This window comes from Hyla sarda, chromosome 6, assembly GCF_029499605.1.
Source record: "Hyla sarda isolate aHylSar1 chromosome 6, aHylSar1.hap1, whole genome shotgun sequence".
NCBI lineage: Eukaryota > Metazoa > Chordata > Amphibia > Anura > Hylidae > Hyla > Hyla sarda.
The window spans coordinates 20,895,100-20,967,188 of record NC_079194.1 but is presented as its reverse complement, the minus strand read 5'-3'; the positions used below and the strand labels follow the sequence as shown (position 1 = coordinate 20,967,188).

Here is a 72,089-nt window from a genome sequence, read left to right as displayed (position 1 = left end):
TTAGGAACATTTATCATCCCTAATATCTGTTTTTTAAACTGCAGGAATCCCTTTTTCAATATGTAAAAGAATAGACTAGAATGACCGCAGAGTTTACAAGTTTACTTTAGTCCGTGGGCTGACTGACGGCAGATTTAAGACTGAAAGGGGTACTCCACTCCCCAGAGTCCGGGAAATTTAGTTCCGAACGATTGGTGCGGGCTTTCGGGGGTCGCCCCCCCCCCCTCTTGTTATGTCACTCCATGCCCCCTTAATGCAAGTCAACGGGTGGAGGTGTGATGAAGATCACACCCACTCCCATAAACTTCCATGGAGGGGGATGGGGTGTGACGTCATGAGGGAGCTGGGTGATCCCCGAAGCAAGCACCCAGCGTTTTAACCTAATATTTTAATCCTGCCTTCCTTCCCACAAAAATAAGATATATATCCCTTAAAATGTATGAAAAAATAAATAATATTTCAAAATGACTGAGATAAATAGTTCTGGCCCTAGAGTGTTACATACATTAGCGTCTGTAGCATGTATCAGGAACATGTTATCATAGTTGTGTCTTTTTTACAGGTGACTGATGCCGAGTGAGAAGGTATACCTGACACATACCCCCATCAGCTGCAATAAAGGAACCACGAGACAGGTAATTAATATTTATATTAATTACTGATAACAATCAGGCTAGATGTAAAATCTAGACCTGCAGAGATGTCACAGTCTCTACCTTTTACATGAAGATATATGTGTTGTTTATAAGTATATCGTCTATGGATAGCTTTTTATATAACACAATCATATCTCAGATGCAGAGATTAGGAACATATATGATCCCTAATATCTGTTTTTTATCTGCAGGAATCCCCAGCGTTCGGGAAATTTAGTTCCAAACACTTGGTGCGGGCTTCGGGGGTCGCCCCACCCCCCTCGTTATGTCACTCCATGCCCCCTTAATGCAAGTCAATGGGCGGAGGTGTGATGAAGATCACACCCACTCCCATAAACTTCCATGGAGGGGGATGGGGTGTGATGTCACGAGGGGGCTGGGTGATCCCCGAAGCCGGCACCCAACATTCGAACCTAATATTTTACTCCTGCCCTCCTTCCCACAAACATAAGATATATATCCCTTAAAATGTATGAATAAATTAATCATATTTCAAAATGACTGAGACAAATAGTTCTGGCCCTAGAGTGTTACATATATTAGCTTTTGTAGCATGTATTAGGAACATGTTATCATAGTTGTATCTCTTTTACAGGTGACTGATGCCGAGTGAGAAGGTATACCTGACACATACCCCGGTCAGCTGCAATAAAGGAACCACGAGACAGGTAATTAATATTTATATTAATTTCTGATAACAATCAGGCTAGATGTAAAATCTAGACCTGCAGAGATGTCACAGTCTCTACCTTTTACATGAAGATATATGTGTTGTTTATAAGTATATCGTCTATGGATAGCTTTTTATATTACACATTCATATCTCAGATACAGAGATTAGGAACATATATGATCCCTAATATCTGTTTTTTATCTGCAGGAATCCCCAGCGTTCGGGAAATTTAGTTCCAAACGCTTGGTGCGGGCTTCGGGGGTTGCCCCACCCCCCTCGTTATGTCACTCCATGCCCCCTTAATGCAAGTCAATGGGCGGAGGTGTGATGAAGATCACACCCACTCCCATAAACTTCCATGGAGGGGGATGGGGAGTGACATCACGAGGGGGCTGGGTGATCCCCGAAGCAAGCACCCAGCGTTTGAACCTAATATTTTACTCCTGCCCTCCTTCCCACAAACATAAGATATATATCCCTTAAAATGTATGAATAAATTAATCATATTTCAAAATGACTGAGACAAATAGTTCTGGCCCTAGAGTGTTACATATATTAGCGTTTGTAGCATGTATCAGGAACATGTTATCATAGTTGTATCTCTTTTACAGGTGACTGATGCCGAGTGAGAAGGTATACCTGACACATACCCCGGTCAGCTGCAATAAAGGAACCACGAGACAGGTAATTAATATTTATATTAATTTCTGATAACAATCAGGCTAGATGTAAAATCTAGACCTGCAGAGATGTCACAGTCTCTACCTTTTACATGAAGATATATGTGTTGTTTATAAGTATATCGTCTATGGATAGCTTTTTATATTACACATTCATATCTCAGATACAGAGATTAGGAACATATATGATCCCTAATATCTGTTTTTTATCTGCAGGAATCCCCAGCGTTCGGGAAATTTAGTTCCAAACGCTTGGTGCGGGCTTCGGGGGTCGCCCCACCCCCCTCGTTATGTCACTCCATGCCCCCTTAATGCAAGTCAATGGGCGGAGGTGTGATGAAGATCACACCCACTCCCATAAACTTCCATGGAGGGGGATGGGGAGTGACATCACGAGGGGGCTGGGTGATCCCCGAAGCAAGCACCCAGCGTTTGAACCTAATATTTTAATCCTGCCCTCCTTCCCACAAACATAAGATATATATCCCTTAAAATGTATGAATAAATTAATCATATTTCAAAATGACTGAGACAAATAGTTCTGGCCCTAGAGTGTTACATATATTAGCGTTTGTAGCATGTATTAGGAACATGTTATCATAGTTGTATCTCTTTTACAGGTGACTGATGCCGAGTGAGAAGGTATACCTGACACATACCCCGGTCAGCTGCAATAAAGGAACCACGAGACAGGTAATTAATATTTATATTAATTTCTGATAACAATCAGGCTAGATGTAAAATCTAGACCTGCAGAGATGTCACAGTCTCTACCTTTTACATGAAGATATATGTGTTGTTTATAAGTATATCGTCTATGGATAGCTTTTTATATTACACATTCATATCTCAGATACAGAGATTAGGAACATATATGATCCCTAATATCTGTTTTTTATCTGCAGGAATCCCCAGCGTTCGGGAAATTTAGTTCCAAACGCTTGGTGCGGGCTTCGGGGGTTGCCCCACCCCCCTCGTTATGTCACTCCATGCCCCCTTAATGCAAGTCAATGGGCGGAGGTGTGATGAAGATCACACCCACTCCCATAAACTTCCATGGAGGGGGATGGGGAGTGACATCACGAGGGGGCTGGGTGATCCCCGAAGCAAGCACCCAGCGTTTGAACCTAATATTTTACTCCTGCCCTCCTTCCCACAAACATAAGATATATATCCCTTAAAATGTATGAATAAATTAATCATATTTCAAAATGACTGAGACAAATAGTTCTGGCCCTAGAGTGTTACATATATTAGCGTTTGTAGCATGTATCAGGAACATGTTATCATAGTTGTATCTCTTTTATAGGTGACTGATGCCGAGTGAGAAGGTATACCTGACACATACCCCGGTCAGCTGCAATAAAGGAACCACGAGACAGGTAATTAATATTTATATTAATTACTGATAACAATCAGGCTAGATGTAAAATCTAGACCTGCAGAGATGTCACAGTCTCTACCTTTTACATGAAGATATATGTGTTGTTTATAAGTATATCGTCTATGGGTAGCTTTTTATATAACACAATCATATCTCAGATGCAGAGATTAGGAACATATATGATCCCTAATATCTGTCTTTTAACTGCAGGAATCCCTTTTTCAATATGTAAAAGAATAGACTAGAATGACCGCAGAGTTTACAAGTTTACTTTAGTCCGTAGGCTGACTGACGGCAGATTTAAGACTGAAAGGGGTACTCCACTCCCCAGAGTTCGGGAAATTTAGTTCCAAACGTTTGGTGCGGGCTTCGGGGGTCGCCCCCCCCCCTCTTTAAGTCACTCCATGCCCCCTTAATGCAAGTCAACAGGAGGAGGTGTGATGAAGATCACATCCACTCCCATAAACTTCCATGGAGGGGGATGGGGTGTGACTTAACGAGGGAGCTGGGTAATCCCCAAAGCCGACACCCAGCGTTTGAACCTAATATTTTAATCCTGCCCTACTTCCCACAAAAAAAGATATATATATATCCCTTAAAATGTATGAATAAATAAATAATATTTCAAAATGACTGAGATAAATAGTTCTGGCCCTAAAGTGTTATATATATTAGCAGCTGTAGCATGTATCAGGAACATGTTATCATAGTTGTGTCTTTTTTTACAGGTGACTGATGCCAAGTGAGAAGGTGAGCCTGACATATAACCCTGTCAGCTGCAATAAAGGAACCACGAGACAGGTAATTAATATTTATATTAATTACTGATAACAATCAGGCTAGATGTAAAATCTAGACCTGCAGAGACGTCATAGTCTCTACCTTATACATGAAGATATATGTGTTTTTTTATATGTATAACGTCTATGGATAGCTTTTTATATAACACAATCATATCTCAGGTACAGAGATTAGGAACATTTATGATCCCTAATATCTGTTTTTTTAACTGCAGGAATCCCTTTTTCAATATGTAAAGGAATAGACTAGAATGACCGCAGAGTTTAAAAGTTTACTTTAGTCCGTGGGCTGACTGACGGCAGATTTAAGACTGAAAGGGGTACTCCACTCCCCAGAGTTCGGGAAATTTAGTTCCAAACGTTTGGTGCGGGCTTCGGGGGTCGCCCCCCCCCCTCTTTAAGTCACTCCATGCCCCCTTAATGCAAGTCAACAGGTGGAGGTGTGATGAAGATCACATCCACTCCCATAAACTTCCATGGAGGGGGATGGGGTGTGACTTCACGAGGGAGCTGGGTGATCCCCAAAGCCGACACCCAGCGTTTGAACCTAATATTTTAATCCTGCCCTACTTCCCACAAAAAAAAAGATATATATATATCCCTTAAAATGTATGAATAAATAAATAATATTTCAAAATGACTGAGATAAATAGTTCTGGCCCTAAAGTGTTATATATATTAGCATCTGTAGCATGTATCAGGAACATGTTATCATATTTGTGTCTTTTTTACAGGTGACTGATGCCTGGTGAGAAGGTGAGCCTGACATATAACCCTGTCAGCTGCAATAAAGGAACCACGAGACAGGTAATTAATATTTATATTAATTACTGATAACAATCAGGCTAGATGTAAAATCTAGACCTGCAGAGACGTCATAGTCTCTACCTTATACATGAAGATATATGTGTTTTTTTATATGTATATCGTATATGGATAGCTTTTTATATAACACAATCATATCTCAGTTACAGAGATTAGGAACATTTATGATCCCTAATATCTGTTTTTTTAACTGCAGGAATCCCTTTTTCAATATGTAAAGGAATAGACTAGAATGACCGCAGAGTTTACAAGTTTACTTTAGTCCGTGGGCTGACTGACGGCAGATTTTTGACTGAATGGGGTACTCCACTCCCCAGAGTTTGGGAAATATAGCTCCAAATGCTTGGAGCGGGCTTCTGGGGTCGCCCTCCCCCCCCTCGTTATGTCACTCCATGCCCCCTTAATGCAAATCAATGGGAGGAGGTTTGATGAAGATCACACCCACTCCCATAATTTTCCATGGAGGGGGCTGGGTGATAATTTTCCATGGAGGGGGCTGGGTGATAATTTTCCCATGTGTGACGTCACGAGGGGGCTGGGTGATCCCCAAAGCCGGCACCCAGCGTTTGAACCCAATATTTTAATCCTGCTCTCCTTCCCACAAAAAATAAAAATAAGATATGTATCCCTTAAAATGTATGAATAAATTAGTAATATTTCAAAATGACTGAGATAAATAGTTCTGGCCTTAGAGTGTTACATACATTAGCGTCTGTAGCATGTATCAGGAACATGTTATTATAGATGAGTCTTTTTTACAGGTGACTGATGCCGAGTGAGAAGGTATACCTGTCACATACCCCCATCAGCTGCAATAAAGGAACCACGAGACAGGTAATTAATATTTATATTAATTACTGATAACAATCAGGCTAGATGTAAAATCTAGACCTGCAGAGATGTCACAGTCTCTACCTTTTACATGAAGATATGTGTGTTGTTTATAAGTATATCGTCTATGGGTAGCTTTTTATATAACACAATCATATCTCAGATACAGAGATTAGGAACATATATGATCCCTAATATCTGTTTTTTATCTGCAGGAATCCCCAGCGTTCGGGAAATTTAGTTCCAAACGCTTGGTGCAGGCTTCGGGGGTCGCCCCACCCCCCTCGTTATGTCACTCCATGCCCCCTTAATGCAAGTCAATGGGCGGAGGTGTGATGAAGATCACACCCACTCCCATAAACTTCCATGGAGGGGGATGGGGTGTGACGTCACGAGGGGGCTGGGTGATCCCCGAAGCAAGCACCCAGCGTTTGAACCTAATATTTTAATCCTGCCCTCCTTCCCACAAAAATAAGATATATATCCCTTAAAATGTATGAATAAATTAATCATATTTCAAAATGACTGAGACAAATAGTTCTTGCCCTAGAGTGTTACATATATTAGCGTTTGTAGCATGTATTAGGAACATGTTATCATAGTTGTATCTCTTTTACAGGTGACTGATGCCAAGTGAGAAGGTATACCTGACACATACCCCCGTCAGCTGCAATAAAGGAACCACGAGACAGGTAATTAATATTTATATTAATTACTGATAACAATCAGGCTAGATGTAAAATCTAGACCTGCAGAGATGTCACAGTCTCTACCTTTTACATGAAGATATATGTGTTGTTTATAAGTATATCGTCTATGGATAGCTTTTTATATTACACAATCATATCTCAGATACAGAGATTAGGAACATATATGATCCCTAATATCTGTTTTTTATCAGCAGGAATCCCCAGCGTTCGGGAAATTTAGTTCCAAACTCTTGGTGCAGCCTTTCGGGGTCGCCCCTCCCCCTCGTTATGTCACTCCATGCCCCCTTAATGCAAGTCAATGGGCGGAGGTGTGATGAAGATCACACCCACTCCCATAAACTTCCATGGAGGGGGATGGGGTGTGACATCACGAGGGGGATGGGTGATCCCCGAAGCCGGCACCCAGCATTTGAACCTAATATTTTAATCCTGCCCTCCTTCCAACAAAAATAAAAATAAGATATATATCCCTTAAAATCTATGAATAAATAAATAATATTTCAAAATGACTTATATAAATAGTTCTGGCCCTAGAATGTTACAAATATTAGCATCTGTAGCATGTATCAGGAACATGTTATCATAGTTGTGTCGTTTTTACAGGTGACTGATGCCAAGTGAGAAGGTATACCTGACACGTACCCCCGTCAGCTGCAATAAAGGAACCACGAGACAGGTAATTAATATTTATATTAATTACTGATAACAATCAGGCTAGATGTAAAATCTAGACCTGCAGAGATGTCACAGTCTCTACCTTATACATGAAGATATATGTGTTTTTTTTATAAGTATATTGTCTATGGATAGCTTTTTATATAACACAATCATATCTCAGGTACAGAGATTAGGAACATTTATCATCCCTAATATCTGTTTTTTAAACTACAGGAATCCCTTTTTCAATATGTAAAAGAATAGACTAGAATGACCGCAGAGTTTACAAGTTTACTTTAGTCCGTGGGCTGACTGACGGCAGATTTAAGACTGAAAGGGGTACTCCACTCCCCAGAATCCGGGAAATTTAGTTCCAAACGCTTGGTGCGGGCTTCATGGGTCGCCCCCCCCCCCTTGTTATGTCACTCCATGCCCCCTTAATGCAAGTCAACTGTTGGAGGTGTGATGAAGATCACAACCATTCCCATAAACTTCCATGGAGGGGGATGGGGTGTGACTTCATGAGGGAGCTGGATGATCCTCGAAGCCGGCACCCAACGTTTGAACCTAATATTTTAATCCTGCCCTCCTTCCCACAAAAATAAAAATAAGATATATATCCCTTAAAATGTATGAATAAATTAGAAATATTTCAAAATGGCTGAGATAAATAGTTCTGGCCCTAGAGTGTTACATAAATTAGCGTCTGTAGCATGTATCAGGAACATGTTATCATAGTTGTGTCTTTTTTTACAGGTGACTGATGCCGAGTGAGAAGGTATACCTGACACATACCCCCATCAGCTGCAACAAAGGAACCACGAGACAGGTAATTAATATTTATATTAATTACTGATAACAATCAGGCTAGATGTAAAATCTAGATCTGCAGAGATGTCACAGTCTCTACCTTTTACATGAAGATATATGTGTTGTTTATAAGTATATCGTCTATGGGTCACTTTTTATATAACTCAATCATATCTCAGATGCAGAGATTAGGAACATATATGATCCCTAATATCTGTTTTTTATCTGCAGGAATCCCCAGCGTTCGGGAAATTTAGTTCCAAACGCTTGGTGCGGGCTTCGCGGGTCGCCCCACCCCCTCGTTATGTCACTCCATGCCCCCTTTAATGCAAGTCAATGGGCGGAGGTGTGATGAAGATCACACCCACTCCCATAAACTTCCATGGAGGGGGATGGGGTGTGACGTCACGAGGGGGCTGGGTGATCCCCGAAGCAAGCACCCAGCGTTTGAACCTAATATTTTAATCCTGCCCTCCTTCCCACAAAAATAAGATATATATCCCATAAAATGTATGAATAAATTAATAATATTTCAAAATGACTGAGACAAATAGTTCTGGCCCTAGAGTGTTACATATATTAGCATTTGTAGCATGTATCAGGAACATGTTATCATAGTTGTATCTCTTTTACAGGTGACTGATGCCGAGTGAGAAGGTATACCTGACACATACCCCGGTCAGCTGCAATAAAGGAACCACGAGACAGGTAATTAATATTTATATTAATTACTGATAACAATCAGGCTAGATGTAAAATCTAGACCTGCAGAGATGTCACAGTCTCTACCTTTTACATGAAGATATATGTGTTGTTTATAAGTATATCGTCTATGGAGAGCTTTTTATATTACACAATCATATCTCAGATACAGAGATTAGGAACATATATGATCCCTAATATCTGTTTTTTATCTGCAGGAATCCCCAGCGTTCGGGAAATTTAGTTCCAAACGCTTGGTGCGGGCTTCGGGGGTCGCCCCACCCGCCTCGTTATGTCACTCCATGCCCCCTTAATGCAAGTCAATGGGCGGAGGTGTGATGAAGATCACACCCACTCCCATAAACTTCCATGAAGGGGGATGGGGTGTGACGTCACGAGGGGGCTGGGTGATCCCCGAAGCAAGCACCCAGCGTTTGAACCTAATATTTTAATCCTGCCCTCCTTCCCACAAAAATAAGATATATATCCCTTAAAATGTATGAATAAATTAATCATATTTCAAAATGACTGAGACAAATAGTTCTGGCCCTAGAGTGTTACATATATTAGCGTTTGTAGCATGTATCAGGAACATGTTATCATAGTTGTATCTCTTTTATAGGTGACTGATGCCGAATGAGAAGGTATACCTGACACATACCCCGGTCAGCTGCAATAAAGGAACCACGAGACAGGTAATTAATATTTATATTAATTACTGATAACAATCAGGCTAGATGTAAAATCTAGACCTGCAGAGATGTCACAGTCTCTACCTTTTACATGAAGATATATGTGTTGTTTATAAGTATATCGTCTATGGGTAGCTTTTTATATAACACAATCATATCTCAGATGCAGAGATTAGGAACATATATGATCCCTAATATCTGTCTTTTAACTGCAGGAATCCCTTTTTCAATATGTAAAAGAATAGACTAGAATGACCGCAGAGTTTACAAGTTTACTTTAGTCCGTAGGCTGACTGACGGCAGATTTAAGACTGAAAGGGGTACTCCACTCCCCAGAGTTCGGGAAATTTAGTTCCAAACGTTTGGTGCGGGCTTCGGGGGTCGCCCCCCCCCCCTCTTTAAGTCACTCCATGCCCCCTTAATGCAAGTCAACAGGAGGAGGTGTGATGAAGATCACATCCACTCCCATAAACTTCCATGGAGGGGGATGGGGTGTGACTTAACGAGGGAGCTGGGTAATCCCCAAAGCCGACACCCAGCGTTTGAACCTAATATTTTAATCCTGCCCTACTTCCCACAAAAAAAGATATATATATATCCCTTAAAATGTATGAATAAATAAATAATATTTCAAAATGACTGAGATAAATAGTTCTGGCCCTAAAGTGTTATATATATTAGCAGCTGTAGCATGTATCAGGAACATGTTATCATAGTTGTGTCTTTTTTTACAGGTGACTGATGCCAAGTGAGAAGGTGAGCCTGACATATAACCCTGTCAGCTGCAATAAAGGAACCACGAGACAGGTAATTAATATTTATATTAATTACTGATAACAATCAGGCTAGATGTAAAATCTAGACCTGCAGAGACGTCATAGTCTCTACCTTATACATGAAGATATATGTGTTTTTTATATGTATAACGTCTATGGATAGCTTTTTATATAACACAATCATATCTCAGGTACAGAGATTAGGAACATTTATGATCCCTAATATCTGTTTTTTTAACTGCAGGAATCCCTTTTTCAATATGTAAAGGAATAGACTAGAATGACCGCAGAGTTTAAAAGTTTACTTTAGTCCGTGGGCTGACTGACGGCAGATTTAAGACTGAAAGGGGTACTCCACTCCCCAGAGTTCGAGAAATTTATTTCCAAACGTTTGGTGCGGGCTTCGGGGGTCGCCCCCCCCCCCTCTTTAAGTCACTCCATGCCCCCTTAATGCAAGTCAACAGGTGGAGGTGTGATGAAGATCACATCCACTCCCATAAACTTCCATGGAGGGGGATGGGGTGTGACTTCACGAGGGAGCTGGGTGATCCCCAAAGCCGACACCCAGCGTTTGAACCTAATATTTTAATCCTGCCCTACTTCCCACAAAAAAAAAGATATATATATATCCCTTAAAATGTATGAATAAATAAATAATATTTCAAAATGACTGAGATAAATAGTTCTGGCCCTAAAGTGTTATATATATTAGCATCTGTAGCATGTATCAGGAACATGTTATCATATTTGTGTCTTTTTTACAGGTGACTGATGCCTGGTGAGAAGGTGAGCCTGACATATAACCCTGTCAGCTGCAATAAAGGAACCACGAGACAGGTAATTAATATTTATATTAATTACTGATAACAATCAGGCTAGATGTAAAATCTAGACCTGCAGAGACGTCATAGTCTCTACCTTATACATGAAGATATATGTGTTTTTTTATATGTATATCGTATATGGATAGCTTTTTATATAACACAATCATATCTCAGTTACAGAGATTAGGAACATTTATGATCCCTAATATCTGTTTTTTTAACTGCAGGAATCCCTTTTTCAATATGTAAAGGAATAGACTAGAATGACCGCAGAGTTTACAAGTTTACTTTAGTCCGTGGGCTGACTGACGGCAGATTTTTGACTGAAAGGGGTACTCCACTCCCCAGAGTTTGGGAAATATAGCTCCAAATGCTTGGAGCGGGCTTCTGGGGTCGCCCTCCCCCCCCCCTCGTTATGTCACTCCATGCCCCCTTAATGCAAATCAATGGGAGGAGGTTTGATGAAGATCACACCCACTCCCATAATTTTCCATGGAGGGGGCTGGGTGATAATTTTCCATGGAGGGGGCTGGGTGATAATTTTCCCATGTGTGACGTCACGAGGGGGCTGGGTGATCCCCAAAGCCGGCACCCAGCGTTTGAACCCAATATTTTAATCCTGCTCTCCTTCCCACAAAAAATAAAAATAAGATATGTATCCCTTAAAATGTATGAATAAATTAGTAATATTTCAAAATGACTGAGATAAATAGTTCTGGCCTTAGAGTGTTACATACATTAGCGTCTGTAGCATGTATCAGGAACATGTTATCATAGTTGTGTCTTTTTTACAGGTGACTGATGCCGAGTGAGAAGGTATACCTGACACATACCCCCATCAGCTGCAATAAAGGAACCACGAGACAGGTAATTAATATTTATATTAATTACTGATAACAATCAGGCTAGATGTAAAATCTAGACCTGCAGAGATGTCACAGTCTCTACCTTTTACATGAAGATATGTGTGTTGTTTATAAGTATATCGTCTATGGGTAGCTTTTTATATAACACAATCATATCTCAGATACAGAGATTAGGAACATATATGATCCCTAATATCTGTTTTTTATCTGCAGGAATCCCCAGCGTTCGGGAAATTTAGTTCCAAACGCTTGGTGCGGGCTTCGGGGGTCGCCCCACCCCCCTCGTTATGTCACTCCATGCCCCCTTAATGCAAGTCAATGGGCGGAGGTGTGATGAAGATCACACCCACTCCCATAAACTTCCATGGAGGGGGATGGGGTGTGACGTCACGAGGGGGCTGGGTGATCCCCGAAGCAAGCACCCAGCGTTTGAACCTAATATTTTAATCCTGCCCTCCTTCCCACAAAAATAAGATATATATCCCTTAAAATGTATGAATAAATTAATCATATTTCAAAATGACTGAGACAAATAGTTCTTGCCCTAGAGTGTTACATATATTAGCGTTTGTAGCATGTATTAGGAACATGTTATCATAGTTGTATCTCTTTTACAGGTGACTGATGCCAAGTGAGAAGGTATACCTGACACATACCCCCGTCAGCTGCAATAAAGGAACCACGAGACAGGTAATTAATATTTATATTAATTACTGATAACAATCAGGCTAGATGTAAAATCTAGACCTGCAGAGATGTCACAGTCTCTACCTTTTACATGAAGATATATGTGTTGTTTATAAGTATATCGTCTATGGATAGCTTTTTATATTACACAATCATATCTGTTTTTTATCAGCAGGAATCCCCAGCGTTCGGGAAATTTAGTTCCAAACTCTTGGTGCAGCCTTTCGGGGTCGCCCCTCCCCCTCGTTATGTCACTCCATGCCCCCTTAATGCAAGTCAATGGGCGGAGGTGTGATGAAGATCACACCCACTCCCATAAACTTCCATGGAGGGGGATGGGGTGTGACATCACGAGGGGGATGGGTGATCCCCGAAGCCGGCACCCAGCATTTGAACCTAATATTTTAATCCTGCCCTCCTTCCAACAAAAATAAAAATAAGATATATATCCCTTAAAATCTATGAATAAATAAATAATATTTCAAAATGACTTATATAAATAGTTCTGGCCCTAGAATGTTACAAATATTAGCATCTGTAGCATGTATCAGGAACATGTTATCATAGTTGTGTCGTTTTTACAGGTGACTGATGCCAAGTGAGAAGGTATACCTGACACGTACCCCCGTCAGCTGCAATAAAGGAACCACGAGACAGGTAATTAATATTTATATTAATTACTGATAACAATCAGGCTAGATGTAAAATCTAGACCTGCAGAGATGTCACAGTCTCTACCTTATACATGAAGATATATGTGTTTTTTTTATAAGTATATTGTCTATGGATAGCTTTTTATATAACACAATCATATCTCAGGTACAGAGATTAGGAACATTTATCATCCCTAATATCTGTTTTTTAAACTACAGGAATCCCTTTTTCAATATGTAAAAGAATAGACTAGAATGACCGCAGAGTTTACAAGTTTACTTTAGTCCGTGGGCTGACTGACGGCAGATTTAAGACTGAAAGGGGTACTCCACTCCCCAGAATCCGGGAAATTTAGTTCCAAACGCTTGGTGCGGGCTTCATGGGTCGCCCCCCCCCTTGTTATGTCACTCCATGCCCCCTTAATGCAAGTCAACGGGTGGAGGTGTGATGAAGATCACAACCATTCCCATAAACTTCTATGGAGGGGGATGGGGTGTGACTTCATGAGGGAGCTGGATGATCCTCGAAACCGGCACCCAACGTTTGAACCTAATATTTTAATCTTATAAAAATAAGATATATATCCCTTAAAATGTATGAATAAATTAATCATATTTCAAAATGACTGAGACAAATAGTTCTTGCCCTAGAGTGTTACATATATTAGCGTTTGTAGCATGTATTAGGAACATGTTATCATAGTTGTATCTCTTTTACAGGTGACTGATGCCAAGTGAGAAGGTATACCTGACACATACCCCGGTCAGCTGCAATAAAGGAACCACGAGACAGGTAATTAATATTTATATTAATTACTGATAACAATCAGGCTAGATGTAAAATCTAGACCTGCAGAGATGTCACAGTCTCTACCTTTTACATGAAGATATATGTGTTGTTTATAAGTATATCGTCTATGGAGAGCTTTTTATATTACACAATCATATCTCAGATACAGAGATTAGGAACATATATGATCCCTAATATCTGTTTTTTATCTGCAGGAATCCCCAGCGTTCGGGAAATTTAGTTCCAAACGCTTGGTGCGGGCTTCGGGGGTCGCCCCACCCCCCTCGTTATGTCACTCCATGCCCCCTTAATGCAAGTCAATGGGTGGAGGTGTGATGAAGATCACACCCACTCCCATAAACTTCCATGGAGGGGGATGGGGTGTGACGTCATGAGGGGGCTGGGTGATCCCCGAAGCAAGCACCCAGCGTTTGAACCTAATATTTTAATCCTGCCCTCCTTCCCACAAAAATAAGATATATATCCCTTAAAATGTATGAATAAATTAATCATATTTCAAAATGACTGAGACAAACAGTTCTTGCCCTAGAGTGTTACATATATTAGCGTTTGTAGCATGTATTAGGAACATGTTATCATAGTTGTATCTCTTTTACAGGTGACTGATGCCGAGTGAGAAGGTATACCTGACACATACCCCCGTCAGCTGCAATAAAGGAACCACGAGACAGGTAATTAATATTTCTATTAATTACTGATAACAATCAGGCTAGATGTAAAATCTAGACCTGCAGAGATGTCACAGTCTCTTCCTTTTACATGAAGATATATGTGTTGTTTATAAGTATATCGTCTATGGATAGCTTTTTATATTACACAATCATATCTCAGATACAGAGATTAAGAACATATATGATCCCTAATATCTGTTTTTTATCAGTAGGAATCCCCAGCATTCGGGAAATTTAGTTCCAAACTCTTGGTGCAGGCTTCCGGGGTCGCCCCTCCCCCTCGTTATGTCACTCCATGCCCCCTTAATGCAAGTCAATGGGCGGAGGTGTGATGAAGATCACACCCACTCCTATAAACTTCCATGGAGGGGGATGGGGTGTGACATCACGAGGGGGATGGGTGATCCCCGAAGCCGGCACCCAGCATGTGAACCTAATATTTTAATTCTGCCCTCCTTCCCACATAAATAAAAATAAGATATATATCCCTTAAAATGTATGAATAAATAAATAACATTTCAAAATGACTTATATAAATAGTTCTGGTCCTAGAGTGTTACATATATTAGCATCTGTAGCATGTATCAGGAACATGTTATCATAGTTGTGTCGTTTTTACAGGTGACTGATGCCAAGTGAGAAGGTATACCTGACACGTACCCCCGTCAGCTGCAATAAAGGAACCACGAGACAGGTAATTAATATTTATATTAATTACTGATAACAATCAGGCTAGATGTAAAATCTAGACCTGCAGAGATGTCACAGTCTCTACCTTTTACATGAAGATATATGTGTTTTTTTTATAAGTATATAGTCTATGGATAGCTTTTTATATTACATAATCATATCTCAGATACAGAGATTAGGAACATTTATCATCCCTAATATCTGTTTTTTAAACTACAGGAATCCCTTTTTCAATATGTAAAAGAATAGACTAGAATGACGGCAGAGTTTACAAGTTTACTTTATTCCGTGGGCTGACTGACGGCAGATTTAAGACTGAAAGTGGTACTCCACTCCCCAGAGTCCGGGAAATTTAGTTCCAAACGCTTGGTGCGGGCTTCGGGGGTCGCCCCCCCCCCCCCTTGTTATGTCACTCCATGCCCCCTTAATGCAAGTCAACGGGTGGAGGTGTGATGAAGATCACACCCACTCCCATAAGCTTCCATGGAGGGGGATGGGGTGTGACGTCATGAGAGAGCTGGATGATCCTCGAAGCCGGCACCCAACGTTTGAACCTAATATTTTAATCCTGCCCTCCTTCCCACAAAAATAAAATTAAGATATTTATCCCTTAAAATGTATGAATAAATTAGTAATATTTCAAAATGACTGAGATAAATAGTTCTGGCCCTAGAGTGTTACATACATTAGCGTCTGTAGCATGTATCAGGAACATGTTATCATAGTTGTGTCTTTTTTACAGGTGACTGATGCCGAGTGAGAAGGTATACCTGACACATACCCCCATCAGCTGTAATAAAGGAACCACGAAACAGGTAATTAATATTTATATTAATTACTGATAAAATCAGGCTAGATGTAAAATCTAGACCTGCAGAGATGTCACAGTCTCTACCTTTTACATGAAGATATATGTGTTGTTTATAAGTGTATCGTCTATGGGTAGCTTTTTATATTACACAATTATATCTCAGATACAGAGATTAGGAACATATATGATCCCTAATATCTGTTTTTTATCTGCAGGAATCCCCAGCGTTTGGGAAATTTAGTTCCAAACGCTTGGTGCGGGATTCGGGAGTCGCCCCACCCCCCTCGTTATGTCACTCCATGCCCCCTTAATGCAAGTCAATGGGCGGAGGTGTGATGAAGATCCCACCCACTCCCATAAACTTCCATGAAGGGGGATGGGGTGTGACGTCACGAGGGGGCTGGGTGATCCCCGAAGCAAGCACCCAGCGTTTGAACCTAATATTTTAATCCTGCCCTCCTTCCCACAAAAATAAGATATATATCCCTTAAAATGTATGAATAAATTAGTAATATTTCAAAATGACTGAGATAAATAGTTCTGGCCCTAGAGTGTTACATATATTAACGTTTGTAGCATGTATCAGGAACATGTTATCATAGTTGTATCTCTTTTACAGGTGACTGATGCCGAGTGAGAAGGTATACCTGACACATACCCCCATCAGCTGCAATAAAGCAACCACGAGACAGGTAATTAATATTTATATTAATTACTGATAACAATAAGGCTAGTTGTAAAATCTAGACCTGCAGAGATGTCACAGTCTCTACCTTTTATATGAAGATATATGTGTTGTTTATAAGTATATCGTCTATGGATAGCTTTTTATATTACACAAACATATCTCAGATACAGAGATTAGGAACATATATGATCCCTAATATCTGTTTTGTTATCTGCAGGAATCCCTTGCGTTCGGGAAATTTTGTTCCAAACGCTTGGTGCGGGCTTCGGGGGTCGCCCCACCCCCTCGTTATGTCACTCCATGCCCCCTTAATGCAAGTCAATGGGCGGAGGTGTGATGAAGATCACACCCACTCCCATAAACTTCCATGGAGGGGAATGGGGTGTGACATCACGAGGGGGATGGGTGATCCCCGAAGCCGTCACCTAGCATTCGACCCTAATATTTTAATCCTGCCCTCCTTCCCACAAAAATAAAAATAAGATATATATCCCTTAAAATGTATGAATAAATAAATAATATTTCAAAATGACTGATATAAATAGTTCTGGCCCTAGAGTGTTACATACATTAGCGTCTGTAGCATGTATCAGGAACATGTTATCATAGTTGTGTCTTTTTTACAGGTGACTGATGCCGAGTGAGAAGGTATACCTAACACATACCCCCATCAGCTGCAATAAAGGATCCACGAGACAGGTAATTAATATTTATATTAATTACTGATAACAATCAGGCTAGATTTAAAATCTAGACCTGCAGAGATGTCACAGTCTCTACCTTTTACATGAAGATATATGTGTTGTTTATAACTATATCGTCTATGGGTAGCTTTTTATATAACACAATCATATCTCAGATGCAGAGATTAGGAACATTTATGATCCCTAATATCTGTTTTTTATCTGTAGGAATCCCCAGCGTTCGGGAAATTTAGTTCCAAACGCTTGGTGCGGGCTTCGGGGGTCGCCCCACCCCCCTCGTTATGTCACTCCATGCCCCCTTAATGCAAGTCAATGGGCGGAGGTGTGATGAAGATCACACCCACTCCCATAAACTTCCATGGAGGGGGATGGGGTGTGATGTCACGAGGGGGCTGGGTGATCCCCGAAGCAAGCACCCAGCGTTTGAACCTAATATTTTAATCCTGCCCTCCTTCCCACAAAAATAAGATATATATCCCTTAAAATGTATGAATAAATTAATCATATTTCAAAATGACTGAGACAAATAGTTCTGGCCCTAGAGTGTTACATATATTAGCGTCTGTAGCATGTATCAGGAACATGTTATCATAGTTGTATCTCTTTTACAGGTGACTGATGCCGAGTGAGAAGGTCTACCTGACACATACCCCCGTCAGCTGCAATAAAGGAACCACGAGACAGGTAATTAATATTTATATTAATTACTGATAACAATCAGGCTAGATGTAAAATCTAGACCTGCAGAGATGTCACAGTCTCTACCTTTTACATGAAGATATATGTGTTGTTTATAAGTATATCGTCTATGGACAGCTTTTTTTATTACACAATCATATCTCAGATACAGAGATTAGGAACATACATGATCCCTAATATCTGTTTTTTATCTGCAGGAATCCCCAGCGTTCGGAAAATTTAGTTCCAAACGATTGGTGCAGGCTTCGGGGTCGCCCCTCCCCCTCGTTATGTCACTCCATGCCCCCTTAATGCAAGTCAATGGGCGGAGGTGTGATGAAGATCACACCCACTCCCATAAACTTCCATGGAGGGGAATGGGGTGTGACATCACGAGGGGGATGGGTGATCCCCGAAGCAAGCACCCAGCATTTGAACCTAATATTTTAATCCTGCACTCCTTCCCACAAAAAGAAAAATAATATATATATCCCTTAAAATGTATGAATAAATAAATAATATTTCAAAATGACTTATATAAATAGTTCTGGCCCTAGAGTGTTACATACATTAGCGTCTGTAGCATGTATCAGGAACATGTTATCATAGTTGTGTCTTTTTTACAGGTGACTGATGCCAAGTGAGAAGGTATACCTGACACGTACCCCCATTAGCTGCAATAAAGGAACCACGAGACAGGTAATTAATATTTATATTAATTACTGATAACAATCAGGCTAGATGTAAAATCTAGACCTGCAGAGATGTCAGAGTCTCTACCTTTTACATGAAGATATATGTGTTGTTTATAAGTATATCGTCTATGGATAGCTTTTTATATTACACAATCATATCTCAGATACAGAGATTAGGAACATATATGATCCCTAATATCTGTTGTTTATCAGCATTATCAGCAGGAATCCCCAGCATTCGGGAAATTTCGTTCCAAACTCTTGGTGCGGACTTCCGGGGTCGCCCCTCCCCCTTGTTATGTCACTCCATGCCCCCTTAATGCAAGTCAATGGGCGGAGGTGTGATGAAGATCACACCCACTCCCATAAACTTCCATGGAGGGGGATGGGGTGTGACTTCACGAGGGGAATGGGTGATCCCCGAAGTCGGTACCTAGCATTTGAACCTAATATTGTAATCCTGCCCTCCTTCCCACAAAACTAAAAATAAGATATATATCCCTTAAAATGTATGAATAAATAAATAATATTTCAAAATGACTTATATAAATAGTTCTGGCCCTAGAGTGTTAAATATATTATCATCTGTAGCATGTATCAGGAACATGTTATCATAGTTGTGCCTTTTTTCCAGGTGACTGATGCCAAGTGAGAAGGTATACCTGACACGTACCACCGTCAGCTGCAATAAAGGAACCACGAGACAGGTAATTAATATTTATATTAATTACTGATAACAATCAGGCTAGATGTAAAATCTAGACCTGCAGAGATGTCACAGTCTCTACCTTATACATGAAGATTTTTTTTTTTTTTTTTACAAGTATATTGTCTATGGATAGCTTTTTATATAACACAATCATATCTCAGGTACAGAGATTAGGAACATTTATCATCCCTAATATCTGTTTTTTAAACTGCAGGAATCCCTTTTTCAATATGTAAAAGAATAGACTAGAATGACCGCAGAGTTTACAAGTTTACTTTAGTCCGTGGGCTGACTGACGGCAGATTTAAGACTGAAAGGGGTACTCCACTCCCCAGAGTCCGGGAAATTTAGTTCCAAACGCTTGGTGCGGGCTTCGGGGGTCGCCCCCCCCCTTGTTATGTCACTCCTTGCCCCCTTAATGCAAGTCAACGGGTGGAGGTGTGATGAAGATCACACCCACTCCCATAAACTTCCATGGAGGGGGATGATCCTCGAAGCCGGCACCCAACGTTTGAACCTAATATTTTAATCCTGCCCTCCTTCCCACAAAAATAAAATTAAGATATTTATCCCTTAAAATGTATGAATAAATTAGTAATATTTCAAAATGACTGAGATAAATAGTTCTGGCCCTAGAGTGTTACGTACATTAGCGTCTGTAGCATGTATCAGGAACATGTTATCATAGTTGTGTCTTTTTTACAGGTGACTGATGCCTAGTGAGAAGGTATACCTGACACATACCCCCATCAGCTGCAATAAAGGAACCACGAGACAGGTAATTAATATTTATATTAATTACTGATAACATTCAGGCTAGATGTAAAATCTAGACCTGCAGAGATGTCACAGTCTCTACCTTTTACATGAAGATATATGTGTTGTTTATAAGTGTATCGTCTATGGGTAGCTTTTTATATTACACAATTATATCTCAGATACAGAGATTAGGAACATATATGATCCCTAATATCTGTTTTTTATCTGCAGGAATCCCCAGCGTTCGGGAAATTTAGTTCCAAACGCTTGGTGCGGGATTCGGGGGTCGCCCCGCCCCCCTCGTTATGTCACTCCATGCCCCCTTAATGCAAGTCAATGGGCGGAGGTGTGATGAAGATCACACCCACTCCCATAAACTTCCATGGAGGGGAATGGGGTGTGACATCACGAGGGGGATGGGTGATCCCCGAAGCAAGCACCCAGCATTTGAACCTAATATTTTAATCCTGCACTCCTTCCCACAAAAAGAAAAATAATATATATATCCCTTAAAATGTATGAATAAATAAATAATATTTCAAAATGACTTATATAAATAGTTCTGGCCCTAGAGTGTTACATATATTAGCATCTGTAGCATGTATCAGGAACATGTTATCATAGTTGTGTTTTTTTACAGGTGACTGATGCCAAGTGAGAAGGTATACCTGACACGTACCCCCATCAGCTGCAATAAAGGAACCACGAGACAGGTAATTAATATTTATATTAATTACTGATAACAATCAGGCTAGATGTAAAATCTAGACCTGCAGAGATGTCACAGTTTCTACCTTATACATGAAGATATATGTGTTTTTTTTATAAGTATATTGTCTATGGATAGCTTTTTATATAACACAATCATATCTCAGGTACAGAGATTAGGAACATTTATCATCCCTTATATCTGTTTTTTAAACTGCAGGAATCCCTTTTTCAATATGTAAAAGAATAGACTAGAATGACCGCAGAGTTTACAAGTTTACTTTAGTCCGTGGGCTGACTGACGGCAGATTTAAGACTGAAAGTCGTACTCCACTCCCCAGAGTCCGGGAAATTTAGTTCCAAACGCTTGGTGCGGGCTTCGGGGGTCGCCCCCCCCCCCCTTGTTATGTCACTCCATGCCCCCTTAATGCAAGTCAACAGGTGGAGGTGTGATGAAGATCACACCCACTCCCATAAACTTCCATGGAGGGGGATGATCCTCGAAGCCGGCACCCAACGTTTGAACCTAATATTTTAATCCTGCCCTCCTTCCCACAAAAATAAAAATAAGATATATATCCCTTAAAATGTATGAATAAATAAATAATATTTCAAAATGACTGAGATAAATAGTTCTGGCCCTAGAGTGTTATATATATTAGCATCTGTATAATGTATCAGGAACATGTTATCATAGTTGTGTCTTTTTTACAGGTGACTGATGCCGAGTGAGAAGGTATACCTGACACGTACCCCCGTCAGCTGCAATAAAGGAACCACGAGACAGGTAATTAATATTTATATTAATTACTGATAACAATCAGGCTAGATGTAAAATCTAGACCTGCAGAGATGTCACAGTCTCTACCTTTTACATGAAGATATATGTGTTGTTTATAAGTATATCGTCTATGGGTAGCTTTTTATATAACACAATCATATCTCAGATACAGAGATTAGGAACATATATGATCCCTAATATCTGTTTTTTAACTGCAGGAATCCCTTTTTCAATATGTAAAATAATAGACTAGAATGACCGCAGAGTTTACAAGTTTACTTTAGTCCGTGGGCTGACTGACAGCAGATTTAAGACTGAAAGGGGTACTCCACTCCCCAGAGTTCGGGAAATTTTGTTCCAAACGCTTGGTGCGGGCTTCGGGGGTCGCCCCCCCCCCCCCCTCGTTACATCACTCCATGCCCCCTTAATGCAAGTCAATGGGCGGAGGTGTGATGAAGATCACACCCACTCCCATAAACTTCCATGGAGGGAGATGGGGTGTGACGTCACAAAGGGGCTGGGTGATCCCCGAAGCAAGCACCCAGCATTTGAACCTAATATTTTAATCCTGCCCTCCTTCCCACAAAAATAAGATATATATCCCTTAAAATGTATGAATAAATTAGTAATATTTCAAAATGACTGAGACAAATAGTTCTGGCCCTAGAGTGTTACATATATTAGCGTCTGTAGCATGTATCAGGAACATGTTATCATAGTTGTATCTCTTTTACAGGTGACTGATGCCGAGTGAGAAGGTATACCTGACACATACCCCCGTCAGCTGCTATAAAGGAACCACGAGACAGGTAATTAATATTTATATTAATTACTGATAACAATCAGGCTAGATGTAAAATCTAGACCTGCAGAGATGTCACAATCTCTACCTTTTACATGAAGATATATGTGTTGTTTATAAGTATATCGTCTATGGATAGCTTTTTATATTACACAATCATATCTCAGATACAGAGATTAGGAACATATATGATCCCTAATATCTGTTTTTTATCAGCAGGAATCCCCAGCGTTCGGGAAATTTAGTTCCAAACGCTTGGTGTGGGCTTCCGGGGTCGCTCCTCCCCCTCATTATGTCACTCTATGCCTCCTTAATGCAAGTCAATGGGCGGAGGTGTGATGAAGATCACACCCACTCCCATAAACTTTCATGGAGGGGGATGGGGTGTGACGTCACGAGGGGGCTGGGTGATCCCCGAAGCAAGCACCCAGCATTTGAACCTAATATTTTAATCCTGCACTCCTTCCCACAAAAATAAAAATAAGATATATATCCCTTAAAATGTATGAATAAATAAATAATATTTCAAAATGACTTATATAAATAGTTCTGGCCCTAGAGTGTTACATATATTAGCATCTGTAGCATGTATCAGGAACATGTTATTATAGTTGTGTCTTTTTTACAGGTGACTGATGCCAAGTGAGAAGGTATACCTGACACGTACCCCCATCAGCTGCAATAAAGGAACCACGAGACAGGTAATTAATATTTATATTAATTACTGATAACAATCAGGCTAGATGTAAAATCTAGACCTGCAGAGATGTCACAGTCTCTACCTTTTACATGAAGATATATGTGTTGTTTATAAGTATATCGTCTATGGGTAGCTTTTTATATAACACAATCATATCTCAGATACAGAGATTAGGAACATATATGATCCCTAATATCTGTTTTTTAACTGCAGGAATCCCTTTTTCAATATGTGAAATAATAGACTAGAATGACCGCAGAGTTTACAAGTTTACTTTAGTCCGTGGGCTGACTGACAGCAGATTTAAGACTGAAAGGGGTACTCCACTCCCCAGAGTTCGGGAAATTTTGTTCCAAACGCTTGGTGCGGGCTTCGGGGGTCGCCCCCCCCCCCCCCCTCGTTACATCACTCCATGCCCCCTTAATGCAAGTCAATGGGCGGAGGTGTGATGAAGATCACACCCACTCCCATAAACTTCCATGGAGGGAGATGGGGTGTGACGTCACAAAGGGGCTGGGTGATCCCCGAAGCAAGCACCCAGCATTTGAACCTAATATTTTAATCCTGCCCTCCTTCCCACAAAAATAAGATATATATCCCTTAAAATGTATGAATAAATTAGTAATATTTCAAAATGACTGAGACAAATAGTTCTGGCCCTAGAGTGTTACATATATTAGCGTCTGTAGCATGTATCAGGAACATGTTATCATAGTTGTATCTCTTTTACAGGTGACTGATGCCGAGTGAGAAGGTATACCTGACACATACCCCCGTCAGCTGCTATAAAGGAACCACGAGACAGGTAATTAATATTTATATTAATTACTGATAACAATCAGGCTAGATGTAAAATCTAGACCTGCAGAGATGTCACAATCTCTACCTTTTACATGAAGATATATGTGTTGTTTATAAGTATATCGTCTATGGATAGCTTTTTATATTACACAATCATATCTCAGATACAGAGATTAGGAACATATATGATCCCTAATATCTGTTTTTTATCAGCAGGAATCCCCAGCGTTCGGGAAATTTAGTTCCAAACGCTTGGTGTGGGCTTCCGGGGTCGCTCCTCCCCCTCATTATGTCACTCTATGCCTCCTTAATGCAAGTCAATGGGCGGAGGTGTGATGAAGATCACACCCACTCCCATAAACTTTCATGGAGGGGGATGGGGTGTGACGTCACGAGGGGGCTGGGTGATCCCCGAAGCAAGCACCCAGCATTTGAACCTAATATTTTAATCCTGCACTCCTTCCCACAAAAATAAAAATAAGATATATATCCCTTAAAATGTATGAATAAATAAATAATATTTCAAAATGACTTATATAAATAGTTCTGGCCCTAGAGTGTTACATATATTAGCATCTGTAGCATGTATCAGGAACATGTTATTATAGTTGTGTCTTTTTTACAGGTGACTGATGCCAAGTGAGAAGGTATACCTGACACGTACCCCCATCAGCTGCAATAAAGGAACCACGAGACAGGTAATTAATATTTATATTAATTACTGATAACAATCAGGCTAGATGTAAAATCTAGACCTGCAGAGATGTCACAGTTTCTACCTTATACATGAAGATATATGTGTTTTTTTTATAAGTATATTGTCTATGGATAGCTTTTTATATAACACAATCATATCTCAGGTACAGAGATTAGGAACATTTATCATCCCTTATATCTGTTTTTTAAACTGCAGGAATCCCTTTTTCAATATGTAAAAGAATAGACTAGAATGACCGCAGAGTTTACAAGTTTACTTTAGTCCGTGGGCTGACTGACGTCAGATTTAAGACTGAAAGTGGTACTCCACTCCCCAGAGTCCGGGAAATTTAGTTCCAAACGCTTGGTGCGGGCTTCGGGGGTCGCCCCCCCCCCCTTGTTATGTCACTCCATGCCCCCTTAATGCAAGTCAACAGGTGGAGGTGTGATGAAGATCACACCCACTCCCATAAACTTCCATGGAGGGGGATGATCCTCGTAGCCGGCACCCAACGTTTGAACCTAATATTTTAATCCTGCACTCCTTCCCACAAAAATAAAAATAAGATATATATCCCTTAAAATGTATGAATAAATAAATAATATTTCAAAATGACTGAGATAAATAGTTCTGGCCCTAGAGTGTTATATATATTAGCATCTGTATAATGTATCAGGAACATGTTATCATAGTTGTGTCTTTTTTACAGGTGACTGATGCCGAGTGAGAAGGTATACCTGACACGTACCCCCGTCAGCTGCAATAAAGGAACCACGAGACAGGTAATTAATATTTATATTAATTACTGACAACAATCAGGCTAGATGTAAAATCTAGACCTGCAGAGATGTCACAGTCTCTACCTTTTAAATGAAGATATATGTGTTGTTTATAAGTATATCGTCTATGGGTAGCTTTTTATATAACACAATCATATCTCAGATACAGAGATTAGGAACATATATGATCCCTAATATCTGTTTTTTAACTGCAGGAATCCCTTTTTCAATATGTAAAATAATAGACTAGAATGACCGCAGAGTTTACAAGTTTACTTTAGTCCGTGGGCTGACTGACGGCAGATTTAAGACTGAAAGGGGTACTCCACTCCCCAGAGTTCGGGAAATTTAGTTCCAAACGCTTGGTGCGGGCTTCGGGGGTCGCCCCCCCCCCCCTCGTTACATCACTCCATGCCCCCTTAATGCAAGTCAATGGGCGGAGGTGTGATGAAGATCACACCCACTCCCATAAACTTCCATGGAGGTGGATGGGGTGTGACGTCACGAGGGGGCTGGGTGATCCCCGAAGCCGGCACCCAACGTTTGAACCTAATATTTTAATCCTGCCCTCCTTCCCACAAAAATAAAAATAAGATATATATCCCTTAAAATGTATGAATAAATTAATAATATTTCAAAATGACTGAGATAAATAGTTCTGGCCCTAGGGTGTTACATATATATTAGCGTCTGTAGCATGTATCAGGAACATGTTATCATAGTTGTGTCTTTTTTTACAGGTGACTGATGCCGAGTGAGAAGGTATACCTGACACATACCCCCATCAGCTGCAATAAAGGAACCACGAGACAGGTAATTAATATTTATATTAATTACTGATAACAATCAGGCTAGATGTTAAATCTAGACCTGCAGAGATGTCACAGTCTCTACCTTTTACATGAAGATATATGTGTTATTTATAAGTATATCGTCTATGGGTAGCTTTTTATATAACACAATCATATCTCAGATGCAGAGATTAGGAACATATATAATCCCTAATATCTGTTTTTTATCTGCAGGAATCCCCAGCGTTCGGGAAATTTAGTTCCAAACGCTTGGTGCGGGCTTCGGGGGTCGCCCCACCCCCCTCGTTATGTCACTCCATGCCCCCTTAATGCAAGTCAATGGGCGGAGGTGTGATGAAGATTACACCCACTCCCATAAACTTCCATGGAGGGCGATGGGGTGTGATGTCACGAGGGGGCTGGGTGATCCCCGAAGCAAGCACCCAGCGTTTGAACCTAATATTTTAATCCTGCCCTCTTTCCCACAAAATTAAGATATATATCCCTTAAAATGTATGAAAAAATTAATAATATCTCAAAATGACTAAGACAAATTGTTCTGGCCCTAGAGTGTTACATATATTAGCGTTTGTAGCATGTATCAGGAACATGTTATCATAGTTGTATCTCTTTTACAGGTGACTGATGCCGAGTGAGAAGGTATACCTGACACATACCCCCGTCAGCTGCAATAAAGGAACCACGAGACAGGTAATTAATATTTATATTAATTACTGATAACAATCAGGCTAGATGTAAAATCTAGACCTGCAGAGATGTCACAGTCTCTACCTTTTACATGAAGATATATGTGTTGTTTATAAGTATATCGTCTATGGAGAGCTTTTTATATTACACAATCATATCTCAGATACAGAGATTAGGAACATATATGATCCCTAATATCTGTTTTTTATCTGCAGGAATCCCCAGCGTTCGGGAAATTTAGTTCCAAACGCTTGGTGCAGGCTTCGGGGTCGCCCCTCCCCCTCGTTATGTCACTCCATGCCCCCTTAATGCAAGTCAATGGGCGGAGGTGTGATGAAGATCACACCCACTCCCATAAACTTCCATGGAGGGGGATGGGGTGTGACATCACGAGGGGGATGGGTGATCCCCGAAGCCGGCACCCAGCATTCGAACCTAATATTTTAATCCTGCCCTCCTTCCCACAAAAATAAAAATAAGATATATATCCCTTAAAATGTATGAATAAATAAATAATATTTCAAAATGCCTAATAAAAATAGTTCTGGCCCTAGAGTGTTACATATATTAGCATCTGTAGCATGTATCAGGAACATGTTATCATAGTTGTGTTTTTTTACAGGTGACTGATGCCAAGTGAGAAGGTATACCTGACACGTACCCCCATCAGCTGCAATAAAGGAACCACGAGACAGGTAATTAATATTTATATTAATTACTGATAACAATCAGGCTAGATGTAAAATCTAGACCTGCAGAGATGTCACAGTTTCTACCTTATACATGAAGATATATGTGTTTTTTTTATAAGTATATTGTCTATGGATAGCTTTTTATATAACACAATCATATCTCAGGTACAGAGATTAGGAACATTTATCATCCCTTATATCTGTTTTTTAAACTGCAGGAATCCCTTTTTCAATATGTAAAAGAATAGACTAGAATGACCGCAGAGTTTACAAGTTTACTTTAGTCCGTGGGCTGACTGACGGCAGATTTAAGACTGAAAGTCGTACTCCACTCCCCAGAGTCCGGGAAATTTAGTTCCAAACGCTTGGTGCGGGCTTCGGGGGTCGCCCCCCCCCCCTTGTTATGTCACTCCATGCCCCCTTAATGCAAGTCAACAGGTGGAGGTGTGATGAAGATCACACCCACTCCCATAAACTTCCATGGAGGGGGATGATCCTCGAAGCCGGCACCCAACGTTTGAACCTAATATTTTAATCCTGCCCTCCTTCCCACAAAAATAAAAATAAGATATATATCCCTTAAAATGTATGAATAAATAAATAATATTTCAAAATGACTGAGATAAATAGTTCTGGCCCTAGAGTGTTATATATATTAGCATCTGTATAATGTATCAGGAACATGTTATCATAGTTGTGTCTTTTTTACAGGTGACTGATGCCGAGTGAGAAGGTATACCTGACACGTACCCCCGTCAGCTGCAATAAAGGAACCACGAGACAGGTAATTAATATTTATATTAATTACTGATAACAATCAGGCTAGATGTAAAATCTAGACCTGCAGAGATGTCACAGTCTCTACCTTTTACATGAAGATATATGTGTTGTTTATAAGTATATCGTCTATGGGTAGCTTTTTATATAACACAATCATATCTCAGATACAGAGATTAGGAACATATATGATCCCTAATATCTGTTTTTTAACTGCAGGAATCCCTTTTTCAATATGTAAAATAATAGACTAGAATGACCGCAGAGTTTACAAGTTTACTTTAGTCCGTGGGCTGACTGACAGCAGATTTAAGACTGAAAGGGGTACTCCACTCCCCAGAGTTCGGGAAATTTTGTTCCAAACGCTTGGTGCGGGCTTCGGGGGTCGCCCCCCCCCCCCCCTCGTTACATCACTCCATGCCCCCTTAATGCAAGTCAATGGGCGGAGGTGTGATGAAGATCACACCCACTCCCATAAACTTCCATGGAGGGAGATGGGGTGTGACGTCACAAAGGGGCTGGGTGATCCCCGAAGCAAGCACCCAGCATTTGAACCTAATATTTTAATCCTGCCCTCCTTCCCACAAAAATAAGATATATATCCCTTAAAATGTATGAATAAATTAGTAATATTTCAAAATGACTGAGACAAATAGTTCTGGCCCTAGAGTGTTACATATATTAGCGTCTGTAGCATGTATCAGGAACATGTTATCATAGTTGTATCTCTTTTACAGGTGACTGATGCCGAGTGAGAAGGTATACCTGACACATACCCCCGTCAGCTGCTATAAAGGAACCACGAGACAGGTAATTAATATTTATATTAATTACTGATAACAATCAGGCTAGATGTAAAATCTAGACCTGCAGAGATGTCACAATCTCTACCTTTTACATGAAGATATATGTGTTGTTTATAAGTATATCGTCTATGGATAGCTTTTTATATTACACAATCATATCTCAGATACAGAGATTAGGAACATATATGATCCCTAATATCTGTTTTTTATCAGCAGGAATCCCCAGCGTTCGGGAAATTTAGTTCCAAACGCTTGGTGTGGGCTTCCGGGGTCGCTCCTCCCCCTCATTATGTCACTCTATGCCTCCTTAATGCAAGTCAATGGGCGGAGGTGTGATGAAGATCACACCCACTCCCATAAACTTTCATGGAGGGGGATGGGGTGTGACGTCACGAGGGGGCTGGGTGATCCCCGAAGCAAGCACCCAGCATTTGAACCTAATATTTTAATCCTGCACTCCTTCCCACAAAAATAAAAATAAGATATATATCCCTTAAAATGTATGAATAAATAAATAATATTTCAAAATGACTTATATAAATAGTTCTGGCCCTAGAGTGTTACATATATTAGCATCTGTAGCATGTATCAGGAACATGTTATTATAGTTGTGTCTTTTTTACAGGTGACTGATGCCAAGTGAGAAGGTATACCTGACACGTACCCCCATCAGCTGCAATAAAGGAACCACGAGACAGGTAATTAATATTTATATTAATTACTGATAACAATCAGGCTAGATGTAAAATCTAGACCTGCAGAGATGTCACAGTCTCTACCTTTTACATGAAGATATATGTGTTGTTTATAAGTATATCGTCTATGGGTAGCTTTTTATATAACACAATCATATCTCAGATACAGAGATTAGGAACATATATGATCCCTAATATCTGTTTTTTAACTGCAGGAATCCCTTTTTCAATATGTAAAATAATAGACTAGAATGACCGCAGAGTTTACAAGTTTACTTTAGTCCGTGGGCTGACTGACAGCAGATTTAAGACTGAAAGGGGTACTCCACTCCCCAGAGTTCGGGAAATTTTGTTCCAAACGCTTGGTGCGGGCTTCGGGGGTCGCCCCCCCCCCCCTCGTTACATCACTCCATGCCCCCTTAATGCAAGTCAATGGGCGGAGGTGTGATGAAGATCACACCCACTCCCATAAACTTCCATGGAGGGAGATGGGGTGTGACGTCACAAAGGGGCTGGGTGATCCCCGAAGCAAGCACCCAGCATTTGAACCTAATATTTTAATCCTGCCCTCCTTCCCACAAAAATAAGATATATATCCCTTAAAATGTATGAATAAATTAGTAATATTTCAAAATGACTGAGACAAATAGTTCTGGCCCTAGAGTGTTACATATATTAGCGTCTGTAGCATGTATCAGGAACATGTTATCATAGTTGTATCTCTTTTACAGGTGACTGATGCCGAGTGAGAAGGTATACCTGACACATACCCCCGTCAGCTGCTATAAAGGAACCACGAGACAGGTAATTAATATTTATATTAATTACTGATAACAATCAGGCTAGATGTAAAATCTAGACCTGCAGAGATGTCACAATCTCTACCTTTTACATGAAGATATATGTGTTGTTTATAAGTATATCGTCTATGGATAGCTTTTTATATTACACAATCATATCTCAGATACAGAGATTAGGAACATATATGATCCCTAATATCTGTTTTTTATCAGCAGGAATCCCCAGCGTTCGGGAAATTTAGTTCCAAACGCTTGGTGTGGGCTTCCGGGGTCGCTCCTCCCCCTCATTATGTCACTCTATGCCTCCTTAATGCAAGTCAATGGGCGGAGGTGTGATGAAGATCACACCCACTCCCATAAACTTTCATGGAGGGGGATGGGGTGTGACGTCACGAGGGGGCTGGGTGATCCCCGAAGCAAGCACCCAGCATTTGAACCTAATATTTTAATCCTGCACTCCTTCCCACAAAAATAAAAATAAGATATATATCCCTTAAAATGTATGAATAAATAAATAATATTTCAAAATGACTTATATAAATAGTTCTGGCCCTAGAGTGTTACATATATTAGCATCTGTAGCATGTATCAGGAACATGTTATTATAGTTGTGTCTTTTTTACAGGTGACTGATGCCAAGTGAGAAGGTATACCTGACACGTACCCCCATCAGCTGCAATAAAGGAACCACGAGACAGGTAATTAATATTTATATTAATTACTGATAACAATCAGGCTAGATGTAAAATCTAGACCTGCAGAGATGTCACAGTTTCTACCTTATACATGAAGATATATGTGTTTTTTTTATAAGTATATTGTCTATGGATAGCTTTTTATATAACACAATCATATCTCAGGTACAGAGATTAGGAACATTTATCATCCCTTATATCTGTTTTTTAAACTGCAGGAATCCCTTTTTCAATATGTAAAAGAATAGACTAGAATGACCGCAGAGTTTACAAGTTTACTTTAGTCCGTGGGCTGACTGACGTCAGATTTAAGACTGAAAGTGGTACTCCACTCCCCAGAGTCCGGGAAATTTAGTTCCAAACGCTTGGTGCGGGCTTCGGGGGTCGCCCCCCCCCCCCTTGTTATGTCACTCCATGCCCCCTTAATGCAAGTCAACAGGTGGAGGTGTGATGAAGATCACACCCACTCCCATAAACTTCCATGGAGGGGGATGATCCTCGTAGCCGGCACCCAACGTTTGAACCTAATATTTTAATCCTGCACTCCTTCCCACAAAAATAAAAATAAGATATATATCCCTTAAAATGTATGAATAAATAAATAATATTTCAAAATGACTGAGATAAATAGTTCTGGCCCTAGAGTGTTATATATATTAGCATCTGTATAATGTATCAGGAACATGTTATCATAGTTGTGTCTTTTTTACAGGTGACTGATGCCGAGTGAGAAGGTATACCTGACACGTACCCCCGTCAGCTGCAATAAAGGAACCACGAGACAGGTAATTAATATTTATATTAATTACTGACAACAATCAGGCTAGATGTAAAATCTAGACCTGCAGAGATGTCACAGTCTCTACCTTTTAAATGAAGATATATGTGTTGTTTATAAGTATATCGTCTATGGGTAGCTTTTTATATAACACAATCATATCTCAGATACAGAGATTAGGAACATATATGATCCCTAATATCTGTTTTTTAACTGCAGGAATCCCTTTTTCAATATGTAAAATAATAGACTAGAATGACCGCAGAGTTTACAAGTTTACTTTAGTCCGTGGGCTGACTGACGGCAGATTTAAGACTGAAAGGGGTACTCCACTCCCCAGAGTTCGGGAAATTTAGTTCCAAACGCTTGGTGCGGGCTTCGGGGGTCGCCCCCCCCCCCCTCGTTACATCACTCCATGCCCCCTTAATGCAAGTCAATGGGCGGAGGTGTGATGAAGATCACACCCACTCCCATAAACTTCCATGGAGGTGGATGGGGTGTGACGTCACGAGGGGGCTGGGTGATCCCCGAAGCCGGCACCCAACGTTTGAACCTAATATTTTAATCCTGCCCTCCTTCCCACAAAAATAAAAATAAGATATATATCCCTTAAAATGTATGAATAAATTAATAATATTTCAAAATGACTGAGATAAATAGTTCTGGCCCTAGGGTGTTACATATATATTAGCGTCTGTAGCATGTATCAGGAACATGTTATCATAGTTGTGTCTTTTTTTACAGGTGACTGATGCCGAGTGAGAAGGTATACCTGACACATACCCCCATCAGCTGCAATAAAGGAACCACGAGACAGGTAATTAATATTTATATTAATTACTGATAACAATCAGGCTAGATGTTAAATCTAGACCTGCAGAGATGTCACAGTCTCTACCTTTTACATGAAGATATATGTGTTATTTATAAGTATATCGTCTATGGGTAGCTTTTTATATAACACAATCATATCTCAGATGCAGAGATTAGGAACATATATAATCCCTAATATCTGTTTTTTATCTGCAGGAATCCCCAGCGTTCGGGAAATTTAGTTCCAAACGCTTGGTGCGGGCTTCGGGGGTCGCCCCACCCCCCTCGTTATGTCACTCCATGCCCCCTTAATGCAAGTCAATGGGCGGAGGTGTGATGAAGATTACACCCACTCCCATAAACTTCCATGGAGGGCGATGGGGTGTGATGTCACGAGGGGGCTGGGTGATCCCCGAAGCAAGCACCCAGCGTTTGAACCTAATATTTTAATCCTGCCCTCTTTCCCACAAAAATAAGATATATATCCCTTAAAATGTATGAAAAAATTAATAATATCTCAAAATGACTAAGACAAATTGTTCTGGCCCTAGAGTGTTACATATATTAGCGTTTGTAGCATGTATCAGGAACATGTTATCATAGTTGTATCTCTTTTACAGGTGACTGATGCCGAGTGAGAAGGTATACCTGACACATACCCCCGTCAGCTGCAATAAAGGAACCACGAGACAGGTAATTAATATTTATATTAATTACTGATAACAATCAGGCTAGATGTAAAATCTAGACCTGCAGAGATGTCACAGTCTCTACCTTTTACATGAAGATATATGTGTTGTTTATAAGTATATCGTCTATGGAGAGCTTTTTATATTACACAATCATATCTCAGATACAGAGATTAGGAACATATATGATCCCTAATATCTGTTTTTTATCTGCAGGAATCCCCAGCGTTCGGGAAATTTAGTTCCAAACGCTTGGTGCAGGCTTCGGGGTCGCCCCTCCCCCTCGTTATGTCACTCCATGCCCCCTTAATGCAAGTCAATGGGCGGAGGTGTGATGAAGATCACACCCACTCCCATAAACTTCCATGGAGGGGGATGGGGTGTGACATCACGAGGGGGATGGGTGATCCCCGAAGCCGGCACCCAGCATTCGAACCTAATATTTTAATCCTGCCCTCCTTCCCACAAAAATAAAAATAAGATATATATCCCTTAAAATGTATGAATAAATAAATAATATTTCAAAATGACTTATAAAAATAGTTCTGGCCCTAGAGTGTTACATATATTAGCATCTGTAGCATGTATCAGGAACATGTTATCATAGTTGTGTCTTTTTACAGGTGACTGATGCCAAGTGAGAAGGTATACCTGACACGTACCACCGTCAGCTGCAATAAAGGAACCACGAGACAGGTAATTAATATTTATATTAATTACTGATAACAATCAGGGTAGATGTAAAATCTAGACCTGCAGAGATGTCACAGTCTCTACCTCATACATGAAGATATATGTGTTTTTTTTATAAGTATATTGTCTATGGATAGCTTTTTATATAACACAATCATATCTCAGGTACAGAGATTAGGAACATTTATCATCCCCAATATCTGTTTTTTAAACTGCAGGAATCCCTTTTTCAATATGTAAAAGAATAGACTAGAATGACCGCAGAGTTTACAAGTTTACTTTAGTCCGTGGGCTGACTGACGGCAGATTTAAGACTGAAAGGGGTACTCCACTCCCCAGAGTCCGGGAAATTTAGTTCCAAACGCTTGGTGCGGGCTTCGGGAGTCGCCCCCCCCCCCCCTTGTTATGTCACTCCTTGCCCCCTTAATGCAAGTCAACGGGTGGAGGTGTGATGAAGATCACACCCACTCCCATAAACTTCCATGGAGGGGGATGATCCTCGAAGCCGGCACCCAACGTTTGAACCTAATATTTTAATCCTGCCCTCCTTCCCACAAAAATAAAATTAAGATATTTATCCCTTAAAATGTATGAATAAATTAGTAATATTTCAAAATGACTGAGATAAATAGTTCTGGCCCTAGAGTGTTACATACATTAGCGTCTGTAGCATGTATCAGGAACATGTTATCATAGTTGTGTCTTTTTTACAGGTGACTGATGCCGAGTGAGAAGGTATACCTGACACATACCCCCATCAGCTGCAATAAAGGAACCACGAGACAGGTAATTAATATTTATATTAATTACTGATAACATTCAGGCTAGATGTAAAATCTAGACCTGCAGAGATGTTACAGTCTCTACCTTTTACATGAAGATATATGTGTTGTTTATAAGTGTATCGTCTATGGGTAGCTTTTTATATTACACAATTATATCTCAGATACAGAGATTAGGAACATATATGATCCCTAATATCTGTTTTTTATCTGCAGGAATCCCCAGCGTTCGGGAAATTTAGTTCCAAATGCTTGGTGCGGGATTCGGGGGTCGCCCCGCCCCCCTCGTTATGTCACTCCATGCCCCCTTAATGCAAGTCAATGGGCGGAGGTGTGATGAAGATCACACCCACTCCCATAAACTTCCATGAAGGGGGATGGGGTGTGACGTCACGAGGGGGCTGGGTGATCCCCGAAGCAAGCACCCAGCGTTTGAACCTAATATTTTAATCCTGCCCTCCTTCCCACAAAAATAAGATATATATCCCTTAAAATGTATGAATAAATTAATCATATTTCAAAATGACTGAGACAAATAGTTCTGGCCCTAGAGTGTTACATATATTAGCGTTTGTAGCATGTATTAGGAACATGTTATCATAGTTGTATCTCTTTTATAGGTGACTGATGCCGAGTGAGAAGGTATACCTGACACATACCCCCATCAGCTGCAATAAAGGAACCACGAGACAGGTAATTAATATTTATATTAATTACTGATAACAATCAGGCTAGATGTAAAATCTAGACCTGCAGAGATGTCACAGTCTCTGCCTTTTACATGAAGATATATGTGTTGTTTATAAGTATATCGTCTATGGATAGCTTTTTATATTACACAAACATATCTCAGATACAGAGATTAGGAACATATATGATCCCTAATATCTGTTTTGTTATCTGCAGGAATCCCTTGCGTTCGGGAAATTTTGTTCCAAACGCTTGGTGCGGGCTTCGGGGGTCGCCCCACCCCCTCGTTATGTCACTCCATGCCCCCTTAATGCAGGTCAATGGGCGGAGGTGTGATGAAGATCACACCCACTCCCATAAACTTCCATGGAGGGGAATGGGGTGTGACATCACGAGGGGATGGGTGATCCCCGAAGCAAGCACCCAGCATTTGAACCTAATATTTTAATCCTGCACTCCTTCCCACAAAAATAAAAATAATATATATATCCCTTAAAATGTATGAATAAATAAATAATATTTCAAAATGACTGATATAAATAGTTCTGGCCCTAGAGTGTTACATACATTAGCGTCTGTAGCATGTATCAGGAACATGTTATCATAGTTGTGTCTTTTTTACAGGTGACTGATGCCGAGTGTGAAGGTATACCTGACACATACCCCCATCAGCTGCAATAAAGGATCCACGAGACAGGTAATTAATATTTATATTAATTACTGATAACAATCAGGCTAGATGTAAAATCTAGACCTGCAGAGATGTCACAGTCTCTACCTTTTACATGAAGATATATGTGTTGTTTATAACTATATCGTCTATGGGTAGCTTTTTATATAACACAATCATATCTCAGATGCAGAGATTAGGAACATATATGATCCCTAATATCTGTTTTTTATCTGCAGGAATCCCCAGCGTTCGGGAAATTTAGTTCCAAACGCTTGGTGCGGGCTTCGGGGGTCGCCCCACCCCCCTCGTTATGTCACTCCATGCCCCCTTAATGCAAGTCAATGGGCGGAGGTGTGATGAAGATCACACCCACTCCCATAAACTTCCATGGAGGGGGATGGGGTGTGACGTCACGAGGGGGCTGGGTGATCCCCGAAGCAAGCACCCAGCGTTTGAACCTAATATTTTAATCCTGCTCTCCTTCCCACAAAAATAAGATATATATCCCTTAAAATGTATGAATAAATTAATCATATTTCAAAATGACTGAGACAAATAGTTCTGGCCCTAGAATGTTACATATATTAGCGTCTGTAGCATGTATCAGGAACATGTTATCATAGTTGTATCTCTTTTACAGGTGACTGATGCCGAGTGAGAAGGTATACCTGACACATACCCCCGTCAGCTGCTATAAAGGAACCACGAGACAGGTAATTAATATTTATATTAATTACTGATAACAATCAGGCTAGATGTAAAATCTAGACCTGCAGAGATGTCACAATCTTTACCTTTTACATGAAGATATATGTGTTGTTTATAAGTATATCGTCTATGGATAGCTTTTTATATTACACAATCATATCTCAGATACAGAGATTAGGAACATATATGATCCCTAATATCTGTTTTTTATCAGCAGGAATCCCCAGTGTTCGGGAAATTTAGTTCCAAATGCTTGGTGCGGGCTTCCGGGGTCGCCCCTCCCCCTCATTATGTCACTCTATGCCTCCTTAATGCAAGTCAATGGGCGGAGGTGTGATGAAGATCACACCCAATCCCATAAACTTTCATGGAGGGGGATGGGGTGTGACGTCACGAGGGGGCTGGGTGATCCCCGAAGCAAGCACCCAGCATTTGAACCTAATATTTTAATCCTGCACTCCTTCCCACAAAAATAAAAATAATATATATATATCCCTTAAAATGTATGAATAAATAAATAATATTTCAAAATGACTTATATAAATAGTTCTGGCCCTAGAGTGTTACATATATTAGCATCTGTAGCATGTATCAGGAACATGTTATCATAGTTGTGTCTTTTTTACAGGTGACTGATGCCAAGTGAGAAGGTATACCTGACACGTACCCCCATCAGCTGCAATAAAGGAACCACGAGACAGGTAATTAATATTTATATTAATTACTGATAACAATCAGGCTAGATGTAAAATCTAGTCCTGCAGAGATGTCACAGTTTCTACCTTATACATGAAGATATATGTGTTTTTTTTATAAGTATATTGTCTATGGATAGCTTTTTATATAACACAATCATATCTCAGGTACAGAGATTAGGAACATTTATCATCCCTTATATCTGTTTTTTAAACTGCAGGAATCCCTTTTTCAATATGTAAAAGAATAGACTAGAATGACCGCAGAGTTTACAAGTTTACTTTAGTCCGTGGGCTGACTGACGGCAGATTTAAGACTGAAAGTGGTACTCCACTCCCCAGAGTCCGGGAAATTTAGTTCCAAACGCTTGGTGCGGGCTTCGGGGGTCGCCCCCCCCCCCCTTGTTATGTCACTCCATGCCCCATTAATGCAAGTCAACAGGTGGAGGTGTGATGAAGATCACACCCACTCCCATAAACTTCCATGGAGGGGGATGATCCTCGAAGCCGGCACCCAACGTTTGAACCTAATATTTTAATCCTGCCCTCCTTCCCACAAAAATAAAAATAAGATTTATATCCCTTAAAATGTATGAATAAATAAATAATATTTCAAAATGACTGAGATAAATAGTTCTGGCCCTAGAGTGTTATATATATTAGCATCTGTATAATGTATCAGGAACATGTTATCATAGTTGTGTCTTTTTTACAGGTGACTGATGCCGAGTGAGAAGGTATACCTGACACGTACCCCCGTCAGCTGCTATAAAGGAACCACGAGACAGGTAATTAATATTTATATTAATTACTGATAACAATCAGGCTAGATGTAAAATCTAGACCTGCAGAGATGTCACAATCTTTACCTTTTACATGAAGATATATGTGTTGTTTATAAGTATATCGTCTATGGATAGCTTTTTATATTACACAATCATATCTCAGATACAGAGATTAGGAACATATATGATCCCTAATATCTGTTTTTTATCAGCAGGAATCCCCAGTGTTGGGGAAATTTAGTTCCAAATGCTTGGTGCGGGCTTCCGGGGTCGCCCCTCCCCCTCATTATGTCACTCTATGCCTCCTTAATGCAAGTCAATGGGCGGAGGTGTGATGAAGATCACACCCAATCCCATAAACTTTCATGGAGGGGGATGGGGTGTGACGTCACGAGGGGGCTGGGTGATCCCCGAAGCAAGCACCCAGCATTTGAACCTAATATTTTAATCCTTCACTCCTTCCCACAAAAATAAAAATAATATATATATCCCTTAAAATGTATGAATAAATAAATAATATTTCAAAATGACTTATATAAATAGTTCTGGCCCTAGAGTGTTACATATATTAGCATCTGTAGCATGTATCAGGAACATGTTATCATAGTTGTGTCTTTTTTACAGGTGACTGATGCCAAGTGAGAAGGTATACCTGACACGTACCCCCATCAGCTGCAATAAAGGAACCACGAGACAGGTAATTAATATTTATATTAATTACTGATAACAATCAGGCTAGATGTAAAATCTAGACCTGCAGAGATGTCACAGTTTCTACCTTATACATGAAGATATATGTGTTTTTTTTATAAGTATATTGTCTATGGATAGCTTTTTATATAACACAATCATATCTCAGGTACAGAGATTAGGAACATTTATCATCCCTTATATCTGTTTTTTAAACTGCAGGAATCCCTTTTTCAATATGTAAAAGAATAGACTAGAATGACCGCAGAGTTTACAAGTTTACTTTAGTCCGTGGGCTGACTGACGGCAGATTTAAGACTGAAAGTGGTACTCCACTCCCCAGAGTCCGGGAAATTTAGTTCCAAACGCTTGGTGCGAGCTTCGGGGGTCGCCCCCCCCCCCCCTTGTTATGTCACTCCATGCCCCCTTAATGCAAGTTAACAGGTGGAGGTGTGATGAAGATCACACCCACTCCCATAAACTTCCATGGAGGGGGATTATCCTCGAAGCCGGCACCCAACGTTTGAACCTAATATTTTAATCCTGCCCTCCTTCCCACAAAAATAAAAATAAGATATATATCCCTTAAAATGTATGAATAAATAAATAATATTTCAAAATGACTGAGATAAATAGTTCTGGCCCTAGAGTGTTATATATATTAGCATCTGTATAATGTATCAGGAACATGTTATCATAGTTGTGTCTTTTTTACAGGTGACTGATGCCGAGTGAGAAGGTATACCTGACACGTACCCCCGTCAGCTGCAATAAAGGAACCACGAGACAGGTAATTAATATTTATATTAATTACTGATAACAATCAGGCTAGATGTAAAATCTAGACCTGCAGAGATGTCACAGTCTCTACCTTTTACATGAAGATATATGTGTTGTTTATAAGTATATCGTCTATGGGTAGCTTTTTATATAACACAATCATATCTCAGATACAGAGATTAGGAACATATATGATCCCTAATATCTGTTTTTTAACTGCAGGAATCCCTTTTTCAATATGTAAAATAATAGACTAGAATGACCGCAGAGTTTACAAGTTTACTTTAGTCCGTGGGCTGACTGACGGCAGATTTAAGACTGAAAGGGGTACTCCACTCCCCAGAGTTCGGGAAATTTAGTTCCAAACGCTTGGTCCGGGCTTCGGGGGTCGCCCCCCCCCCCCCCTCGTTACATCACTCCATGCCCCCTTAATGCAAGTCAATGGGCGGAGGTGTGATGAAGATCACACCCACTCCCATAAACTTCCATGGAGGTGGATGGGGTGTGACGTCACGAGGGGGCTGGGTGATCCCCGAAGCCGGCACCCAACGTTTGAACCTAATATTTTAATCCTGCCCTCCTTCCCACAAAAATAAAAATAAGATATATATCCCTTAAAATGTATGAATAAATTAATAATATTTCAAAATGACTGAGATAAATAGTTCTGGCCCTAGGGTGTTACATATATATTAGCGTCTGTAGCATGTATCAGGAACATGTTATCATAGTTGTGTCTTTTTTTACAGGTGACTGATGCCGAGTGAGAAGGTATACCTGACACATACCCCCATCAGCTGCAATAAAGAAACCACGAGACAGGTAATTAATATTTATATTAATTACTGATAACAATCAGGCTAGATGTAAAATCTAGACCTGCAGAGATGTCACAGTCTCTACCTTTTACATGAAGATATATGCGTTGTTTATAAGTATATCGTCTATGGATAGCTTTTTATATAACACAATCATATCTCAGAAACAGAGATTAGGAACATATATGATCCCTTATATCTGTTTTTTATCTCCAGGAATTTCCAGCGTTCGGGAAATTTAGTTCCAAACGCTTGGTGCGTGCTTCGGGGGTCGCCCCACCCCCCTCGTTATGTCACTCCATGCCCCCTTAATGCAAGTCAATGGACGGAGGTGTGATGAAGATCACACCCACTCCCATAAACTTCCATGGAGGTGGATATGGGGGGGTGACGTCATGAGGGGGCTTAGTGATCCCCGAACCCGGCACCCAGGGTTTGAACCTAATATTTTAATCCTGCCCTCCTTCCCACAAAAATAAGATATATATCCCTTAAACTGTATGAATAAATAAATAATATTTCAAAATGACTGAGATAAATAGTTCTGGCCCTAGAGTGTTAGATATATTAGCATCTGTAGCATGTATCAGGAACATGTTATCATAGTTGTGTCTTTTTTACAGGTGACTAATGCCCGGTGAGAAGGTACGCCTGACATATAACCCCGTCAGCTGCAATAAAGGAACCACGAGACAGGTAATTGATATTTATATTAATTACTGATAACAATCAGGCTAGATGTAAAATCTAGACCTGCAGAGATGTCACAGTCTCTACCTTATACATGAAGATATATGTGTTTTTTATAAGTATATTGTCTATGGATAGCTTTTTATATGACACAATCATATCTCAGGTACAGAGATTAGGAACATTTATGATCCCTTATATCTGTTTTCTAACTGCAGAAATCCCTTTTTCAATATGTAAAATAATAGACTAGAATGACCGCAGAGTTTACAAGTTTACTTTAGTCCGTGGGCTGACTGACGGCAGATTTAAGACTGAAAGGGGTACTCCACTCCCAAGAGTTCGGGAAATTTAGTTCCAAACGCTTGGTGCGGGCTTCGGGGGTCGCCCCCCCCCCCCCCTCGTTACTTCACTCCATGCCCCCTTAATGCAAGTCAACGGGTGGACGTGTGATGAAGATCACACCCACTCCCAAAAACTTCCATGGAGGGGGATGGGGTGTGACGTCACGAGGGAGCTGGGTGATCCCCGAAGCCGGCACCCAGCGTTTGAACCTAATATTTTAATCCTGCCCTCCTTCCCACAAAAATAAGATATATATCCCTTAAAATGTATGAATAAATTAATCATATTTCAAAATGACTGAGACAAATAGTTCTGGCCCTAGAGTGTTACATATATTAGCGTCTGTAGCATGTATCAGGAACATGTTATCATAGTTGTATCTCTTTTATAGGTGACTGATGCCGAGTGAGAAGGTATACCTGACACATACCCCGGTCAGCTGCAATAAAGGAACCACGAGACAGGTAATTAATATTTATATTAATTACTGATAACAATCAGGCTAGATGTAAAATCTAGACCTGCAGAGATGTCACAGTCTCTACCTTTTACATGAAGATATATGTGTTGTTTATAAGTATATCGTCTATGGAGAGCTTTTTATATTACACAATCATATCTCAGATACAGAGATTAGGAACATATATGATCCCTAATATCTGTTTTTTATCTGCAGGAATCCCCAGCGTTCGGGACATTTAGCTCCAAACGCTTGGTGCGGGCTTCGGGGGTCGCCCCACCCCCCTCGTTATGTCACTCCATGCCCCCTTAATGCAAGTCAATGGGCGGAGGTGTGATGAAGATCACACCCACTCCCATAAACTTCCATGGAGGGGGATGGGGTGTGACGTCACGAGGGGGCTGGGTGATCCCCGAAGCAAGCACCCAGCGTTTGAACCTAATATTTTAATCCTGCCCTCCTTCCCACAAAAATAAGATATATATCCCTTAAAATGTATGAATAAATTAATCATATTTCAAAATGACTGAGACAAATAGTTCTGGCCCTAGAGTGTTACATATATTAGCGTTTGTAGCATGTATTAGGAACATGTTATCATAGTTGTATCTCTTTTACAGGTGACTGATGCCGAGTGAGAAGGTATACCTGACACATACCCCCGTCAGCTGCAATAAAGGAACCACGAGACAGGTAATTAATATTTATATTAATTACTGATAACAATCAGGCTAGATGTAAAATCTAGACCTGCAGAGATGTCACAGTCTCTACCTTTTACATGAAGATATATGTGTTGTTTATAAGTATATCGTCTATGGATAGATTTTTATATTACACAATCATATCTCAGATACAGAGATTAGGAACATATATGATCCCTAATATCTGTTTTTTACCTGAAGGAATCCCCAGCGTTCGGGAAATTTAGTTCCAAACGCTTGGTGCGGGCTTCCGGGGTCGCCCCTCCCCCTCGTTATGTCACTCCATGCCCCCTTAATGCAAGTCAGTGGGCGGAGGTGTGATGAAGATCACACCCACTCCCATAAACTTCCATGGAGGGGGACGAGGTGTGACGTCATGAGGGAGCTGGATGATCCTCGAAGCCGGCACCCAACGTTTGAACCTAATATTTTAATCCTGCCCTCCTTCCCACAAAAATAAAAATAAGATATATATCCCTTAAAATGTATGAATAAATTAGTAATATTTCAAAATGACTGAGATAAATAGTTCTGGCCCTAGAGTGTTACATACATTAGCGTCTGTAGCATGTATCAGGAACATGTTATCATAGTTGTATCTCTTTTACAGGTGACTGATGCCGAGTGAGAAGGTATACCTGACACATACCCCCGTCAGCTGCAATAAAGGAACCACGAGACAGGTAATTAATATTTATATTAATTACTGATAACAATCAGGCTAGATGTAAAATCTAGACCTGCAGAGATGTCACAGTCTCTACCTTTTACATGAAGATATATGTGTTGTTTATAAGTATATCGTCTATGGAGAGCTTTTTATATTACACAATCATATCTCAGATACAGAGATTAGGAACATATATGATCCCTAATATCTGTTTTTTATCTGCAGGAATCCCCAGCGTTCGGGAAATTTAGTTCCAAACGCTTGGTGCAGGCTTCGGGGTCGTCCCTCCCCCTCGTTATGTCACTCCATGCCCCCTTAATGCAAGTCAATGGGCGGAGGTGTGATGAAGATCACACCCACTCCCATAAACTTCCATGGAGGGGGATGGGGTGTGACATCACGAAGGGGATGGGTGATCCCCGAAGCCGGCACCCAGCATTCGAACCTAATATTTTAATCCTGCCCTCCTTCCCACAAAAATAAAAATAAGATATATATCCCTTAAAATGTATGAATAAATAAATAATATTTCAAAATGACTTATATAAATAGTTCTGGCCCTAGAGTTTTAAATATATTATCATCTGTAGCATGTATCAGGAACATGTTATCATAGTTGTGTCTTTTTTCCAGGTGACTGATGCCAAGTGAGAAGGTATACCTGACACGTACCACCGTCAGTTGCAATAAAGGAACCACGAGACAGGTAATTAATATTTATATTAATTACTGATAACAATCAGGCTAGATGTAAAATCTAGACCTGCAGAGATGTCACAGTCTCTACCTTATACATGAAGATATATGTGTTTTTTTTATAAGTATATTGTCTATGGATAGCTTTTTATATAACACAATCATATCTCAGGTACAGAGATTAGGAACATTTATCATCCCTAATATCTGTTTTTTAAACTGCAGGAATCCCTTTTTCAATATGTAAAAGAATAGACTAGAATGACCGCAGAGTTTACAAGTTTACTTTAGTCCGTGGGCTGACTGACGGCAGATTTAAGACTGAAAGGGGTACTCCACTCCCCAGAGTCCTGGAAATTTAGTTCCAAACGCTTGGTGCGGGCTTCGGGGGTCGCCCCCCCCCCCCCCTTGTTATGTCACTCCTTGCCCCCTTAATGCAAGTCAACGGGTGGAGGTGTGATGAAGATCACACCCACTCCCATAAACTTCCATGGAGGGGGATCATCCTCGAAGCCGGCACCCAACGTTTCAACCTAATATTTTAATCCTGCCCTCCTTCCCACAAAAAAAAAATTAAGATATTTATCCCTTAAAATGTATGAATGAATTAGTAATATTTAAAAATGACTGAGATAAATAGTTCTGGCCCTAGAGTGTTACATACATTAGCGTCTGTAGCATGTATCAGGAACATGTTATCATAGTTGTGTCTTTTTTACAGGTGACTGATGCCGAGTGAGAAGGTATACCTGACACATACCCCCATCAGCTGCAATAAAGGAACCACGAGACAGGTAATTAATATTTATATTAATTACTGATAACATTCAGGCTAGATGTAAAATCTAGACCTGCAGAGATGTCACAGTCTCTACCTTTTACATGAAGATATATGTGTTGTTTATAAGTGTATCGTCTATGGGTAGCTTTTTATATTACACAATTATATCTCAGATACAGAGATTAGGAACATATATGATCCCTAATATCTGTTTTTTATCTGCAGGAATCCCCAGCGTTCGGGAAATTTAGTTCCAAACGCTTGGTGCGGGATTCGGGGGTCGCCCCGCCCCCCTCGTTATGTCACTCCATGCCCCCTTAATGCAAGTCAATGGGCGGAGGTGTGATGAAGATCACACCCACTCCCATAAACTTCCATGAAGGGGGATGGGGTGTGACGTCACGAGGGGGCTGGGTGATCCCCGAAGCAAGCACCCAGCGTTTGAACCTAATATTTTAATCCTGCCCTCCTTCCCACAAAAATAAGATATATATCCCTTAAAATGTATGAATAAATTAATCATATTTCAAAATGACTGAGACAAATAGTTCTGGCCCTAGAGTGTTACATATATTAGCGTTTGTAGCATGTATTAGGAACATGTTATCATAGTTGTATCTCTTTTATAGGTGACTGATGCCGAGTGAGAAGGTATACCTGACACATACCCCCATCAGCTGCAATAAAGGAACCACGAGACAGGTAATTAATATTTATATTAATTACTGATAACAATCAGGCTAGATGTAAAATCTAGACCTGCAGAGATGTCACAGTCTCTGCCTTTTACATGAAGATATATGTGTTGTTTATAAGTATATCGTCTATGGATAGCTTTTTATATTACACAAACATATCTCAGATACAGAGATTAGGAACATATATGATCCCTAATATCTTTTTTGTTATCTGCAGGAATCCCTTGCGTTCGGGAAATTTTGTTCCAAACGCTTGGTGCGGGCTTCGGGGGTCGCCCCACCCCCTCGTTATGTCACTCCATGCCCCCTTAATGCAAGTCAATGGGCGGAGGTGGGATGAAGATCACACCCACTCCCATAAACTTCCATGGAGGGGAATGGGGTGTGACATCACGAGGGGGATGGGTGATCCCCGAAGCCGTCACCTAGCATTCGAACCTAATATTTTAATCCTGCCCTCCTTCCCACAAAAATAAAAATAAGATATATATCCCTTAAAATGTATGAATAAATAAATAATATTTCAAAATGACTGAAATAAATAGTTCTGGCCCTAGAGTGTTACATACATTAGCGTCTGTAGCATGTATCAGGAACATGTTATCATAGTTGTGTCTTTTTTACAGGTGACTGATGCCGAGTGAGAAGGTGTATGTTACGCCGAGCGCTCCGGGTCCCCGCTCCTCCCCGGAGCGCTCGCTTCACTCTCCCCGCGGCAGCGCTCCGGTCACGTCCTCTGACCCGGGGCGCTGCGATTCCGCTGCCAGCCGGGATGCGATTCGCGATGCGGGTAGCGCCCGCTCGCGATGCGCACCCCGGCTCCCCTACCTGACTCGCTCTCCGTCTGTTCTGTCCCGGCGCGCGCGGCCCCGCTCCCTAGGGCGCGCGCGCGCCGGGTCTCTGCGATTTAAAGGGCCACTGCGCCGCTGATTGGCGCAGTGGTTCCAATTAGTGTGTTCACCTGTGCACTTCCCTATATCACCTCACTTCCCCTGCACTCCCTTGCCGGATCTTGTTGCCTTAGTGCCAGTGAAAGCGTTCCTTGTGTGTTCCTTGCCTGTGTTTCCAGACCTTCTGCCGTTGCCCCTGACTACGATCCTTGCTGCCTGCCCCGACCTTCTGCTACGTCCGACCTTGCTTTTGCCTACTCCCTTGTACCGCGCCTATCTTCAGCAGCCAGAGAGGTGAGCCGTTGCTAGTGGATACGACCTGGTCACTACCGCCGCAGCAAGACCATCCCGCTTTGCGGCGGGCTCTGGTGAAAACCAGTAGTGGCTTAGAACCGGTCCACTAGCACGGTCCACACCAATCCCTCTCTGGCACAGAGGATCCACTACCTGCCAGCCGGCATCGTGACAGTAGATCCGGCCATGGATCCCGCTGAAGTTCCTCTGCCAGTTGTCGCTGACCTCACCACGGTGGTCGCCCAGCAGTCACAACAGATAGCGCAACAAGGCCAACAGCTGTCTCAACTGACCGTTTTGCTACAACAGTTACTACCACAGCTTCAGCAGTCATCTCCTCCGCCAGCTCCTGCACCTCCTCCGCAGCGAGTGGCCGCTCCTGGGATACGCTTATCCTTGCCGGATAAATTTGATGGGGACTCTAAGTTTTGCCGTGGCTTTCTTTCCCAATGTTCCCTGCATCTGGAGATGATGTCGGACCTGTTTCCCACTGAAAGGTCTAAGGTGGCTTTCGTAGTCAGCCTTCTGTCCGGAAAAGCCCTGTCATGGGCCACACCGCTCTGGGACCGCAATGACCCCGTCACTGCCTCTGTACACTCCTTCTTCTCGGAAATCCGAAGTGTCTTTGAGGAACCTGCCCGAGCCTCTTCTGCTGAGACTGCCCTGTTGAACCTGGTCCAGGGTAATTCTTCCGTTGGCGAGTATGCCGTACAATTCCGTACTCTTGCTTCAGAATTGTCCTGGAATAATGAGGCCCTCTGCGCGACCTTCAAAAAAGGCCTATCCAGCAACATTAAAGATGTTCTGGCCGCACGAGAAATTCCTGCCAATCTACATGAACTTATTCACCTAGCCACTCGCATTGACATGCGTTTTTCCGAAAGGCGTCAGGAACTCCGCCAAGATATGGACTCTGTTCGCACGAGGCGTTTCTTCTCCTCGGCTCCTCTCTCCTCTGGTCCCCTGCAATCTGTTCCTGTGCCTCCCGCCGTGGAGGCTATGCAGGTCGACCGGTCTCGCCTGACACCTCAAGAGAGGACACGACGCCGTATGGAGAACCTCTGCCTGTACTGTGCTAGTACCGAACACTTCCTGAGAGATTGTCCTATCCGTCCTCCCCGCCTGGAAAGACGTACGCTGACTCCGCACAAAGGTGAGACAGTCCTTGATGTCTACTCTGCTTCTCCACGTCTTACTGTGCCTGTGCGGATGTCTGCCTCTGCCTTCTCCTTCTCTACAGTGGCCTTCTTGGACTCTGGATCTGCAGGAAATTTTATTTTGGCCTCTCTCGTCAACAGGTTCAACATCCCGGTGACCAGTCTCGCCAGACCCCTCTACATCAATTGTGTAAATAATGAAAGATTGGACTGTTCCATACGTTTCCGCACGGAGCCCCTTCTTATGAGCATCGGATCTCATCATGAGAGGATTGAACTTTTGGTCCTCCCCAATTGCACCTCGGAAATTCTCCTTGGACTTCCCTGGCTTCAACTTCATTCCCCTACCCTGGATTGGTCCACTGGGGAGATCAAGAGTTGGGGGTCCTCTTGTTCCAAGAACTGTCTAAAACCGGTTCCCAGTAACCCTTGCCGTAACTCTGTGGTTCCTCCAGTAACCGGTCTCCCTAAGGCCTATATGGACTTCGCGGATGTTTTCTGCAAAAAACAAGCTGAGACTCTACCTCCTCACAGGCCTTATGATTGCCCTATCGACCTCCTCCCGGGCACTACTCCACCCCGGGGCAGAATTTATCCTCTCTCTGCCCCAGAGACTCTTGCCATGTCCGAATACGTCCAGGAGAATCTAAAAAAGGGCTTTATCCGTAAATCCTCCTCTCCTGCCGGAGCCGGATTTTTCTTTGTGTCCAAAAAAGATGGCTCCCTACGTCCTTGCATTGACTACCGCGGTCTTAATAAAATCACGGTTAAGAACCGCTACCCCTTACCCCTCATCTCTGAACTCTTTGATCGCCTCCAAGGTGCCCACATCTTCACTAAATTGGACTTAAGAGGCGCCTATAACCTCATCCGCATCAGAGAGGGGGACGAGTGGAAAACGGCATTTAACACCAGAGATGGACACTTTGAGTATCTGGTCATGCCCTTTGGACTGTGCAACGCCCCTGCCGTCTTCCAAGACTTTGTCAATGAAATTTTTCGTGATCTGTTATACTCCTGTGTTGTTGTATATCTGGACGATATCCTAATTTTTTCTGCCAATCTAGAAGAACACCGCCAGCATGTCCGTATGGTTCTTCAGAGACTTCGTGACAACCAACTCTATGCCAAAATTGAGAAATGTCTGTTTGAATGCCAATCTCTTCCTTTTCTAGGATATTTGGTCTCTGGCCAGGGACTACAGATGGATCCAGACAAACTCTCTGCCGTCTTAGATTGGCCACGCCCCTCCGGACTCCGTGCTATCCAACGCTTTTTGGGGTTCGCCAATTATTACAGGCAATTTATTCCACATTTTTCTACCATTGTGGCTCCTATCGTGGCTTTAACCAAAAAAAATGCTGATCCCAAGTCCTGGCCTCCTCAAGCAGAAGACGCCTTTAAACGACTCAAGTCTGCCTTTTCTTCGGCTCCCGTCCTCTCCAGACCTGACCCTTCCAAACCCTTCCTATTGGAGGTTGATGCCTCCTCAGTGGGAGCTGGAGCTGTTCTTCTACAAAAAAATTCTTCCGGGCATGCTGTCACTTGTGGTTTTTTCTCTAGGACCTTCTCTCCAGCGGAGAGGAACTACTCCATCGGGGATCGAGAGCTTCTAGCCATTAAATTAGCACTTGAGGAATGGAGGCATCTGCTGGAGGGATCAAGTTCTCCTGTTATTATCTACACCGACCACAAGAACCTCTCCTACCTCCAGTCTGCCCAACGGCTGAATCCTCGCCAGGCCCGGTGGTCTCTGTTCTTTGCCCGATTTAATTTTGAGATTCACTTTCGTCCTGCCGATAAGAACATTAGGGCCGATGCTCTCTCTCGTTCCTCGGATGCCTCAGAAGTTGAACTCTCTCCGCAACACATCATTCCACCTGACTGCCTGATCTCCACTTCTCCTGCCTCCATCAGGCAGACTCCTCCAGGAAAGACCTTTGTTTCTCCTCGCCAACGCCTCGGAATCCTCAAATGGGGTCACTCCTCCCATCTCGCAGGTCATGCGGGTATCAAGAAATCTGTGCAACTCATCTCCCGCTTCTATTGGTGGCCGACTCTGGAGACGGATGTTGTGGACTTTGTGCGAGCCTGCACTATCTGTGCCCGGGATAAGACTCCTCGCCAGAAGCCCGCTGGTTTTCTTCATCCTCTGCCTGTCCCCGAACAGCCTTGGTCGCTGATTGGTATGGATTTTATTACTGATTTACCCCCTTCCCGTGGCAACACTGTTATTTGGGTGGTCGTTGATCGATTCTCCAAAATGGCACATTTCATCCCTCTTCCTGGTCTTCCTTCTGCGCCTCAGTTGGCTAAACAATTTTTTGTACACATTTTTCGTCTTCACGGGTTGCCTACGCAGATTGTCTCGGATAGAGGCGTCCAATTCGTGTCTAAATTCTGGAGGGCTCTCTGTAAACAACTCAAGATTAAATTAAATTTTTCTTCTGCATATCATCCCCAGTCCAATGGACAAGTAGAAAGGATTAACCAGATCTTGGGTGATTATTTGCGACATTTTGTTTCCTCCCGCCAGGATGACTGGGCAGATCTCCTCCCATGGGCCGAATTCTCGTATAACTTCAGGGTCTCTGAGTCTTCCTCCAAATCCCCATTTTTCGTGGTGTACGGCCGTCACCCTCTTCCCCCCCTCCCTACTCCCTTGCCCTCTGGTCTGCCCGCTGTGGATGAAATTTCTCGTGACCTTTCCATCATATGGAGAGAGACCCAAAATTCTCTCTTACAGGCTTCATCACGCATGAAGAAGTTCGCGGATAAGAAAAGAAGAGCTCCCCCCGTTTTTTCCCCTGGAGACAAGGTATGGCTCTCCGCTAAATATGTCCGCTTCCGTGTCCCTAGCTACAAGTTGGGACCACGCTATCTTGGTCCTTTCAAAATTTTGTGTCAAATTAATCCTGTCTCTTATAAACTTCTTCTTCCTCCCTCTCTTCGTATCCCTAATGCCTTTCACGTCTCTCTTCTCAAACCACTCATCCTCAACCGTTTTTCTCCCAAATCTGTTCCTCCCACTCCTGTTTCCGGCTCCTCGGACATCTTCTCGGTCAAAGAAATTTTAGCTGCCAAAAAGGTCAGAGGGAAAAATTTTTTTTTAGTGGACTGGGAGGGTTGTGGTCCTGAAGAGAGATCCTGGGAACCTGAGGACAACATCCTAGACAAAAGTCTGCTCCTCAGGTTCTCAGGCTCTAAGAAGAGGGGGAGACCCAAGGGGGGGGGTACTGTTACGCCGAGCGCTCCGGGTCCCCGCTCCTCCCCGGAGCGCTCGCTTCACTCTCCCCGCGGCAGCGCTCCGGTCACGTCCTCTGACCCGGGGCGCTGCGATTCCGCTGCCAGCCGGGATGCGATTCGCGATGCGGGTAGCGCCCGCTCGCGATGCGCACCCCGGCTCCCCTACCTGACTCGCTCTCCGTCTGTTCTGTCCCGGCGCGCGCGGCCCCGCTCCCTAGGGCGCGCGCGCGCCGGGTCTCTGCGATTTAAAGGGCCACTGCGCCGCTGATTGGCGCAGTGGTTCCAATTAGTGTGTTCACCTGTGCACTTCCCTATATCACCTCACTTCCCCTGCACTCCCTTGCCGGATCTTGTTGCCTTAGTGCCAGTGAAAGCGTTCCTTGTGTGTTCCTTGCCTGTGTTTCCAGACCTTCTGCCGTTGCCCCTGACTACGATCCTTGCTGCCTGCCCCGACCTTCTGCTACGTCCGACCTTGCTTTTGCCTACTCCCTTGTACCGCGCCTATCTTCAGCAGCCAGAGAGGTGAGCCGTTGCTAGTGGATACGACCTGGTCACTACCGCCGCAGCAAGACCATCCCGCTTTGCGGCGGGCTCTGGTGAAAACCAGTAGTGGCTTAGAACCGGTCCACTAGCACGGTCCACACCAATCCCTCTCTGGCACAGAGGATCCACTACCTGCCAGCCGGCATCGTGACAGTGTATCTGACACATACCCCCATCAGCTGCAATAAAGGATCCACGAGACAGGTAATTAATATTTATATTAATTACTGATAACAATCAGGCTAGATGTAAAATCTAGACCTGCAGAGATGTCACAGTCTCTACCTTTTACATGAAGATATATGTGTTGTTTATAACTATATCGTCTATGGGTAGCTTTTTATATAACACAATCATATCTCAGATGCAGAGATTAGGAACATATATGATCCCTAATATCTTTTTATCAGCAGGAATCCCCAGTGTTCGGGAAATTTTGTTCCAAATGCTTGGTGCGGGCTTCCGGGGTCGCTCCTCCCCCTCATTATGTCACTCTATGCCTCCTTAATGCAAGTCAAAGGGCGGAGGTGTGATGAAGATCACACCCAATCCCATAAACTTTCATGGAGGTGGATGGGGTGTGACGTCACGAGGGGGCTGGGTGATCCCCGAAGCAAGCACCCAGCATTTGAACCTAATATTTTAATCCTGCACTCCTTCCCACAAAAATAAAAATAATATATATATCCCTTAAAATGTATGAATAAATAAATAATATTTCAAAATGACTTATATAAATAGTTCTGGCCCTAGAGTGTTACATATATTAGCATCTGTAGCATGTATCAGGAACATGTTATCATAGTTGTGTCTTTTTTACAGGTGACTGATGCCAAGTGAGAAGGTATACCTGACACGTACCCCCATCAGCTGCAATAAAGGAACCACGAGACAGGTAATTAATATTTATATTAATTACTGATAACAATCAGGCTAGATGTAAAATCTAGACCTGCAGAGATGTCACAGTTTCTACCTTATACATGAAGATATATGTGTTTTTTTTATAAGTATATTGTCTATGGATAGCTTTTTATATAACACAATCATATCTCAGGTACAGAGATTAGGAACATTTATCATCCCTTATATCTGTTTTTTAAACTGCAGGAATCCCTTTTTCAATATATAAAAGAATAGACTAGAATGACCGCAGAGTTTACAAGTTTACTTTAGTCCGTGGGCTGACTGACGGCAGATTTAAGACTGAAAGTCGTACTCCACTCCCCAGAGTCCGGGAAATTTAGTTCCAAACGCTTGGTGCGGGCTTCGGGGGTCGCCCCCCCCCCCTTGTTATGTCACTCCATGCCCCCTTAATGCAAGTCAACAGGTGGAGGTGTGATGAAGATCACACCCACTCCCATAAACTTCCATGGAGGGGGATGGTCCTCGAAGCCGGCACCCAACGTTTGAACCTAATATTTTAATCCTGCCCTCCTTCCCACAAAAATAAAAATAAGATATATATCCCTTAAAATGTATGAATAAATAAATAATATTTCAAAATGACTGAGATAAATAGTTCTGGCCCTAGAGTGTTATATATATTAGCATCTGTATAATGTATCAGGAACATGTTATCATAGTTGTGTCTTTTTTACAGGTGACTGATGCCGAGTGAGAAGGTATACCTGACACGTACCCCCGTCAGCTGCAATAAAGGAACCACGAGACAGGTAATTAATATTTATATTAATTACTGATAACAATCAGGCTAGATGTAAAATCTAGACCTGCAGAGATGTCACAGTCTCAACCTTTTACATGAAGATATATGTGTTGTTTATAAGTATATCGTCTATGGGTAGCTTTTTATATAACACAATCATATCTCAGATACAGAGATTAGGAACATATATGATCCCTTATATCTGTTTTTTAACTGCAGGAATCCCTTTTTCAATATGTAAAATAATAGACTAGAATGACCGCAGAGTTTACAAGTTTACTTTAGTCCGTGGGCTGACTGACGGCAGATTTAAGACTGAAAGGGGTACTCCACTCCCCAGAGTTCGGGAAATTTAGTTCCAAACGCTTGGTGCGGGCTTCGGGGGTCGCCCCCCCCCCCCCTCGTTACATCACTCCATGCCCCCTTAATGCAAGTCAATGGGCGGAGGTGTGATGAAGATCACACCCACTCCCATAAACTTCCATGGAGGGGGATAAGGTGTTACGTCACGAAGGGGCTGGGTGATCCCCGAAGCAAGCACCCAGCGTTTGAACCTAATATTTTAATCCTGCCCTCCTTCCCACAAAAATAAGATATATATCCCTTAAAATGTATGAATAAATTAGTAATATTTCAAAATGACTGAGACAAATAGTTATGGCCCTAGAGTGTTACATATATTAGCGTCTGTAGCATGTATCAGGAACATGTTATCATAGTTGTATCTCTTTTACAGGTGACTGATGCCGAGTGAGAAGGTATACCTGACACATACCCCCGTCAGCTGCTATAAAGGAACCACGAGACAGGTAATTAATATTTATATTAATTACTGATAACAATCAGGCTAGATGTAAAATCTAGACCTGCAGAGATGTCACAATCTCTACCTTTTACATGAAGATATATGTGTTGTTTATAAGTATATCGTCTATGTGTAGCTTTTTATATTACACAATCATATCTCAGATACAGAGATTAGGAACATATATGATCCCTAATACCTGTTTTTTATCAGCAGGAATCCCCAGCGTTCGGGAAATTTAGTTCCAAACGCTTGGTGCGGGCTTCCGGGGTCGCTCCTCCCCCTCATTATGTCACTCTATGCCTCCTTAATGCAAGTCAATGGGCGGAGGTGTGATGAAGATCACACCCACTCTCATAAACTTTCATGGAGGGGGATGGGGTGTGACGTCACGAGGGGGCTGGGTGATCCCCGAAGCAAGCACCCAGCATTTGAACCTAATATTTTAATCCTGCACTCCTTCCCACAAAAATAAAAATAATATATATATCCCTTAAAATGTATGAATAAATAAATAATATTTCAAAATGACTTATATAAATAGTTCTGGCCCTAGAGTGTTACATATATTAGCATCTGTAGCATGTATCAGGAACATGTTATCATAGTTGTGTCTTTTTTACAGGTGACTGATGCCAAGTGAGAAGGTATACCTGACACGTACCCCCATCAGCTGCAATAAAGGAACCACGAGACAGGTAATTAATATTTATATTAATTACTGATAACAATCAGGCTAGATGTAAAATCTAGACCTGCAGAGATGTCACAGTTTCTACCTTATACATGAAGATATATGTGTTTTTTTTATAAGTATATTGTCTATGGATAGCTTTTTATATAACACAATCATATCTCAGGTACAGAGATTAGGAACATTTATCATCCCTTATATCTGTTTTTTAAACTGCAGGAATCCCTTTTTCAATATGTAAAAGAATAGACTAGAATGACCGCAGAGTTTACAAGTTTACTTTAGTCCGTGGGCTGACTGACGGCAGATTTAAGACTGAAAGTGGTACTCCACTCCCCAGAGTCCGGGAAATTTAGTTCCAAACGCTTGGTGCGGGCTTCAGGGGTCGCCCCCCCCCCTTGTTATGTCACTCCATGCCCCCTTAATGCAAGTCAACAGGTGGAGGTGTGATGAAGATTACACCCACTCCCATAAACTTCCATGGAGGGGGATGATCCTCGAAGCCGGCACCCAACGTTTGAACCTAATATTTTAATCCTGCCCTCCTTCCCACAAAAATAAAAATAAGATATATATCCCTTAAAATGTATGAATAAATAAATAATATTTCAAAATGACTGAGATAAATAGTTCTGGCTCTAGAGTGTTATATATATTAGCATCTGTATAATGTATCAGGAACATGTTATCATAGTTGTGTCTTTTTTACAGGTGACTGATGCCGAGTGAGAAGGTATACCTGACACGTACCCCCGTCAGCTGCAATAAAGGAACCACGAGACAGGTAATTAATATTTATATTAATTACTGATAACAATCAGGCTAGATGTAAAATCTAGACCTGCAGAGATGTCACAGTTTCTACCTTATACATGAAGATATATGTGTTGTTTATAAGTATATCGTCTATGGGTAGCTTTTTATATAACACAATCATATCTCAGATACAGAGATTAGGAACATATATGATCCCTAATATCTGTTTTTTAACTGCAGGAATCCCTTTTTCAATATGTAAAATAATAGACTAGAATGACCGCAGAGTTTACAAGTTTACTTTAGTCCGTGGGCTGACTGACGGCAGATTTAAGACTGAAAGTGGTACTCCACTCCCCAGATTCCGGGAAATTTAGTTCCAAACGCTTGGTGCAGGCTTCGGGGGTCGCCCCCCCCCCCCTTGTTATGTCACTCCATGTCCCCTTAATGCAAGTCAACGGGTGGAGGTGTGATGAAGATCACACCTACTCCCATAAACTTCCATGGAGGGGGATGGGGTGTGACGTCATGAGGGAGCTGGATGATCCTCGAAGCCGGCACCCAACGTTTGAACCTAATATTTTAATCCTGCCCTCCTTTCCACAAAAATAAAAATAAGATATATATCCCTTAAAATGTATGAATAAATTAGTAATATTTCAAAATGACTGAGATAAATAGTTCTGGCCCTAGAGTGTTACATACATTAGCGTCTGTAGCATGTATCAGGAACATATTATCATAGTTGTGTCTTTTTTACAGGTGACTGATGCCGAGTGAGAAGGTATACCTGACACATACCCCCATCAGCTCCAATAAAGGAACCACGAGACAGGTAATTAATATTTATATTAATTACAGATAACAATCAGGCTAGATGTAAAATCTAGACCTGCAGAGATGTCACAGTCTCTACCTTTTACATGAAGATATATGTGTTATTTATAAGTATATCGTCTATGGGTAGCTTTTTATATAACACAATCATATCTCAGATGCAGAGATTAGGAACATATATGATCCCTAATATCTGTTTTTTATCTGCAGGAATCCCCAGCGTTCGGGAAATTTAGTTCCAAACGCTTGGTGCGGGCTTCGGGGGTCGCCCCACCCCCCTCGTTATGTCACTCCATGCCCCCTTAATGCAAGTCAATGGGCGGAGGTGTGATGAAGATCACACCCACTCCCATAAACTTCCATGGAGGGGGATGGGGTGTGATGTCACGAGGGGGCTGGGTGATCCCCGAAGCAAGCACCCAGCGTTTGAACCTAATATTTTAATCCTGCCCTCCTTCCCACAAAAATAAGATATATATCCCTTAAAATGTATGAATAAATTAATAATATTTCAAAATGACTGAGATAAATAGTTCTGGCCCTAGGGTGTTACATATATATTAGCGTCTGTAGCATGTATCAGGAACATGTTATCATAGTTGCGTCTTTTTTTACAGGTGACTGATGCCGAGTGAGAAGGTATACCTGACACATACCCCCATCAGCTGCAATAAAGGAACCACGAGACAGGTAATTAATATTTATATTAATTACTGATAACAATCAGGCTAGATGTAAAATCTAGACCTGCAGAGATGTCACAGTCTCTACCTTTTATATGAAGATATATGCGTTGTTTATAAGTATATCGTCTATGGGTAACTTTTTATATAACACAATCATATCTCAGAAACAGAGATTAGGAACATATATGATCCCTTATATCTGTTTTTTATCTGCAGGAATTTCCAGCGTTCGGGAAATTTAGTTCCAAACGCTTGGTGCGTGCTTCGGGGGTCGCCCCACCCCCCTCATTATGTCACTCCATGCCCCCTTAATGCAAGTCAATGGACGGAGGTGTGATGAAGATCACACCCACTCCCATAAACTTCCATGGAGGTGGATTGGGGGGGGTGACGTCATGAGGGGGCTGAGTGATCCCCGAACCCGGCACCCAGGGTTTGAACCTAATATTTTAATCCTGCCCTCCTTCCCACAAAAATAAGATATATATCCCTTAAACTGTATGAATAAATAAATAATATTTCAAAATGACTGAGATAAATAGTTCTGGCCCTAGAGTGTTATATATATTAGCATCTGTAGCATGTATCAGGAACATGTTATCATAGTTGTGTCTTTTTTACAGGTGACTAATGCCCGGTGAGAAGGTACGCCTGACATATAACCCCGTCAGCTGCAATAAAGGAACCACGAGACAGGTAATTGATATTTATATTAATTACTGATAACAATCAGGCTAGATGTAAAATCTAGACCTGCAGAGATGTCACAGTTTCTACCTTATACATGAAGATATATGTGTTTTTTATAAGTATATTGTCTATGGATAGCTTTTTATATGACACAATTATATCTCATGTACAGAGATTAGGAACATTTATGATCCCTTATATCTGTTTTTTAACTTCAGAAATCCCTTTTTCAATATGTAAAATAATAGACTAGAATGACCGCAGAGTTTACAAGTTTACTTTAGTCCGTGGGCTGACTGACGGCAGATTTAAGACTGAAAGGGGTACTCCACTCCCCAGAGTTCGGGAAATTTAGTTCCAAACGCTTGGTGCGGGCTTCGGGGGTCGCCCCCCCCTCGTTACTTCACTCCATGCCCCCTTAATGCAAGTCAACGGGTGGAGGTGTGATGAAGATCACACCCACTCCCATAAACTTCCATGGAGGGGGATGGGGTGTGACGTCACGAGGGAGCTGGGTGATCCCCGAAGCCGGCACCCAGCGTTTGAACCTAATATTTTAATTCTGCCCTCCTTCCCACAAAAATAAAAATAAGATATATATCCCTTAAAATGTATGAATAAATTAATAATATTTCAAAATGACTGAGATAAATAGTTCTGGCCCTAGAATGTTACATATATTAGCGTCTGTAGCATGTATCAGGAACATGTTATCATAGTAGTGTCTTTTTTACAGGTGACTAATGCCGAGTGAGAAGGTATACCTGACACATACCCCCGTGAGCTGCAATAAAGGAACCACGAGACAGGTAATTAATATTTATATTAATTATAGTTTTTGATGGGACTTTTTGATCGCTTTTTATTAATGTTTTTTATGGTATATGAAGTAAATGCACAATTTTGGACTTTGGTATTTTTACTTGTACTTGTTTGCAGTTTAGCTAACCTTAAATTTTTATGTGGTTGCCCAGTACAGAATGTGCCATTCTGTACCCCTGTCAGTCCTATCAGGTGGACTCAGTCCATGTCCCCTGGCCCCACATTCCTCAGGACTATTTGATCACCTAAAGTGAGGGAGGCCCTAGGCCTAGTCCTGCAGCCACGCATCTACTATCAGTTAACACCTGCAGGTGAAAGTCAAAACCTGGTGGTAAGCACAAATACAGGGAAGAAGTCATTTACCAAAGTCAGGGTGGGTTGCACAAGTCAGTCCAAGTCCACTACAAGTTCCGGCAAGCTCATAAGCTTCCTAAAGTTCACCGTGCATCTACTTGGGCTTAAACTGAGCTGTACAGACTTTATCACTTTCTCTGCCTCAGTAAAAAGCCGTTGTTCCGTAACCTTGCATCGGAGTGATTATTTGCCCTGCACCTGGCCCAGGAATCATCGGCCATACCTCGGGTGGTGTATAGGATAACCACGCCCTGGCGTCACGAACACAAAGGGTTAATACCATCTGCCCTAAGAGTTAACAACATCTGCCCTTCCATATCAGACACCCTATTAATAGTTTGGACTACCAGGGTGTATACATGTAGTGTTTGGACTATTTTGTGTTAGTGTAGTGTCGTGCATTGTGTTTTTACTATACATACATGGTCGGGTTTACAACAGGTTTCTCACTACAAGTTTGAGCCATGGCAGATTTACCAAAGCTCAAACTCAGAGCAGGAAACTAACTGAAAACCCGTCCATGTGCTCTAGTTGTTGCATATCTACAACTCCCAGTATGCATGGAAAGTCAAAAGGTATGCTGAGAGTTGTAGTTTTGCTACCTCACTACTGGTGGCCAAGGGTGATTGGTGCTGTGTCAGACAGCACCTGTTACACTTTTTTTTTCCGGGTCACCAGAGACCCGATTGGCCCGGACAGTCCATATGGAAGGTCACAGTACAGAGACCACTGTACAATGGTCTCCAAACTGTGGCCCTTCAAACGTTATAAAACTTCAACTTCCAGCATGCCCAGAAAATCAACCCATATTTCGTGCTTTGAGTTTGAAAGGGGGAGGCTCTCTGTACCAAATTTTTGGCAGCAGATTTCTGCTGAAGTATATCCACCTCAAACCCTATTTTATATTGCAGATCTGTCACAAATATGCAGCAAAACTGCATGCATTACTTGCGGATTCTGTTTCAGATTCACCTTGGATCTCTCATCCTATACACAGAAAATGGTGAAATCAGTCACAAATCCACAATGTAATGAGCGGCTGTTCTGACTCATTTGGATTTAACTAAGGTCCATTATTTTCCTGTAGGACACATCATGGCGGGAGCAGCTACATCATAAGAATTTATCATTTTTCTTATGCTGTCTCCCCCAGGTTCCTGGTTGCAAATCCAGCCCTGTGTATCAGAAATGTGACAGACCCTATTAAACCCTTCCCAATTCATTGCTTTTCATTTCTTTTCTTTTTTTTTTTCTTCTTCCTCCTCGCCTTCTAAGATAATTTTTATTTTTCACATAATGGGGATTTTTTTTTATATATTGCACAACAATCTTTAATATTTTGCCTGGTAAAATGTTAGATATCACAAAGGAAGCCTGACAGGCCCCATTAAAAATAACACTATAAAATCATATAGTGGCCTTACCGGCTTTCTTTGGTAACTTTCCCTTATGACATCACACATGTGACATCATCAAGTGTTTGGAGCTATCTCTAACAGCCACTAGTACAGTTCAGGCATTAGCGACCAGAGGGAGCGCAGACAAAGAGCAGAAGATGAGGAAGAGGATAAGATGACACAGGAGAGGTAAATAAATCCTAAATATTGATCAGAATACATCTAGAGTTCTAGACTTGCAAATGATGACTAGATCTATTACATATGAGGTGTCAAAATAATAATGTAAATTGTATTAAATCTAATTATTTAACTATACACTTTGCTGATGCTCACAAATGACCAAGTATATACTGTCTATTCAATTCTATTACACAAAGGGGGAGATTTATCAAAACCAGTGGAGACAAAGGGGAAGATTTATCAAAACCTGTGCAGAGGAAAAGTTGCTGAGTTGCCCGTAGCAACCAATCAGATCACTTCTTTTATTATGTAGAGGCCTTTTAAAAAATGAAAGAAGAAATCTGATTGGTTGCTATGGGCAACTCAGCAACTTTTCCTCTAGACAGGTTTTAATAAGTCTCCCCCATAACGTTGACCCGTTGCCCATAGCAACCAATCAGATCAGCTTTTATCATTTTCAACAAGGCCTCTGAAAAATAAGTTATTTGATTGGTTGCTATGGGCAACTAGTCAACTTTTTCTCTGCACTGGTTTTGATAAGTCTCCCCTATATGTATAGTTTTCGGTAAATAGAAAGGGAAGCACCTAACTGTCTGAAACACACCTATATGTTCAGTGTATGTGACCTACTAATGGGGGTGACAGGGAAGTGATATAAGAGATCTCTAACCTTTAACATGACCTCCTGTTATAACGTTAAAAAAAATTTTGGTTGAAATAATGTATATTTAACTATTATAATGCTGGATTTCATGTTTGACTTTTAATACTGAATCATAAAAATAAATGCATACATTGAATTTTCCTTAACAGGATTGTCCCACAAAGCAAATTTGGTAAAATCAGATGTGTGCCCCACACATATATGCAAAGGGGTACAACTGTTAAAAAAAAAAAAAAAGGGGGGTAGGGGTTTATAAATGTGCTGTTTTTAAGGAAAATAACTTATATCCCTGGATTTGATCACTGAGTTTCCTCTCTGAGCTCTAACCCAGTGGTATCCAAACTGCAGTCCTCCAGATGTTGCAAAACTTCAACTCCCAGCGTGCCCAGACAGCCATTGGTTGCAGCCAACTGATGATAGCTGCAACCAATAGTTGTTCAGGCATGTCCAGGCATGATAGGAGTTGTAGTTTTGCAACATCTAGAGCAGTGGTCTTCAACTTGAGGACCTCCAGATGTTGCAAAACTACAACTTCAAGCATGCCCGGACAGCCAACAGCCATCTGGAGGTCCACAGGTTGAATACCACTGATCTAGAGGGTCGCAGTTTGGACACCACTGCTCTAACCCTAATGTTGCCAGGCAACAGAGCACACACTTTCCCACAATCCTCCTTGCTTATAAGCACAGTGGAGACAAACTGCCATTAACTTCAGGAGACTGCAGCTGAACTGAGCATGTGTTACCTCGCCATAATGGCTCATAACCAAGGGCAACAGTTATCAAAACAATGTGAGTACATGGAGGATTAGTAATCTTATATCTCTCAAATAATATTATAATCCCGGTACATTTAACCCCTTCCCGACCTATGACGTACCTGTACGTCATGGGTGGCAAGGTGTTCCCGACCCATGACATACAGGTACGTCATGAACATTTTTGCCGCTACTCGCGGCATCCCGCAGCGCCCGGAAAGATGGTGGCTATCACTGATAGCCAGCCATCTTACCGTGCGACCACGGGGAGTTTCATCCCCCCCCCCCCCCCCCCCCAGCGATCGCTGTTATCAGCTGGTCAAATCTGACTAGCTGATAGCAGCGTTTCGCTATCAGAATACTTAGCAGCGCGGTGTGTGAATCCCGATCACGGGGATCAGGACACACACCGCTCTGCTAAGTGTCCCTTACCCGTCCCCCGGCGTCACTTACACGTCCATGCGGTGTCCCGAGCGGTCCCGGCACGAGCGACGTCCTCCAGGCGGTCCCGGAGACGCTGCGTCCCGGCGGCGAGTTTCCGGCAGCAGTGCGGCATCTTCATTGGCAGCAGTGAGATCGCCGTAAAGCGATCTCACTGCTGCCTCTGGGAGTTTCAAAACTGCAACTCCCAACATGCCCAGACAGCCTTTGGCTTTCTGTGCATGCTGGGAGTTGTAGTTTTGCAACATCTGGAGGTCCACAGTTTGGAGACCACTGTATAATGGTCTCCAATCTGTGCTCTTCCAGATGTTGCAAAACTACAACTCCCAGCATGCTCAGTCTGTCCAGGCATGCTGGGAGTTGTAGTTCTCTAACATCTGGAAGAGCACAGATTGGAGACCATTATACAGTGGTCTCCAAACTGTGGACCTCCAGATGTTGCAAAACTACAACTCCCAGCATGCCCAGACTGCCCAAGCATGCTGGAAGTTGTAGTTCGGCAACATCTGATCCTTCAGATATTGCCGAACTACAACTTCCAGCATGCCTGGGCAGTCTGGGCATGCTGGGAGTTGTAGTTTTGCAACAACTGGAGGCACACTAGTTGGGAAACATTGTCCGTTTCCTACCTCAGTGCCTCCAGCTGTTGCAATTGTTGCAAAACTTTAACTCCCAGCATGCACTGACAGACCATGCATGCTGGGAGTTGTAGTTTTGCAACAGTTGGAGGCACACTGGTTTGGAAACACTAAGTTTGGTTGCAAAACACTTGAAAGTTTATTACTTAACTTAGTGTTTCCAAACCAGTGTGCCTCCAGCTGTTGCAAAACTACAACTCCCAGCATGCACAGACAGCCAAAGGGCATGCTCGGAGTTTGCAACCGCTGGATGTTTGCCCCCTCCCCCCAATGTGAATGTACAGGGTACACTCACATGGGCAGAGGTTTACAGTGAGTGCTGTAAGTTTGAGATGGCGCAAATTTTGTGCTGCAGCTCAAACTCCCAGCGGCAAACTTGCTGTGAACCTCTGCCCATGTGACTGTACCCTAAAAACACTACACTACACTAACACTAACCTAAAATAAAAAGTAAAAAACACTACATATACACATACCCCTACACGCCCCCCCCCCCTACCCCAAAAAAAATGAAAAACGTCTGGTACGCTACTGTTTCCAAAACGGAGCCTCCAGCTGTTGCAAAATAATAACTCCCAGTATTGCCGGACAGCCATTGACAGCTGGAGGCACCCTGTTTGGGAATCATTGGCATAGAATACCCCTATGTCCACCCCTATGCAAGTCCCTAATTCAGGCCTCAAATGCGCATGGCACTCTCTCACTTTGGAGCCCTGTCGTATTTCAGGGCAACAGTTTTGGGACACATATGGGGTATCGCCGTACTCGGGAGAAATTGCCTTACAAATTTTGGGGGGCTTTTTCTTCTTTAACCCCTTATGAAAAGGTGAAGTTGGGGTCTACACCAGCATGTTAGTGTAAAAAAATTTATTTTTTACACTGACATGCTGGTGTTGCCCTATACTTTTCATTTTCACAAGAGGTAAAAGGGAGAAAAGACCCTCTAAATTTGTAATGCAATTTCTCCCGAGTACGGAGATACCCCATATGTGGGTGCAAGGCCCAGAAGGGAGAGTGCGCCATGTACATTTGAGGCGATTCGCACAGGGGTGGCTGATTGTTACAGCAGTTCTGACAAACGCAAAACAGTAAATATCCATATGTGACCCCATTTTGGAAACTACACCCCTCATGGAATGTAATAAGGGGTGCAGTGAGCATTTACACCCCACTGGTGTATGACAGATTTTTGGAACAGTGGTCTGTGAAAATGAAAAATAAAATTTTTCATTTGCACAGTCCACTGTTTCAAATATCTGTCAAACGCCAGTGGGGTGTACATGCTCACTGCACCCCTTATTATATTCCATGAGGTGTATAGTTTCCAAAATGGGGTTACATGTGGGGGGGTCCACTGTTCTGGCACCATAGGGGCTTCCTAAATGGGACATGCCCCCCAAAAACCCTTTCAGAAAAACTCACTCTCCAAAATCCCATTGTCGCTCCTTCCCTTCTGAGCCCTCTACTGCGCCCGCCGAACACTTTACATCCACATATGAGGTATTTCCTTACTCGAGAGAAATTGGGTTACACATTTTAGGGTGATTTCTCTCCTTTTACCCCTTGTAAAAATTAAAAAATTTGGTCTACAAGAAAATGCGAGTGTAAAAAATGAAGATTTAGAATTTTCTCCTTCACTTTGCTGCTATTCCTGTGAAATACCTAAAGGGTTAAAACACTTACTGAATGTCATTTTGAATACTTTGGGGGGTGCAGTTTTTATAATGGGGTCATTTATGGGGTATTTCTAATATGAAGACCCTTAAAATCCACTTCCAACCTGAACTAGGCCCTGAAAAATTACGATTTTGAAAATCTTGAGAAAAATTGGAAAATTGCTGCAGAACTTTGAAGCCCTCTGCTGTCTTCCAAAAGTAAAAACTTGTCAATTTTTTTATGCAAACACAAAGTAGACATATTGTATATGTGAATCGATATGTAATTTATTTGGAATATCCATTTTCCTTTCAAGCAGAGACGTTCAAAGTTAGAAAAATACTAAATTTTCTAAATTTTCATGAAATTTTTAGATTTTTTACCAAGAAAGGATATAAATATCAGTGAAATGTTACCAATAACATAAAGTAGAATATGTCACGAAAAAACAATCTCGGAATCAGAATGATAAGTAAAAGCATTCCAGAGTTATTAATGTTTAAAGTGACAGTGGTCAGATTTTCAAAAAATGCCCAGGTCCTGAAGGTGAAAATGGGCTGGGTCATGAAGGGGTTAAGGGTACATTCCCACACGGCGTATTTGCTGCGTATTTGCTGCTGCGTATTTTATTTTCTCTGTTAAGTCAATGGGTAGGAAAATACGCAGCACCAAATACGCAGCAAATACGCAGCAAAATACGCCGTGTGGGAACGTACCCTAAATATGTAAAATTTCACATAATGCATTAACCTGTTAAGGACCAAGGGCATACAGGTACGCCTTTACTCCCTGGTACTTAAGGACCAAGGGCGTATCGGCAGGCACCCCGCGAAAATGTCCAGGGGGGTCATCAGACCCCCCATGTAGGTGATCGGTGCAAATCGCAAGTGAATTCACACTTGCGATTTGCGCAATTCCGGGTCATTACGGGTTTATGGTTACCCGGAAAATAAGGGGGATCGCGGTTATCCCCTGAAGGGATAGGAGTGAGGTGGCAGGGGTGCCACCCCTCCTATCCCTGCTATTGGGCATCTAGAAGCGACGTCCAATAGCAGATCGGGGGCGGGGGGGGGTTAACTTTCATTTTCCCTGTTCTGCCCACCCACAATAGGCGGGGCAGGACAGGGAAACGAAGGGGACCGGCGCCGAAGATCCACTTACCCTGCGGGCGACAATCGCAGACGGCATGTCGTGCGGCTGGCTCCCTGGATCCGACGGAAGCCGGTAAGTTGCTTAGCAACATCTAGAGGGCTACAGTTTGAGACCACAACAAAGTGGTCTCTACACCGTTGCCCTCCAGATGTTGCAAAACTACAACTCCCAGCATGCCCAGACAGCTGTCATGCTGAGATTTGTAGTTTTGCAACAGCTGGAGGGTCACAGTTTGGAGATCACTGTGCAGTGAACTGTGGCCCTCTAGATCTTGCAAAACTACAACTCCCAGCATGTCCACATAGCAGTTTGCTGTCTGGGCATGCTGGAATTTGTAGTTTTGCAACATCTGGAGGTCCACAGTTTGGAAATCACTGTGCAGTGGTCTCTAAACTGTAGACCTCCAGATGTTGCAAAACTGCAAATCCCAGTACGCCCAAACAACTGTCTCAGCATGCTAGGAGTTGTAGTTGCGTACCTCCAGCTGTTGCATAACTACATCTCCCAGCATGCACGGTCTGTCAGGACATGCTGGGAGTTGTAGTTTTGAAACAGCTGGAGGTTTGCCCCCCCCCCCCCCCCCATGTGAATGTACAGGGTACATTCACACGGACGGGTTTACAGTAAGTTTCCTGCTTCAAGTATGAGCTGCGGCAAATTTTTCGCCGCAGCGCAAACTCCTAGCGGTAAGCTTACTGTAACACGCCAGTGCGAATGTACCCTAAAAACACTACACTACACTAACACATAAAAAAGGGTAAAACACTACATATACACCCCCTTACTCTGTCCCCCCAATAAAAAGGAAAAACGTATTGTACAGCAGTGTTTCCATAACAGAGCCTCCAGCTGTTGCAAAACAACAACTCCCAGCATTTCGGACAGCCACTGACTGTCCAGGCATGCTGGGAGTTTAGCAACAGCTGGAGGCACCCTGTTTGGGAATCACTGGCGTAGAATACACCTATGTCCACCCCTATGCAATCCCTAATTTAGTCCTCAAATGCTCATGGCGCTCTCTCACTTTGGAGCCCTGTCGTATTTCAAGGAAACAGTTTAGTGCCACATATGGGGTATTTCCATACTTGGGAGAAATTGCACTGCAAATTTTGGGGGGCTTTTTCTCCTTTTATCCCTTATGAAAAGGAAATTTTTACACCAACATGCTGGTGTTGCCCTTTACTTTTTATTTTCACAAGAGGTAAAAGGAAAAAAAGACCCCCAAAAACTGTAACGCAATTTCTCCTGAGTACAGAAATACCCCATATGTGGGCATAAAATTCTCTGCGGGCGCATAACAAGGCTCAGGAGTGAGAGCGCACTATGTACATTTCAGGCCTAAATGGGTGATTTGCAAGGAGGAGGCTGATTTTACAGCGGTTCTGACATAAACCCCAAAAAATACCCACATGTGACCCCATTTTGGAAACTACACCCCTTACGGAATGTAACAAGCGGTATAGTGAGCCTTAACACCCCACAGGTGTTTGACAAATTTTAATTAAAGGTGGATGGGAAAATAAAAAAATAAAAAAATGTCACTAAAATGCTGGTGTTAGCCTAAATTTTTCAGTTTCACAAGGGAAAATAGGAAGAAAAAAAAATGTGTAACCCCATTTCTTCTGAGTATATAAAAACCCCATATGTGGATGTAAAGTGCTCTGCGGGTGAACTACAATGCTCAGAAGAGAAGGAGCACCATTGGGATTTTGAAGAGAAAATTTGTCCGGAATTGAAGGCCTTGTGTGTTTACAAAGCCCCCATAGTGCCAGAAGAATGGACCCCTCCCACATGTGACCCCATTTTGGAAACTACACCCCTCACGTAATGTAATAAGGTACAGTGAGCATTTACGCCCCACAGGTGTCTGACAGTTTTCTGGAACAGTGGTCCATGAAAATGAAAAATGTAATTTTGCATTTCCCCAGCCCACTATTCCAAAGATCTGTCAAACGCCAGTGGAGTGTAAATACACACTGCACCCCTTATTAAATTCTGTGAGGGGTGTAGTTTCCAAAATGGGGTCACATGTGGTCGGGTCCACTGTTCTGGCACCACGGGGGGCTTTGTAAATGCACATGGCCCCTGACTTCCATTCCAAAAATATTCCCTTTCCAAAAGCTCAATGGCGCTTCTCCTCTTCTGAGCATTGTAGTGCACTTGACGTCCACACATGGGGTATTTCCATACTCAGAAGAAATGGGGTTACACATTTTGGGGGTAATTTTCTCCTATTACCCCATGTAAAAATGTAAAATTTGGGGAAAAACCAGCATTTTAGTGAAAATTTTTTTTTTCATTTACATATCCAACTTTAACAAAAAGTCGGGAAATACCTGTGAAGTGTTAAGGCTCACTGTACCCCTTGTTACGTTCCTAGAGGGGTATAGTTTACAAAATAATATGCCATGTGTTTTTTTTTTTTGCTGTTCTGGCACCATAGGGGCTTCCTAAATGCGACATGCCCCCCAAAAACCATCAGCAAAATTTGCTTTCAAAAAGCCAAATGTGACTCCTTCGCTCCTGAGCATTGTAGTTCGTCCGGAGAGCATTTTACGTCCTAACATGGGGTGTTTGCATACTCAGAAGAGATGGGTTACAAATTTTGGGGGGCATTTTCTCCCATTACCCTTTATAAAAATGGTCAATTTGGAAAAAAAAAACTGCACTTTAGTGAAAAAAAATGTTTTTTCATTTACACATCCGACTTTATGAAAAGTCATCAAACACCTGTGGGGTGTTATGGCTCACTGGACCCCTTGTTACATGCCTTAAGGGGTGTAGTTTCCAAAATGGTATGCCATGTGGGTTTTTTTCTGCTGTTCTGGCACCATAGGGGCTTCTTAAACGTGACATGTCCAAAAAAAAACATTTCAGAAAAACTCACTCTCCAAAATCCTCCTTCCCTTCTGAGCCCTCTACAGCACCCGCCAAACACTTGACATACACATATGAGGTATTTCCTTACTCGAAAGAAATTGGGTTACAAATTTTGAGACGATTTGTCTCCTCTTACCTCTTGTAAAAATTCATAAACTGGGTCTACAAGAACATGCGAGTGTATAAAATGAAGATTTTGAATTTTCTTCTTTATTTTGCTGTTGTTCCTGTGAAACACCTAAAGGTTTAACAAGCTTACTGAATGTCTTTTTGAATACTTTGAGGGGTGCAGTTTTTATAATGGGGTCAGTTGTGGGGTATTTCTTATAGGAAGGCCCTTCAAATGCACTGCAAACCTGAACTGGTCCATGAAAAATTCCGATTTTGAAAATTTTGTGAAAAATTGGGAAATTGCCGCTGAACTTAGAAGCCCTCAGATGTCTTCCAAAAGTAAAAACACATCAACTTTATGATGCAAACATAAAGTAGACATATTGTATATGTGAATCAAAATATAATTTATTTGGAATGTCTATTTTCCTTACAAGCAGAGAGCTTAAAATTTTGGAATATTTCACCAAGAAATGATGCAAGTATCAACAAAATTTTACCACTAACATAAAGTAGAATATGTCAGAAAAAAACAATATCGGAATTAGAATGAAAGGAAAAACCATCCCGGAGTTATTAATGCTTAAAATGACAGTGGTCAGATGTGCAAAATACGTTCTGGTCCTACAGTGAAAATTGGTCTGGACTTTAACCCCTTAAGGACTCAGCCCATTTTGGCCTTAAGGACTCAGACAATTTAATTTTTACGTTTTCATTTTTTCCTCCTCGCCTTCTAAAAATCATAACTCTTTTATATTTTCATCCACAGACTAGTATGAGGGCTTGTTTTTTGCGCGACCAGATGTCCTTTGTAATAACATCACTCAGTATATCATAAAATGTATGGCGCAACCAAAAAACACTATTTTTGTGGGGAAATTAAAACGAAAAACGCAATTTTGCTAATTTTGTAAGGTTTTGTTTTCACGCCGTACAATTTATGGTAAAAATGACATGTGTTCTTTATTCTGAGGGTCAATACGATTAAAGTGATACCCATTATTATATACTTTTATATTATTGTTGCGCTTAAAAAAAATCACAAACTTTTTAACCAAATTAGTACGTTTTTAATCCCTTTATTTTGATGACCTTTAACTTTTTTATTTTTCCGTATAAGTGGCGGTAAGGGGGCTCATTTTTTGCGCCATGATCTGTACTTTTTTTTGATACCACATTTGCATATAAAAAAATTTTAATACATTTTTTATAATTTTTTTTTTAATAAAATGTATTAAAAAAGTAGGAATTTTGGACTTTTTTTTATTTTTTTTTCCGTTCATGCCGTTCACCGTACGGGATCATTAACATTTTATTTTAATAGTTCGGACATTTACGCACGCGGCGATACCAAATATGTCTATAAAAAATGTTTTTTACGCTTTTTGGGGGTAAAATAGGAAAAAACGGACGTTTTACTTTTTTATTGGGGGAGGGGATTTTTCACTTTTTTTTTACTTTTACATTTTTTTACATTTTTTTTTACACTTGAATAGTCCCCATAGGGGACTATTCATAGCAATACCATGATTGCTAATACTGATCTGTTCTATATATAGGACATAGAACAGATCAGTGTTTTCGGTGATCTTCTGCTCTGGTCTGCTCGATCACAGACCAGAGCAGGAGACGCCGGGAGCCGCACGGAGGAAGGTGAGGGGACCTCCGTGCGGCGTTATGAATGATCGGATCCCCGCAGCAGCGCTGCGGGCGATCCGATCGTTCATTTAAATCGCGAACTGCCGCAGATGCCGGGATCTGTATTGATCCCGGCACCTGAGGGGTTAATGGCGGACGCCCGCGAGATCGCGGGTGTCGGCCATTGCCGGCGGGTCCCTGGCTGCGATCAGCAGCCGGGATCAGCCGCGCATGACACGGGCATCGCTCCGATGCCCGCGGTTATGCTTAGGACGTAAATGTACGTCCTGGTGCGTTAAGTACCACCTCACCAGGACGTACATTTACGTCCTGCGTCCTTAAGGGGTTAAGGGGTTAATATAGACCTTTGTTTTCTTTTTTTCTTTAATATAGTGTTACTAACTAAGCATTTTCCTAATATACTTCCTTAAAAAAAATTATTGCTAAAGAGGTGAAATAAATGTTTAAAAACATGGCCACAAGGGGTCTCTGTCTTTTCAAATTTTGATAACAAACCCTGGTATCTAGGGCTCTTTGGTCCTGACAAGAAAGGGACTGAAATTCTGAAGGGAGGGGGAATGGGGGGTGTGGTTCTATCTCTCCTCTGCTCAATCAGTGCAGTGTATCATTGCAGCTTTCAACTGTGTGAGGGGAACACCTGTGAGATCCAGACAGCTTGCAGCCTCTTCAATAGAAGCATTCACATGTACAGTGACAAGCAATACAAGGTCCTAAACTAGTATATAGAGCATATATGGCTGAATTATAGTTATATAGAGCATGCATTTAGACAGAAACCTGTACAAGTGTAAAAATG

General features: G+C 41.7%; 3 long non-coding RNA genes across 3 annotated transcripts; all 3 read left to right on the top strand.

The window, feature by feature from the left end:
- The first annotated feature begins 24,161 nt into the window (after positions 1-24,161).
- Positions 24,162-25,714, top strand: LOC130275426 (uncharacterized). Its single transcript, XR_008844773.1, has 3 exons — positions 24,162-24,238; positions 24,860-24,932; positions 25,641-25,714. It is a non-coding gene; the product is annotated as an uncharacterized LOC130275426 (long non-coding RNA).
- Positions 25,715-30,906: 5,192 nt separating this feature from the next.
- On the top strand, positions 30,907-32,460 carry LOC130275568 (uncharacterized). Its single transcript, XR_008844827.1, has 3 exons — positions 30,907-30,983; positions 31,605-31,677; positions 32,387-32,460. It is a non-coding gene; the product is annotated as an uncharacterized LOC130275568 (long non-coding RNA).
- Positions 32,461-54,843: 22,383 nt separating this feature from the next.
- On the top strand, positions 54,844-57,201 carry LOC130275385 (uncharacterized). The gene is made up of 4 exons (XR_008844760.1): positions 54,844-54,920; positions 55,542-55,614; positions 56,322-56,394; positions 57,129-57,201. It is a non-coding gene; the product is annotated as an uncharacterized LOC130275385 (long non-coding RNA).
- The last annotated feature ends 14,888 nt before the right edge of the window (positions 57,202-72,089 follow it).